Here is a 72089-nt window from a genome sequence, read left to right on the forward strand (position 1 = left end):
ACAGCAGTGACATCACAATCATAAGGCACCTCAAAATGATTTTTAAAATACTGATGCAGTGAAGTTCCTACCTTCTTTTACGTCTTTTCCTTTGTCCTTGTTTGTTTTGGTCTGCCCTTGAACTTGCACAGGCAGGCACTCCACGCCTTGTTACATGGGGAACTTAGCATACTTTCTAGCTCTTAATAACACTAATCAACAGCACAACTAAAACAAGCCCTTGGCAAACCAAATTCCCTTTCACCCATGTGTTCCGCTGCTGCAAAGAGGATTACTGATGCTCAGACCCAGGTACGCTAGGAAGAGAGGCTGCGGCAGCAGAATGGCACCACTTGAGATACCACCAGTCTCCATTTGGTGGGTAGGGGCTGGGTCTGGAGAAGGGTCAAGCTTATGTCACTTGGCCACTACAGAAGCTCCCTTCTAGCCAAAAGCACCAACAAAGGAAGGAGGCAGTCAGTATTTATTACCTGCTATATTAAGAGCTTTAATTACCAGTTTGTGCTCACACCAACCCTGCCAAGGGGGAAAACAAGCAAACAAACAATAAAACAATAACCTGTCCCCATTTTACAGAGGAGAATCTGAGACTCAGTAAAGTTCTGGGCTACTCAGCTAGTAGGTAACAGAGCCAGAGCTTGTAGTAGGCCTCAACTGCAAGCTGGAGCTACAGTCCCATCAGGGCACCAGGGACCAAGAGTCCCGGTCATCCAGCTCCTCTCTCCAGTCCTACTGTGCATCTGTTGGCTTTCTCTAAGTATAATTAAATGTTGTCTGGCAAAGACAGTCTTTAATTTTTTTTTCTTTTAAAGAACAGAGGGTTCAGCTATAAAGGATATATACAGGGCAAATTAATGTTGTAAACAAAATTGCCCCCTGGAATATCCAAATGACTTAATATGCTCTATTGCTTTCAGAGCACGGATAGCAGGGAACTGTTATGCTGATTACCAATAATTATAATCTACTCATTAAGGAATGTCCCTGGGGGCTTCTACAAAGAACACTTCATTGCTGAGTTTAAGTTACTCTGTGTACTCGAGAATAATGAAGCTACCATCCTTTTAAGAATTATCTAATTTAGGATTTTCACTCACTTATGCATCTCTGCAAGGGCTCCAAATGAAACAGGCTGTGCTATATTTAAATGGAATCTTCCTCTCAGAGGCCCAGAGTAGCTACACTTTCATGCTGACATGCCAGCTATGCCCAGTAGGGCGGGCGGTGGGGGGGGGGGGGAGAAGTTCGAGGAAGAATTCAGATCTGAAAGACATATTCCCTGAAGTCTGTGTCTGCCTTTCTTAAACATTTTGGTTCCAAAGAACTTGTTTCTGCAAACATTCTTGAGATGCACTGGACATACATGGAGAAAAGATATTAGAATTTACCTTAATTCCTTTAGGATCAAAATGAATGTAAACAAGCACATAGGAAATAAGAACTTGGTACCAGGAATCTTACAGAAGTTCAATAGGAATCCTAGCATCTCACTTCATGGAAACTGTACCTTAATCTCAGGAGGTACCCAGCCACCAAGAATTCTATGCATCTAAGCTGTGGCTGTATCACCAGCTTCTCTGGCAGCTGAGGCAAAAAGATCCCTTAAGTCCAGGAGATCAAGGCTAGCCCAAGTAACATAGAGGGAGGTGACGAATGAAGAAGCTTGTGTCCCAGCAATGGCTACCTGACCATCAAAACTCAGTCTCCCTTCTGAATTCAAGAATACCCAACACATTGGCCAGCCAAGCTCTAACTGGGCTCTCTTGCTTCTTATGTAACCATATGGTGAGGACCACACTCATGGGATGTGTATGGAAATGATATCACTGATAGACAGAGGTCTATGACCAAACATCCTTTTTTTAAAAAAAAAAATTTGTCTATTTTTGTTTCTTTGAAAGTGACAAGAGAGAAGAAGAGGGAGAGAGAAAGAGACAGACAGACAGAGAGAGAATGGGCACGCCAGGGCCTCCAGCCACTGTAAATGAACTCCAGATGCATGCACCATCTTGTGCATCTGGCTTACGTGTGTCCTGGGGAATACAGCCTTGAACCGGGGTCCTTAGGCTTCACAGGCAAGCACTTAACCACTAAGCCATCTCTCTAGCCCCTATGACCAAGCATTCTTTCACCTTCACCCCAGCTGTATGTAGGATGACATACAGGGGATAACAAAAACAACATGCAAAACACTTGGGTCCTTGACAGCTATGTGTGGTGACCAGAGGATGGGAGTGTTATGGCTTGAATGTGAAATGTCCCCATTTGCCTTTGAAGTTGAAAGTACATTTAGCTACTCAATACTGAAGATGATGACATTAACCAAACTCTTTTTAGTGGGCATTGGCAGCTCATATCACATTTATGTTCCAGAGGAAGTCTAGACAGTAGAAGGAATATAGGACCCAGCTGCTTGTGTCCATGGCTCCATTCACAGCTTGCTCTGGAGCCCAACATTTCAAAGGTGCCTTCAAAGGCAGATATTGCTAAACAAGCTGACTACATTACTGGGGGACACACTATGCAGATGAAACATAAATACTCTGACAAGCCCATTTGAGGAGACTAGTCAAGAATGTGACAAGAAGGATGCAGCCTAAGGGCCAGCAGGTATTTGTAGGTTAGCAATGACAACTTGGCCACCCAGGGACAATCAGTCTGATGTTTTTAAGAACACCTGGAGCTTGCCAGCTCCTGCTACCCAAAGGACAGTACGTGCTACATAGTGTTTGTTTCTGCCAAGCTCACAAGGGTTGCCTGTTCTCCCACCAGCATGACACGGATGGCAGATGTGAGCATGCTTCCACATGAGGATGTGCGATTATGGTCAGCTTCTCCGGGCTAGCGATCCCAGGAGAACACCTCGGGAAGGAACAATGCTGGCAAATGACTGCCTTCCTTCCAGGCTGGTGCTTGCCACTTAATGCTCCCAGGAGACGCTGCAGCATCCAGGGCCTCTCTTCTCTCACAGCCTTCCCCCAAACCCAAGTAGCCCAAAAAACAAGGTGTGAAGGAACATCAGACAGAAGATATTTATGTAAGAAAATACCAAGGCTTTATTTTTTCCTTATAAAGATAGCCCTGCTTGTTGGATAAGTAGGAAGGACACACAGTTCTCATGCACAAACATGATTTACCTGCTTTGGGCACAGATCATAATGCCATAGAAATGACATCAAAGGGGAAAAGGTGTAATGCTTTTATGACCACAGCCATAAAATGCTAATTGATAAAAATTAAATGGACTTAATGCTAAGTGTTCCCACAGGGAAAAGGCAAGAGGACTTCAAACCTATCAGTAACAGTACTGCATACACTGGACAAACCCCACTGGGTTATATCCGTGACTCCTCTTTGGCTGTGGCCCATATGAGGTACACCAATCTGGAACCCTTAATGCTGGCAGCTAGCAGCTTTGGTAGTAGAGTCCACTGAGACAAGCATGGGGTGAAGTCCTGGAAGGCCAGACCACCTAGCTGAGGTGAAGCACCTAAGTACAGCAGTGTCGCATGTGGAAGTTGACAACATACTCCGCATTAGTCCTCTGCACAGAAATGGCAAAAGGTTCAAAAGGGTGAAAAGTGAAAGCAACCAGGCGTCGCACTGTGTGGTTGATGGGGCGGCCGAGCAAGCCAGCCTGGATCTCAAACTTGAGCAGGCCAGAGTCCCGAGCATAGAACCTAGACAAAAAACAAAAGAGGGACAAAAGAGAATCCAGTGTTGACATCACCACCAACTTGAATCTGGAGAGCGGGAGATATAGCCAGTCACTATTTACCCAATAAATGAAATCTCTTCCATCAACCCCAGATTAACAGTGTTAGGAAATAACCTTATGGGTTCATTTTAGCAGCAGAGTGACTATGCAGTTAACTGTGCTGTCCTGAGTCAGTGGTTACTTCTTTTTCTCAAGATGAGTTAGTTATACACTCATACTATCTCCAGTTCCAACAGCTCATGCCAAAAGACTGTCTAGGGCAGAGTTAGAAATGCAAGCTGGAAGTCTCAGCTACATGTATAATTTTAAAATTTCTGTTTGTTTTTCTGAGGCAGTCTTACACTAGCTCAGACAGACATGGAACTCACACTGAGCCTCTTATGGCAGCCCCCTGAGAGCAGTGGTTAAAAGCATAAGCCACCACACACAGTTTAATTTTTAAAAAATTTTTTTTTTGGTTTTTTTGAGGTAGGGTCTCACTGTAGCCCAGGCTGACCTGGAATTCACTATGTAGTCTCAGGGTGGCTTCGGACTCATGGAGATCCTCCTACCTCTGCCTCCCAAGTGCTGGGATTAAAGGGGTGCACCACTACTCATGGCAATTTTAAATTTTTATAGAGCCACATTAAAATAAAAGTGGGGGCTAGCGAGGTGGCTCAGTGGTTAAAGGCACTTGCTGGCAAAGCCTCCAACTCATGTTTGATGCCCTAGTACCCATTTAAAGCCATATGCACAAATGGCACATGCATCTGGTGTTCGTTTGTGGTGGCAGGAGTCCATGGCATGCCTATTCTCTCTCTCTCTCTCTTAAGTAACAAATACTTAAAAAAATAAAAAGTGAAATTAACTTTGTTAATATATTTGAGTCAGTCCAATAAATTAAACTATTATGACCACACATAATCATTATAAAAACATTAATAGAGGCTGGAGAGATAGCTTACTGGTTAAGGTACTTAGCTACAAAGCCAAAGGACCAAGGTGTGATTCCCCAGGAATCATGTAAGCCAGATGTACAAGATGGCGCATGTGTCTGGAGTTCATTTGCAGTGTCTAGAGGCCTTGTTGTGCCCATTCTCTTTTTGCCACTTTCTCTCCCCCTGCCCATGTCAAGTAAATATATATTTTTTAATTTTTTTAAAGAGTCAGAGAGAAAGAGAGAGAGAGAACTGGCACTCCCAGGTCTCAGCCACTGCAATCAAACTCCAGACACTTGTACCACCTAGTGGGCATGTGCAACTTTGTGCTTACCTCACCTTTTTGTGTCCAGCTAAAGTGGGATCTGGAGAGTCGAACATGGGTCCTTAGGCTTCTAAGGCAAGTGCCTCAACTGCTAAGCCATCTTTTCAGCCCAAATAAATATATTTTAAATTAATATTTTAACTAAATTTGGAAAATCTGTTAGTACTTGTCACTGCACACATTTCAACTTGGTCTCATCTAACTGAAAGTGCTTAATAACTACATGTGGCTAGTGGCTACTCTATAAGACAGTACAGCTCTAGCTCACCTTTAAGCTTTTTAGTTTTAAAAATAAATTCTCCAGGCCAGGCATGATTGCACACACCTTTAACCCCAGCACTTGGGAGGCAGAAGTAGGAGAATCACTGAGTTCAAGGCCACCCTGAGATTACACAGTGGTCCAGGTCAGCCTGGACTAGAGTGAGACCCTACCTCAAAAAAACAAAATGAAATAAAAATAAATTCTCCAGTGGAGTGTAATAGCACTCGTAAAGCCAACACTCAGGAGGCACAGGCAAAAGGATTAGAAGTTCAAGTCAGCCTTAGCTACCTAGCAAGTTTGAAGCCAGCCTAGGGTACATGAGACCATTGTCTCAAAAAAAAAAAAAAAAAAAAAAAAAGCCAGGAATGGTAGTGTACACCTTTAGTCTCAGCACTCAAGAGGCAGAAGTAGGAGGATTGTTGTGAGTATAAGGCCAGCCTAGGACTACAGAGTGAGATCCAGGTCAGCCTGAGCTGCAGTAAGACACTACCTCAGAAAAACAAAACAAAAAAAAATTTTTTTTAAGGAATAAGTTCTCTTTGAAGGTTCTTTATTTTTGTACACAGAAACTAAATAATGGGGTAGGAGGGTGTAGTTTAGCACTAGAGTGTTTACCTGATGACAAAATAAGTAGTTTTGAATTTTTCATCTAATATTGTGAGACAAAAACTGCTTCTGTCTATTCTAGTCCTTAAATATGTTTCCCAACATTAAAAAAAAATAAATAACTTGTGGTTTGGGAAACTAGAGACGATGAACAGGCTTAGGGCTGAATTAGGGCAAGTTCCAGAAAATGAAGAGCCCTGGATAAAAAACCTCTGTAATTCCATACCCCCTCTTTTTTTGTTTGTTTTTGTTTTTTTCAAGGTGGGGTCTTAGTCTAGCCCAGGCTGACCTGGAATTTACTATATAGTCTCAGGCTGGCCGCAAACTCATAGTGATCCTCCTACCTCTGCCTCCCAGGTTCTAGGATCAAAGGCATGCGCCGCCATGTCAGCTGTAGTTCCACTGTTTGGAAAGCAAATATATAAGCAAACCTAAAGATATTCAAATGTTTTGGTGAAATAATCCAATTCCTAAGAATTTAAATAAAGTACTAACATGATTAAAAATGACTACGATATGGTTCACTCTAATGAGAAAATGCATAAAAGAATAAATGCTCAGTAGTAGGGGAATAGTTTAATGAATTATGACACATCTACTTGATGGAATAATATGTCATCATTAGGACTGTAATTGTGAGGACTATGTTACAAAATGGGAAAATATTTATACAACTAGAGCAGACTACAAAATATGATGTCTGCTGCAGTTACAGCCTACAACATAAACATGCGTAAACAAACACCCCAATGGTATACACCACGAAGGTGGTAGAACAACAGCATTACCTCTTCAAATGCCTTTAGGGCCTCACTTTCTCATTTTAAATTAAAAATCAAAAGGAATTACAAGGGAAGCTTCTGTAGTCACAGGCAGCAGCATGCTGCTGTGCTACTTAGGTTCCTCTTTCAAATGAGAAAGGCAGGGAAGTCAGCAAGAATAGAAATGTATCTACTTGACTATATCAAATGAGGTCCATTATGTGCTTTTATGTGTAAAAGTACATTAACCTACCCACACAGTCCAACAAACACTGGCTTGTAATTTAAAGTGAGCTGTTTGTGCTTCTAAATGTAACTACCAGTAACAGGAAATAGGGGAAATGAGAAATATGATAACTACTACTCTACAGATGCAATGAGCAAGTCTAGAATGTGGGGAACACTACAGGATGAACAACCCAGTTTCTTCAACAATTTCAGTGCAAGGAAAGTAAAAGAGGGAGCTTACTATATAGCAGAGAATGACGTTGAACTTCAGTTATCTTCCCAATCACTGGGATTACAGTAAGTGCTACCACCCTAGTTTTATGCAGGGCTAGGGATCAAACCCAAAGCTTTATGCATGTTAAACAAGCACCTCCACCAACTAAGCTACACTGAACTATATCTACTATAGCTGAGTGCAGTGGTGTGCAGCTATAATCCTAGCACTCAGAAAGCAAAAGCAGCAGGTTGAGTTCAAAGTCATCCTTACCCACATGGCAAATTTGAGGCAGGCCTGGAGTACTTGAGATCCTGTCTCAAAAAAAAAAAAAAAAAGCCAGGCATGGTGTCACATGCCTTTAATCCCAGCACTTGGAAGACAGAGGTAGGATGATGGCTGAGCTTGAGGCCACCCTGAGAGAACACAGCGAATTCCAGGTCAGCCTGGGATAGACTGAAACCCTATCTCGGGGGGGAGGGGGGAAAGGAGGAGGAAGACATGGAAGGAAGGAGACAAGGAATTTTCTATAAAGGTCTAAGTGCCACACTTTCTTTGTGAAAAGACCTTTGAAACTCCAGCTTAGGGCTCAGAAATAGAAGGCCTCACTGCCAAGGCAACCCCAATAGTGATGCAGAACAGTACAGGCTCCAGGAGGAGAGAGACAGACAAATTTGGACTTTTGGGAGAGAGGAATGTCTGCAAGGTACTAGCTTCAAATTTTCAAATAACACATAGTATCTGTTACCTCTTCTATTAACATGGATTTTAAAAACTGAGTCAGATAATACTTAAAACTGTTATGGCCTAGTATTGGATTACTTGAAGCGGACAATGTAATTCATTTCCCTAGATTCTTTTAAGTTAAATATTTTCATGGGAAAGCAAAAAGAGCAGTAGTTAATTTAGGAGAATAATACTTAAATGGTCCAAATACTCATCAAATGACAGAAATAGCTTGCCCTTTCAGTCTAACCCTTGAGTACAAGTAGAGACAGTCACAGTGACCTGATGTCAGGGACAAGAAGAAAAAGAAAGCAAGACACCTTTCACCTTTAATAGTTTTTGCAATTGTGGTAGTGACAATGTACCTGATAGGGTGATCTCCACAAGTCTTGGGTCGTTCCATGACTGACACCCACTTGTCATCGTAGCTGAAGAGGGACAAATCCAGGTAGGGGCTCCCACTGTAAGACTGGGCACTGATAGGGAGCTGGCCCAGCAGGCGGCGTACTGCCTCGGTGTGCCCTCCATATTTGGCATTTATGATTGTGTCTTTGAACCTAAAACAAAGCACCCAGGAAGATTTTTCTTAGTGGTTGCCTTGGTTTTAAACTCACATATATATATATATCCAAAAGCTACTCATTCTGTAAATAAAAACTAAACTCTAGATAGGACTAAAGACAGAACTCTCATACATGGGAACTCTGACAAGCTACAGTTAATCTTACGAAGGAGACAACAGAAACAGGAAACATTACAAACAAGTTTAAAATGAATAGAACTAGTCTATGACAACTATTTCCACACCTTTTTGGTAATAGCTCAAATAGGAGGAAAAATTCAAGAGCTTCATTCCCCAAATACCAGCCTTAGACAGAATTAAGAAGGAGCAAAGGGAATCTGGGCAGATTCCCAAACTCTTCTTGCGATTAACTGTAAGTTGCCTCCCACCAAACTTTATGCTTAAATAAAGTCTAAGAACCTGCAAAATTAGCAGCAGCCCAAAGAGAAAGACACACAGACATACACCTTACTTATTGCTGAGAATACTACGGAGTAGGTATTTCTCATTACTGGAAATAACACTAAATTAATATTTAACCATCTAACTCTCTCTATTCCCTCCCTAGCCCTCCAACTGGGGAGTAAATGCTTCACACATGCTAAGCAAACACTCTACCACTGATATAACCCCTCCCTTAACCTTTTTCTTCTATTTTGGGAGTTTCACTATGCAGTCCAGGCTAGCCTCAAATTCAGTATGTAGCCCAAGCTGGCCTTGAACTCACAGCAATCCTCCTGCCTCAGTCTTCCAAATGCTGGAACTATACGCATGAGCCACCAAGCCTGGCTTATAACTCTATTCTTTGCCCAAAGGAACTCTCCACACACAGACAAAGCTCTGTGCACATTCAACTCTGCACTATTTTTAAGACAATGAAAAGAAAAAAAATAAAACGATGAAAATTTGTGGCTTTTCACTGATTATAGGGTAAAATGTGTATCATAATGGCAAACAAAAGTAGGCTACAATACTGGCTATACAATAAGCTTCAACACACAAATTGAAAATCTTTAAAGACTGGAGAGATGGCTTAATGGTTACGGCAACTTAACCTTGCTTAGTGGTTAAGGTTAAGGCCTGCGAAGCCTAAGGACCCAGGTTCGGTTCCCCAGTATCCACAAAAGACAGATGGACAAGGTGACACATGCATCTGCAGTTTGTTTGCAGTGGCTGGAGGCCCTGATATGCCCATTCTTTCTCTATCTGCCTCTTTCTCTCACTCAAACAAACAAAATATTTTTAAGGAAATAAGTTAGAAAAAAAATCTTTGAAAAAAGACAGATACATTAGACATTAACAACTTTGTTTGCATACATGATAGGATTTTCTCTTTTTTACTTTACTAGCTTCTTAGAGTATGAACTATTGATATTACACATTTGTGTGCACACGTGCACGTGCATATGTGTGCAGAAGCCACAGGACAACTTTGTAGTTCCTCAAAATACTGTCTACATTTTTTTTGAGATAGGATCTCCCAAAGGCCTGGAACTCATCACATAGGCTAGACTGGCTGGCCACGAAGCCCTGGAATCTACCTGTATCCACATCCCCAGTGCTGGGATTATAAAATGCCTGGCTGTTTGAACATAGATTCTGGGGATGGAAATCTTCATGCTTGCACTGGAAGCTTTTTACCAAATGGGATATCTCCTCAAGCCAGGAAGACCTAAATATGACTTAACATCCCATTCTTTTTTTTTTTTTTTCCCGAGGTAGGGTCTCACTGTAACCCAGACTGACCTGGAATTTACTCTGTAGTCTCAGGGTGGCCTCGAACTCACAACAATCCTCCTACCTCTGCCTCCTGAGTGCTGGGATTAAAGGTGTGCACCACCACGCCCGGCTTAACATCCCATTCTTGAGACAAGTAAAATTTTTTAAAGGCAGTGATTGGTAACAAGGACTTTGGTTCAATTACTGTTTGTTCCCTGCTCATCTGTGGTACCAGGTAAACAGTATGACTTCTCAGTTCCCATAGAAGCTGCCCTGCTAGCAACTCTGCTTTTCTACCATTCTCCTTCATGGTCACTTTCACAACCTTGGTGTCAATCATGAATTAAACCTTGAAGCCTGGCATGGAGATACCTGCTTGCAATCCCAGAACTTTGAAGGTAGAAGCAGAAGGACCAGAAATTCAAGTTCATCCTTGGATACATAAGGAGTATGAGCCCCCCCCCCCCGCAAAAAAACAACAACAACATGGCAAACGGAACATATTTTGTTCCCCTTACAAAAGAATCATTTATTTGCAAGCAGAGAGAGACAAAAGAGATACACACAGAGAGAATGGGCATGCCAGGGCCTCTAGATGCTGCAAACAAACTCCAGATGCATGCATCGCTTTGTGCAACTGGCTTTACATGGGTACTGGGGAGTCAAACCCAGGTTATTAGGCTTTGAAAGCAAGTGCCTTAACCACTAAGCCATCTTTCCAACCCTTCTGTCCCTTTGATTGGAGCTGCAGTCAAAAATCCTGAGCTCAAGGGGCTAGAGGGATTATTTAGCAGCTAAGGCACTTGCCAAGAAAGCCAAAGGACCCAGGTTCAATTCCCCAGGACCCATATAAGCCAGATACACAAAATGGTGCATGCTTCTGGACTTTGTTTGCAGTGACTGAAGGCCCTGGCATGCCCATTCTCTCTCTCTCTCTTTCTCTCTCTCTGCCTCTTTTTCTCTGTCAAATAAATTGAAGAAAAAATTTTTAAAAAAACAAACATCCTGGATCTAGAAAGGATTATACTAAGTGAGGTAACCCAGGCCCAGTAAGCCCAATGTTGCACATTCTCTCTCACATGTGGATCCTAGCTATAGATGATTGGACCTCTGTGTGAGTAGGAAGACAACTCAGTAGCAAAGGCCAGAAAGCTAGAAAGGAGATATAAAGGGAACAGAAAGGAAGGGAGGGGGTACTTAAATAGAATGCTATTGTATATATGTAAGTAGAAGAATACATTAACAGGGATGAAAAGGCCCAAAGTGAGGTCAGTGGAAGAGACTGAGTAAGGGAAAGGTGGAGAGAGGGCTAATCAAAATCTAAGAGGATGCAAATAAATCATATGGAATCCACCGGTTTTGGGCAATGGAACATTCAGGAGCCATAGATCATTGTTAGAAAATTTTCAGTGCCAGGGATGGGATGCCTTCCAGTGAGTTATTAGCCAGGGAAGTCCCTGATGCCCCAAAACATTACAGGCCATTGCCAAGGCCCTTGGTTTCCCACCAGGAATAGATAGTAAGACCCTATTGCTGAAGACTCCACATACTTGGACTTCCAAGGCCACTGAGAAATCCTGCTAGAACTGAGCTGATAACCTCCTCCATGTAGACCAGCTGAGAGAAAGCTGGAAAAAGCTATGCTGCATGCAGTTCAATGGGAAAGAGAGAAATCACCAGTAAAGATACTCAACAGCAGACACTACAAGCCTTACAAGGGTGCAATAGTGGCACATCTGTCATGGTGGAAACCAACTGCCCTCTAATTGGACTGGAGGACTACTTCATGGAAGGGAATACATCCCTGATACCTAAAACAGGGTAGCCATGAGCCCTAGGGGTGTAACGTCTGCTGTTGTCTGGCTAATTGTATATACTATGCTCACCAAACTGCTCAGTAAGCACTTCTCTTAACATTCATACCCATATATTAATGCTATTGTCACTTTTGGTAGAGAACCTTCTCTTTTCAGATGGCAGTGACCTTGGGATGACTCAGAAGGCATCATGGTGCTGGGAAGAAGTGACAGAGGAGTGCTCAGCACTGCAAAATCTCTATCACACCTTCCAAGGCTCAGGGTCCATTGAGGAAGAGGTAAAGGAAAGAATGTAAGAACCAAAGGAAGGGTAGGACTTCTTATAAAATACTCCTCCAGACACAAAATAGCCTGGATATCCACGACCTCACAGTATACTCTTTTGCTTTGTGGTACTTGCTCAGCAAAATGGCCCCTAGTGAAGCCCAGCTGTGCCTGGTCTACACACCTGGGCCTACTTAGTTTTCTCTGTGGTTGGGGAAAAACCGAGAGCAATGCTCATTCTACCTTATGACCATGAACCTCTTGAGGGCACTAAATGTAGTGTGGCACTCATGTTATACTTCCAGATGGTAAGCAGCTAAGAGATTTTGTTACTGCTAGTCCTCTGTCCAATGTGACAATCTTAAACATGGTGTTCAAAAGATGAGTCATAACATGGCATTATGTAGTGCTTCCACCACACAGATGAAAACAGCCTCAATGGCAAAAGGAGGAAATATTTAACTGGGAAGTAACTGAATTTTAATAACTGTTATGCTTAGTGATCAGCTTGTGAAAATTCCTGAAAGTCTAATAGTAGGATCTCATAAGCCAGGCCACACCACCAGTAACCACTGCATGGTCCTACCAATCTAGAGTCATGTCCTTCAGGACTGAAAGTGCTTGTGATAGTGGATATGGATGGGCAACTTAGCAGGCGTAGGAAATGAGCCTCTGGGCATGCATGTGAGGGAATTTTAACTGAGGTGGGAAGACCCACCCCCCCCCCCCGCAAATATGGGTAGTGCCATCCACAGGCTAGGGCCCTGGACTGTATAAAAAGGAGAGAGCTGGCTGAGCATGAGCATTCATACTTCCTTGATTCCTGTAACCTGGAACAGCAAACTGAAATAAACCCTTCCACCTTTAAGCTGCTCTTTGCCAGGTACTTTGTTCCAGCAATGATAGTGCTCAAATCTCTTTCTTTTCATTCTTCTATCTCTCCTTTTGGAATTCGCCACATATTGAAATACATGTGTAGGGGAAGCACATGCACATATGTGTACATGTGCTGTGGAATGCTGACCTCTGGGCATGACATGACTGTTGCTCTCTTGAACTGTCAGCAGCTGTGATAACCAGGAGGCTGGCACAAGATTGGGCCCATTCATTTTTAGTCATGGAGTGGGGAGAGCTCACAAGGCCAAAGCCCTCCCCAGAATTTATAGACAGGTAATGGTTGCTATGGGGAGGAGGTCACAAGCCCCACCCCTTACCAAAGATATATAGACAAAGATTGTTTAAGCAAAAGAGACATTTTCTTCAGTGATATAGTTACAAGTTGTCTGTGTTTTGCAAGTTCCCACATTCCTTTAAGTAACTCCAATCAAACTCATTGGCTCATCAAACTGTGTCTGCATGTCATTGTTCCCTATCTGAGATGACAGACATTTGCTCACACAACAGCATGGCACAGAAAATCCAGAGGTCAATATCACCTTGATTTTACAGACAGGGTCTCTCACTGAACTGGAACTTTACCTAGCAAGAGAGCCTCAGAGGTTCTCCTGTCTCCCGCACCCAAGCCCCAGAACTAGAATGGCAGTTACAGGCCACCATACCAGGCTTTAATCTGAGAGCTGGGAAGACAACTCAGGTCCTCGTGCTTGCACAGCAAGCATTTCACTGACTAAGCCATCTCCCTTAGCCCTTTTTTAAGGTTTTGACTAATACCTACCTTCTATTAATTGTTAATAATATACATAAAAGTTAACTTTGAAAGAACAAAATTCTTAAGTTCGATCCCTAGCATTATCAAAGGAAAAAAAAAAAAAACCACCAGGTGTGGTGGCACACGCCTTTAGTCCCAGCACTGGGGAGGCAGAGATAAGAAGATTGCTGTGAGTTCAAGGCCACCCTGAGATTACATGGTAAATCCTAAATCAGTCTGGACTAGAGTAAAACCGTACCTCAAAAAACCAAAAGGAAAAAGAAAAAAAAGCCAATGCAGTGTCTCATTTTTGTAATCCCAACTCTAGGAAGACTGAGGCAGGACAACCACCTCCTGGACTACTAGCAATACCCTGCCTCAAATAATAAAACAAAGAAAACTCATTTCAGAAGCTGGGAAGATGGCTCAGTGGTTAAAAGTACTTGCAAAGCCTACTGGCTTCAGGTTCAATTCCTTAGTACCCAAATAAAGACAGATACACAAAGTGGCACCTGTATCTGACACTCTCTCATATGCAAATAAATAAGACAAAAAGGAAGCTCATTCCAGAATGAAAAAAAAGCACATGAGCCATGTTCTCCTTCCAAAAATCCTCTGTACTGAACTGAGATGTTATTAAGGCAGAAGATATGTGTCCCAAAGAAAAGAAAAAGCAAGCTAGTTGTCAGACCTAAGCATCTGTTTCCAATCCAGAACTGTCCTTTTATATAAACATGGTGCCACTGCATTGAGTTAATGTGTTTGTTCCTGTTTCCCAGGAGCTCTAATGCTTATTCTGATTCATCCATTCAATGTGGTCTGACCCATCTTGGGAGTTAAAGCAAGTATTTTCCAAGCCTGTTTAAGGTTAAAACAGTTTAGGTGTGAAATCTGATGAGGCCCTGTCTGACTACAGCAAGGTTTAGTTTGGGGCTCTTGGCCCAAAGGAATCATCCATCTGTGTAATTAATGTACTGACAGTTCTCAGATACTTTGGTTCATAAGAGGCCCTTGCTGACTGGTAGGTCTCAATCTAGTGACCTAGATGTTTTATGATGAAACTTCAGTTGTCAGTATTTGAAAGCTTCTTCTTTGGGTTGGTAGGTTTTCCTAAGGAAAAAATTCTTGTCTGCCTAGGGTACCAAAGCCTGGATGACATCTCTGGGAAGGACAACAGCAGTCTTACCTTGAGTATGCCAACTTTCATTTAATTCTTGTTTTTAACATGATGTGTTTCATCCCACTCTTGGCCCTACCTCATGAACTTGAGACGGAAGCCTCTCTGGTTTACTTATTCCACAGAATAAACATTCAGCCCTTCATGAAGGGAAAGGAGAGGATGACTTGATGACTGTAGATCTAGACAAAGGTCTCAAAGGTCTGACTCCTACTTTTTAAAAAATACTTTTGTTTATTTATTGAGAGAAAGAAACAGATATATAGAGAGAATGGACACACTAGGGCCTCTAGACACTGCAAACAAAACTCCAGACTCACGAGCCACCTGGTGCATGTAGCTTACATGGGTAATGGGGAATCAAGCCTGGGCCCTTAGGCTTGGAAGGCAAATGCCTTAACCACTTATAGCCACCTCTCCAGCACATGACTGCAACTTTTTTCTTTTTTCTTTTCTTAAGTTTTTCAAGGAAGGGTCTCATTCTAGCCCAGGTTGACCTGAAATTCACTATGTAGTCTCAGGGTGGCCTCAAACTCAATGCTCTGCCTCCTGAATGCTGGGATTAAACGAGTGTGCCACCACGCCCGGCTCTGACTGCTGCTTTTAAGAACTGCACCAATCTTCATGATTTCAATCTTACCTCATATCATCATAGGTACCTAGGGCCTCCAACTTCCTGATCCTTTCAGAGTTCTCTGATGAAGAAAGTAAGCTTGCTTCCCCCCTCCGTTTTAATTTTTTTTTTTTTTTTTGCTGTGTGTGTGTGGTATAGCTGCCCATGTGCTTTCTTCCTATAGGAGGGTAGGAGGGTGTACTTGCCTGTGGTGGCCAGAGTGGAATGCCAGGTGTCCTGTTCCACTGCTCTTCACCTGTTCTTGTTTGAGCCAGAGTTTCTTACTGATCTCACAGCTTGCCAGCTGCTTTTTTGTTTGTTTTTTGTTTTTCAAGGTACAGTCTCACTCTAGCTCAGGCTGACCTTGAATTCACTATATAGTCTCAGGGTGGCCTTGAACTCATGGAAATCCTCCTACCTCTGCCTCCTGAGTGCAGGGATTAAAGATGTGCACCCACACTTGGCTACCAGTTGCTTACACCCCCCCCCCCCACTAGCTCTGGCAATTCCAAGGCCTTTGCTTCCTACAGAACCAGGGCCATGGGTGCCCATGCCATGCCCATCTGTTTAATGTGGATTCTAGAAATTCAAACTCAAGTAGTCTTAGTCCTCCTCAAGCCCTCATGCTTAAGCAGGAAGTACACTTAACCACTAAGCCATCTCTCCAGTCCAAGGCAAAGTTTCTCCTTGACAACAAAGCTGAGGAACAGTAAATTTAGTTATCACTCATGCACAGGCTTTTTCACTTCAGAAACATTGTCACTGTCTCTGGTCTCCAGAGGTCTCCTCTTATTCTATTATTATGGTTCATACCTCTTTTTCCTTCATTTTCCTTTTAGTGGTGTTTGGCAATAGAATAGAGGTAAATAGTTGAGTTCCACACACCATATTTAATACGAAGTCCTAAAATAATTTCCTTAATCATTCATTCAGAAATATTTAATGGCTTAGCAGTGTACCACTGAGGACACAGCAATAAACAAACATCATCTCTATCTTTCTGCAGATCACATATATCCTAGGAATGATCCAAAACAATGCCCAGGTAAGGCCACAAGTGGTGACAGATATAAGTGTGTCAGAATCACACAGGAGGTGGACGTAACAGGCAGACCAAGGTCAGGTAGACAGAGAGAAAGTGTCCTGGGGGAAGTGGTGACTGGCCTAATACTAACAATTGTTCTACAGAAAAGGTAAGCCTGCTAAGCCTAGTGGTACACAGCTTACCGACGCTGGATCTGCCTTGCAAAATTGTTGCTAGAAGCCGAGCAGGGAAACTGGACTTCACTATGCAGGGTCGCGTTACGGAAGAGGTCACAGAAGTTCTCAAACAGTTCTAGAAGCTCATCCGATGTGTTCTCAAACACAGCAATCACCTCAGTCGTCACCATATTGTATACCACAAAGAACGAGGCCTGTAGAAGAAGACAGCTACGCGTCAGCCATGCCTAGGCAACTTACCACTTGACTTAGAATCCAGGCCACCCAAACAGCAGTAGGGTGGAAACATGGCTCCAGGGGTTCTGGGAATGGAAAGAACAGAGATGGCTTTATCAGAGTCGAGAGCCTCAATGCTGCCAGATGCCTACTGCAGCTGAACTGCTAGAATTAGTGAGCGGACCAGCATCTATGTGTAAAAAGGTTTTCAATCTTTCATTTCAAACTGTGAAAATTCAGTATTTTTCCTTACAAGTGTTTATTCCCTACTTGTTCCACAACCTACACTGAGATTTAAAAAAAAAAGAAAAAAAAACTTTTTTTTAAATGCCAGAAATAATTTTCTTTCCTGCTGAGAAAGTGATTTGTAACCTGGGGCTGCCACTTGGCAAATGATTTTCTCTTGTATGTCTATAGTTGAAAGTTCAATTTAGGGGCATTTATTTTTCCCTCTTAATATTTCTGACATGCAGAGAGACGCCTTAAGCACATTGTGTGCTAAAACTGCCCAGGCAAGTTGTATCCAGGCAGGGTACTGCTCGTGAACAAATGAAAAATCAGAGAAGCATTTTCCATTTCTTTCTTTATAAATGTTCTTTCAGCCAAAAGCATTTGTAAGACACAGTTGAAATTTGTAGAAATTAAGATCAGAGGGGGGAACTGAAAAGCATTCAAATGCCATAGGTGGCAAAGTTGCTGCTTTTTCTGAATGGGCCCCTGGGTGACCAGGCCTCTTCCTTATACCTCCAGGACTCTGCCCTAACAGGAAGCTCCAGGTACCCCAAGTTTTTGTCACAGTGTATACAGTAGTGTGAATTAATCTGCAAGCTTCCAGAAGGATTCTAGAAGTCTTTAGAACATTGGGATTAGTATTTCAACCTCCTCTGATTGAATCTAAATCTCCATTACCCATTACTGCAGCCATGTGGCCCACCTGTTTTACTAGTAATTAGTCCTTCCCAGAGCTCCTTTTACATGGCTTTGCAGTCACCTGGAAATTAAATTTGGCTGGAAATTAAAGAGGCTGGAGGGCAACCTGAGAATAATACCCATAATATTACCAAGGCTTTGTGTATGGCTGCACTTTTTACTCATTAACCTTATTGGAACCTATCAAATTAAACTGGGGGAGGACAGAGGAGGACAACTGGGGAAGAGAGGCTGGTATAGAGTTTCAGGCTCCATGAGCAGAGGACACAACCCAAACAGCAATTCTAGTCACAACTGACTGGAACTATCAGGAAAAAAAAAAAAAAAAAAAGGTCACCTTTTAGCCAAGGAAAAAAGGATAATCTCAAATGCAGTGATCATAGGCAACTTATTCCCTCCAAAATAGAAAGGTAATTATAGCTCCAACCTAAATAAAAGATTGACTCATGTCCTTTCTATAGACATGGGCAACACTTTGATCATATCAGGATTTTAACAGGATCTTTCATAATTATGTGAATATAAAATTACACAAACATTCATCAGCTTCCCCTCCAGGGCAGACTGGGAAATTAAGGACAGGAGGGGAAAGAAGTCAAAGACTCTAATGCCTGTCTCCCATGACACAAAAGATGAACTACATGTTCACCTATGATGGCTGGGTGGGGACTATTCATCATTTACAGGGAAGAAAAAGAACCAGTAAAACATTACCTTACCCATATCACTCCCCTCTTTTAGAATGCTAGGTCTGACTCAGAAGAAAAAACTACTGGAAGGTATTTTACCTGAGGTGGCTCCCGAGGACGTAGAAATGACTCCCTGTACAGTATCTCTTCTATATAAGCAGTCAGTTGCAGGTCAATGAGAGAAACCAGTCAGTTGACTTTATGGTCTACTGTTTACCTGGCTGTTCTGAATTTCCAAACTAGTACCTAAGAAGGCAACCTGCAAACAGCAGAGTTGGCCATGGGGTAGGAAATGGAAGACAACGGCACAGAAAGGTCACTCTCTTACTTGATTAACACTGCAGTGGACAGCTTCTCGGAGACAAATAACCAGAGTGTCCTAATTTCCACGTGGTGTTTTAATGCAAGTCTCAGCAGTATCTGTGTTCACCCTTCTTTGCTGTTATTTATTTATTTATTTTGACATAGGGTGTCATAATCCAGACTGGTCTCAAACTCAAGCTCTCCTGCTTCTGCCTCCTGGGCACGAGAACTGTAGGGAAGCAGAAGCTGCAGTGCCCCAGCACACTTGGCAGTCGGTGCTCTTGCCTCCACATATTCTCTTTTGAGGAATGTCTCTCCCCACCAACATCTTTCATATAAACTCAAAAGTCTTCAGGGCCTGCAGTCCTCAGGATTCTCCCAGCAGAACAGGAAGTACAATTTCCTTTTAATTCTACTAGTCAGAATCCTATGTTCTAGCATGTGGGCAAGGGCAGGGTAAAGTCTCAAATGACTGATTCAAACAAAAATTAAAAAGCATGGGCTGGAGATGGCTCAGCGGTTAAGGCACTTGCCTGCAAAACCTAATGATCTGAGTTCAATTCCCCAATATCCACATAAATCCAAATGCAGAAAGTGACACATGTATCTGGAGTTCCTTTGCAGCAGCCAGAGACTGTTGTGTGCCCATTCTTTCTCTCTTGTTGTCTCTCTCTGCTTTCAAGTAAACAAACATTTTTTAAAAAATCAAAGAGCAATGGAACAGGACACATGATGTTCTGCTCCAGCCACCTAAAGCAAGGGTCCTATACCACAGGTCAATGCATGAAGCACCACTAGGGCACAAACACATGCATACAGCCCGCCCCCCCCCCCCACAAAATAGATTGATAGATACACAGGTAGATAGATGGCTTAGTGATTAAGGCACTTGCCTGCAAAGCCAAAGGAACAAAGTTCAACTCCCCAGGGCCCACATAAGATAGATGCACAAAGGGGAACACACATCTGGAGTTCATTTGCAGTAGCTGGATGCCCTACAGCACCCATTTTTTTTCTCTCTCTCTCCCTCCCTCCCTATTTTTGTATCTCTCACTCTCAAATAAATAAATAACGATAGAGAGTAATGGACTGGTATGTTTGATGGAGGAAAATACAGAAAGATATAGACAATATAAAGTTTGACAAAGAAATAAATATTAGGGGGCTGGAGAGGTGGTTTAGTGGTTAAGGTGCTTGCCTGCAAAGCCTGACAGACTGGGTTCAATTCCCCAGTATCCACATCCAATTGCAAGATCAGACATTTTATTTCCACTGTTGGTGACAGGTCCTTGCTTGCAAAGCCTGAAGGCCTGAGTTTGACTCTGTAGTACCCACATAAAGCCAGACACACAAAGCAATACATGTGTCTGACGTTCATTTGCAGTAGTACTAGGCCATGGCATGTCCATTCTCATTCCCTCCTTTGCGCTTGTGCCCTCTCTCTCTCTCTCCCTCCCTCTCTCTCTGAAAATAAATAAATAATTTAAAAAATTTTTGCTTGGGGAACTAAGGTAGGCAGACAGCTGTGAGTTCAAGGGCAGCCTAAGACTACACAATGAATTCCAAGTCAGCCAGGGATAGAGTGAGACTCTTAACCCCAAACAAACAAATAAAATTTTAGAAAACAATCAAGGTGGGAGGTCTATGTGATCCACACATTAACCTTAAAGCATGTGGGCTTTGGTCTCAAAGCTACTGAAAATTTTCTGTGGAAAAATCAAGATAATAACCAAACAGCTGGCTATGTAGATATCAATGCCTTGAAATTTAGCTTCCATTTGTCCAAATCAATACATGTAGCCAGAAGAAAATGGAGCTGACTTTCAGTCTGGGCTCAAGGACAACAAAAATTCACGCTACATGAGATGTGTATTCCTGAGGAGCTGACTGGAGGTGGAGAACCCTCCCCTTTTTGCCTAAGAGGCCAGTAGATGACAGGGCAGGTGTGTTCACCCCATACCTGGGACGGATCTGTGACCCGCAGAGTCACTACATCCTCACTGGTATACTTGATAAACAGATGGTTTTCATCTAGAAGTTGCATCTTCCACATGCGTAGCTGCCGCAGTTGGTCAAAGTACTGGAAGAATCGTCTCTTGGCCATTGCACTGCCATCCTGTTCTGCCCGGCGCCAAAGGTACACCAGCAATCGATGTTTCAAAGAGTTGATGAAAGGGTCCCTAAAGGGATGGGCCATGCCAGTCTGACTATCCCGCTGCACCTCAGGGAAAACAGCCGACACAGTGAGCAGGTCATCTTCGTAGCAGAAGCGGCCAATGGTCCGCACATCAATGAAAGTACCTTCAGGTGTCACCTGGAAGACATGGATGGTCTGCTGCTGCACAGACAAGATGGCAAGGATATTTTTGTACAAGTATAGCCCTTGGTTGTGCGACAGAACCACTTTGTCACACTTGAATGTGCGTGTGTCACAAAGGCGGCCAGTGTGAAGGTCAATGATGTGAAGAGAATAATCCTCTAGAGGGGATCGTGGGTTAGGGGTCACTGACTCACTGTTCCGATATACCTCATAGAAAGGAGGGTGAGGCTCATCTGGGAGGTAGGCAGCAGAGCCCACAATGACACAACGACAGTCATCGGTGAAAAGACTGCACTCCCGGTTCAAATGCTCACCATTGGCTGCCACATTGGTAATATGTAGCAGGACAAAAAAGCGCTCAAAAAGCCGGCCCCGGATGCTGACTGACCGCTGGTCATTGCCATTGGACAGGATCTCCCCCTCATATCCCTGCAGGAGGTCTTCTGCTGCCTGGCAGCCCTGGTACTCATAGATTTCAAGAGATGTCTGATCAGAAGAAAAAGCAATAAAGTATCGTCCATCAGGTGAGAATTTACGCAAAAAACAAGGAGGCTTTTCAACATTGACAACTGTGAAGTTGGGGAAGACATTCTGGTGGAACACTCGAACCTGGTGCCAGTGAGTACCTGCCTTGCCTGAACTGATCCGTCGGCGTTCCAAGCGGTGAATGACATTCTGGTTTTGGATTCTTCGAGGTTTAATGGTGGAAACATGATGATCCATTATCACATCTCTGCATGGAAAAACAAAGAAGTCAAGAAAACATAATAAAATTGACCAAAATATAAATATATGCAAATGAAACACATTTCCCTTCATACTGAACCCAAGGTTAACAGTGACTAACACTTCTCCCAAGATTAGAGTTAAAAAGTGATGCTAGCATTTCTAAATCTAAAATCAGGTTTGAAGAAAGAAAGTAATTCATAAAGAATACCTTCCAAATATGCTCAGCTAACAGAATACTCAAACAACAAAACCACAAGCGTATCAAATGTGTAAAGTATAAAAATGAGATTTGCATCTGGGCATGGTAGCACATGCCTTCATTCCCAGCATTTGGAAGGCAGAGATAGGATTGATATGAGTTTGAGGTCAGCCTGAGCTAGAGTTAGACCCTACCTCAAAAAAACTAAAAGCCATAAAAAAAAAAAAATACATTTGCTGCGTGTGGTGACACACACCTGTAATCTCTACTAAGAATACCCCTATCCTACACCATTTACAAAAATTAACTCAAAATATGGGCTGAAAGTAAAGGTGTTTGCCTGCAAAGCCAAAGGATCCCGTTTCCATCCTCCAGGACCCACACAAGCCAGGTGCCCAAGGGGGCGCATGCATCTGGAGTTCGTTTGCAGTGGCTGGAGGCCCTGGTGTGCCCATTCTCTCCCTCTTTCTCTTCCGTTTTCTCTCTATCAAATAAATAAATAAAACATATTTTAAAATAAAAAAATATATATATATGGGCTGAAGAGATGGCTTAGCAGTTAGGGCACTTGCCTGCAAAGCCAAAGAACCTCAGTTTAATTCCCCAGGACCCATGTAAGCCAGATGCACAAGGTAGCACATACATGTGGAATTTGTTTGCAATGGCTAGAAGCCCATTTATTCACTCTGTCTCTCTCTCTCACACACACACACATAAATAAAATATTAAATAAAAATAAATAAAAAACTAACTCAAAATAAATTAAACACTAAAGAAAGAACTGTTTACAAAACTTCCAACAGAAAACATGAAGAAAAATTTCATGGCACTGGACTTAATGACTTTTATGACAGATATCAAAAGCATTATGTAACAAAAATAGGAAAATGCAAATACACAAAACTTCTATGCATTAAAGGACACAATTAAAGGGGAAAAGGTAACTTATCGATTAAGAGAAAACATTTGCCAGTCAAATATCTGATAAGGAGTTCATATTTAGAATATATAAAGAACCCCTAGAACTCAACAACAAAATATCACTCAATCCCAAACTGGAAAAAGTACTTGAAACGATATTTCTCCAAAACATAAAACTGGCCAACAAATAAAGGCACACATGACTAATCATTAGAGAAATGCAAATCAAAAACACAATGGTGGGGAGAGGGGATTCTAGGCCCTAGGTTAGATCTCCAGCATCTCCAACAAAAACCCCAAAACCAACAATAACAAAACACATATTTGAAGAGCACTGTTTTGCAAAACATTTCCATTTTATACATATATAAAACTACATTTACTGAATAAGAATATAAAATGGGACTGGAGCTGGGAATGGTGGCGCACACCTTTAATCCCAGCACTTAGGCAGTAGAGGTAGAATTGCCGTGAGTTTGAGGGCACCCTGAAACTACATAATGGATTCCAGGTCAGCCTGGGCTAGAGTGAGACCCTACTTCAAAACAAAACAAAACAAAACAAAACAAAACAAAAAGATTAAAATGGGACTGGAGATATGGCTTAGCAGTTAAGGCACTTGCCTGTAAAGCCTAAGGACCCAGATTCAATTCTCCAGGTCCCATGTAAGCCAGATGCACAAGGTGGCACATGCGTCTGGAGTTTGTCTTCAGTGGCTAGAAGTCCTGGAGCACCCATTCTCTCCCCCCCCCCCCCCCCGGGCCCCCTCTCAAATAAAAAATTTTTTAAGTTTTTTTTTTAAGAATATAAAATGTATATGGAACTACACTTGGGGATGTGTAAACTTCTGTCCTTTAGGCCTCCCTGTTTTTGTTTATACAAATCAAGTTTCACTGGAAGACTGCTGTATTAACTCACTTCCACAATGCATATATATGGCCACCTCTGCCTTAGGGAGAGGTGAGTAGCTGCAACAGACCACATGGCCTACAGTCATCTAAAATACATACAATGTGGCTCTTCACAGAAGTTAAACTCCACTCTTGGCTTTTGTACTATTACCAGCTTCATCACTTCCTTGGGTAAGTCTTCTTTCACTTCTCCATTAGACAAAAATCCAACGTACAAGTCACTCCTGCATTTTTGTTGTTGTTGTTTTTGTTTTCTGAGGTAGGGTCTCATGCTAGCTCAGGCTGACCCGGAATTCACTATGTAGTCTCAGGGTGACCTCCAACTCATAGTGATCCTCCTACCTCTGCCTCCACAGTGCTGGGATTAAAGGCGTACCGCCCGGCTTCTGCACTGCGTTTTTGATACTCACAATTCTGCTTCTATGGCCCTCACTAAATAATTAGTTGTCTTTCTGGATTGACTACACAGATACTATATTCTGTTATGTCCATCCGTGTTTGATACACAGCAAGCCTCCTTAAACACTGGGCCTGCCTTATGCCAAATTGTTGGCCAACTCGGGCATCCACTGTGGCTGTTTCCTTTCTCTGAAATGCATCTCCCTGGCCCTTGCTTTAACTGGTCAGGGTACAGCTAATGTATCACCTCCATTACGAAGTCTTCCCTGAACCACCCTATCTAAATCAGACCTACTCATTCAGCTATCTTTTCCATGGTTAATCTTCCTAATTTTTATTTAATCCGTTCATTTGCACGGCTCTGTTCAATGTCTGATTCCCCGCTAAATTGTATTTTCCAGACAGGAAGTAGCCTTGTCTACTTTGGTCACCTCAACATTCTCTGGGCCTACCCTTGGGCACATAGTAGGCGCTTCGGCACGTTATGGGACGAAAAGAGGCCTGGTTGAATCGAGCCACTAACTCAAGGTGTGATAGCAAGTTTTTCCCCCAAGCTGGAGTTCTCTCATGAGAGTAAGGTGCACACATCCCTCTCGGTGATCGCTTCTAAAATAGGCAAGGGACGCCAAGGGGCGGACACGCACGCCCGAGGGGGCGCCCCCGGAAAGAAAAGCCCGGGGCGGGGCCTCCATGGGAAAGGCGTTCTAAGCGAGGGGTCGCGGAGCCTTGGTGTCATGCGGGGAGGAGCCCGCCGAAGAGGGTCTGACAGGCTTGGAGGCTGGGCCAAAAAGGAGAAGTCCTCACCTGTCGGGTCCTGGCTCAAGGGGCCGGGGCAAGGGACGCCCCAGCCAGCTCGGTGCACACCTCCCCCGGCCCCGCCCCCGCCATGCCGTGAAACCCCGGCTCCGGTGCCCACCGGCCCTTGCTTCCGCCAGCTACCGGAAGTGCTGGTCAGCGAGAAGAGACGCGGAGAGAGCGGCGCCATGGGAACTGAAAGTGGCGCAGCGCCCCCTGGCTCCGGGAGGAGGGATCGAGACCACAGAGAGCAGGTGGCTGCAGAAGGAAAATTAACCTGGTGTCCTACTTTATGCACCCCTGCGATCTCTCATGGGAATTTCCTTTTACCTGCAGGGCACATTCACAAAAATAGGAATTAAGTTTTCACTTGAATCTTATGTTTTCTTTTAGATAGTTTTCTTTTAGAAGGGTAGGATTCTTTTTATCTTATGAAATGCTAAGTGCCCAGTAATGTTTCTGGTATAAGGTGGCCATACCATAAAAGCTTTGGTAGTAAATGAATGCCATAACCTTTACTTTGACATTTATTCTCACTGTCGTTACTTCATATAGCCTCTTACAAGCTGATTCCTACCTCCTAACCTTTAGTTTGTCCTTCACTGGACAGGTTGGTCCTAGAGTTTTCTGGGCAACATCCTCCTTTGGAGTACTCAAGAGTCTACACAGACATTGTCTCATCTTTGTGTTGGTTGTTTGTGCGGGGTGTGTGTTTGTTTGTTTGAAATGTGTTGTGTTTGTTTCTGGTACATTGGTCAGGGAACCAAAGCCAAAATGTCATCTCTTAAGGCTTCCTTTTACAGTCCCAGCATGCTGTTTCTTCACTCACCATTATACTACCTGGTTTTTGTGATGGTGCTGGTTTCCTTGTTCCGTTTCACTTCCCCTCAATGGAATATATGCTATGGGAGCAGGGGTTTTCTCTTGTTGTCTGTTCCATCTTCACATACATCAAGTCTTGGCATCTTAAAGGAGCAATGAAGATCTCATCAATGAGCCAGGCCTTGCCTGTTACCTTGGAACTTGGGAGGTAGAAGATGGAGAGTTACAGATCAGCCTGGGTAACACAGAGAGACTCCTCCTCCCCCTGCAACAAATGATTCAGTGAGTGAATGGTTCTTTGCAGCAACACCATGGGGAAGGGATGTGTATTAACCTTCCAGGGAAGGAAACTAAAGCACAAAGAGGGAAAGTTACTTGGAGATATAGAATTGCTGAGAGACACCACCCCCCCAAAAAAGTATAGATATCTGGCCCAGTCTTCACATTTACAAGCTAAGATTCCTGAGTTACAGGCTTCAGAGCTTCTGGTTCCTTTCTGGGAAGACAACTAAATCTGCTTTATAAGGTTATTAAAAGTACTAGAGCTGTTATCCTTAAAGTGTCAGCATAGGACCTTTGTACATTATGACTTCAGATGGCCAAGAACAAATCCCTTCATTACCAATGATGAAACTGAAGCCTGAAGAAGGGCATTTGCACAAGTTCACACAACAACAAATACAACCAGTGTGCTAGGGCACACCTAAAATCTCAGCACTTAAGAGGTGGAGGTAGTAGGATCAAGAGTTCAAAGTTAAACTGGCCTACATGCTAAGTTTGAGGGCAGCTTGGCCTACATGAGACCTTGTCTCAAAAAGAGGAAAAAGAAAGCTGGGCATGGTAGAACATGCCTTTAACCCCAGCACTCAGGAGGCAGAGGTAGGAGGCCAGCCTGGAACTACAGAGTGAGTTCTAGGTCAGCCTGGGCTAGAGTGAGACCCTACCTTGAAAGAGAGAGAGACAATAGCGAAATATGGATACATATGAATAACATGGCTGGACCTTGAAAATAGTGTACCAAATGAAAGAAAACAGAGGCAAAATGTCTCCTAATGTTTTACACTTTTTTTGATTGTTTGTTTTGGTTTTTGTTTTTCAAGGTAGGGTCTCACTATAGCTCAGGCTGACCTGGAATTCACTATGTAGTCTCAGGGTGGCCTTAAACTCATGTAAATCCTCCTACCCCTAGCTCCCAAATGCTGGGATTCAAGGTGTGCGCCACCAAGCCTGGCCTTTTTACCTCATTTATATGAAACATCCATAATACACAAACCCATAGAGATAAGAAGTAAATGAAATAAGTGTGATGGTATGTGCCTTTAATCCTAGCACTTGGGAGGCAGAGGTAGGAGAACTTCTATGAGTTTGAGGCCATCCGGGGACTAGAGTGTCAGGTCAGCCTGGACTAGAGTGAGATTCTGCCTCAGAAAAATGAAAAGAAAAAAGAAGAAGAAGAAGAAGAAGGGAAGGAAGGAGAAAGAAAGAGAGAGAGAGAAAGAAAAGAAGGGGTTGGAGAGAAGGCTTAGTGGTTAAGGCACCTGCCTACAAAGCCAGAACACTCAGGTTTGATTCCCCAGTACCCACATAAGCCAGATGCACAAGAGGGTGTATGCTTCTAGAGTTCATTTGCAGTGGCTAAAGGCCCTGGCACGCCCATTCTCTCTCTCTGTCTCTCTGGCATGCCGCTGCCTGGGGATAGGATAGCGGCTCTGCCCTTCTTTCTCTTGGTCTGCAGGGTTTATAGACTTTCCCTAACTTTTCTCTTTCCCATCCTTTTGTTTTTTCCTTCCTTTATTTTTCAAAAATTTTATTTTGAGATCGGATGCCTTATATCCCAGGCTGGACACAAATGCCCCTATAGAGCCAAGTATGACCTTGAACTTCTGAACCTCCAGCCAGCCTTCATCTCCCAAGTGCTGGGATTACACACATGTACCATCACACCCAATTTATGCAGTCTGGGTATTGGTCACAGGTCTTCATGCACGGGAGGCAAGCACTCTACCAACTGAGCTACATCTCCAGCCCCATTCCTTTAAAATGCTTTTTTCTTTTTTTTAAGGAAGAGGGTTAGAGTGAGACTGGTTCAGTTCACTTTCCAAAACCTCTCACTTTCAGGTACCCTAAACCATCCATTTCTTAACTAACCCACCTACAAGGTGGGAGTAATAGCTATAGTACATATATCACAGGATTGGGGAGCAATAAAAAAATTATTTACTGCATGTAAAGCTCCCAATGCTCTGCTTGGCCCAAGAAAATGCCCTTCCCATGGCCTTGCTATGTAGTCAGACTGACCTCCAACTCACAACCCTCTAGCCTCAGCCTCCAAGTTTATCGACATGCACCACCAAGTTAGGCTTGTTGACTCTAAATGTACCAGATTAGACCACTTAGCCTTGGAATTTTGGGAGGCTGTCTCATCAACAAAGCTACAAGCTTCTCAAGGATGAAGAGTGTCTCATACCATCACCCTGTCGCCCTAGGCTGGCCACTCTGATTTCTCATAGCTATTGGTTCCTTCCCTGTATTCCTGGCTTGCTGTGGGCCCTTGGTAAGGTGTTTATCTCAGCCTGCTTTCCTATCTGTGAAATTGGTACTCAGGGATGATGGTATATAGGGAAACCACTGTGTTTATTATGAAAGGCTTAATTTTTTTGTTTTTGTGTTTTTGAGGTAGAGTCTCGCTCTAGCCCAGGCTGACCTGGAATTCACTACATAGTCTCAGGGTGGCCTCAAACTCTTGGCAGTCCTATCTCTGCCTCCCAGGTGCTGAAACTAAAGGCATGCACCACCACACCTGGCTTAACTTTTCCTTTTTTTTTTTTTTTTTTTTTTTTTTTGGTTTTTCAAGGTAGAGTGGCAGTCTGGCCCAGGCTGACCTGGAATCTGGAATTCACTCTATAGTCTCAGGGTGGCCTCGAACTCACAGTGATCCTCCTACCTTTGCCTCCTGATTGCTGGGATTAAAGGCATATGCCACCACGCCTGGCTTGAAAAAAGCTTAATATCTCAAATATTTTCATTTATTTGACAGTGGGGACAGAGAGAGAATAGGCATGCCAGGGCCTCCGGCCGCTGCAAATGAACTCCAGACACATATGCCATTTTGTACATCTGGCTCTTTGTACATCTGCATAGGTACTGGGGATTCAAACCCAGGCCACCTGGCTTTGCAAGCAAGTGCCTTTAACCACTGAGCAATCTTTAATTACACAAATAGGCTATGAACACATTACTCTTGGAAAACTACAAGTAGCATCAAATAAACATTGAGATGCCTTGTTCGCCCTGTGGTTATTACCATGAGCTTATCCCCCAAGGCCTTTCTACACATGATTAACGTGTGAGCACACAGAGCTCTATTAATAGTTTTGTTTTAATGTTGCCTTTCAATATGAATGGACAATGTCTTAGATATTGTTTAGCAACCAGCTTATTTTTTAGTTATCAGTGTGTTCCAGAGCTTATCCCATCTGCTAGTTTAGAGATGTAACTCAGGCACACTGCACCACACAAGGAATGCTCCATTACGAACTAGTATTTCCTGTGAGCACTAAAGCTTCCTTCGGGTTTTTCCAGCTCTGAAAACTTCCTCAATGAAATATCTTCTTTGTGCATCTTTCAGCACAAACATGATTATAAACAATAAAATCAGTAGGTCTAATGTTAGGAGCCTGGGAATGTAGAGTGCTAACCTAGCATGCCAAAGGTCCTGGGTTCAATCCTCAGGACTGAATCAACTGGACATGGTGGTGCATGTCTGTAATCCCAGCACTGGGGAGGTGGGAGCAAGAGGGTAAGAAATGCCTTCCCCTCCCCCCACCCCGCCCCAGTGGCTGATTGCTATCTCACAACTCATAACCCATAATTCCATGGTGAATACCAAAACCCCACTGAGGAGGGTGCTCCATGGAATAAGGGCAGAAAAGAGGGGAATGGTACCAACACATGATTTGTCCATACAAAGTTTCTGCTTAATATTAAAGTGAGAAAAGGAAGAAAAAGGAAAAAAAGAGGATAAAAGCCAGGAATAGTGGCACACGCCTTTAATCCCAGCACTCGGGAGGCAAAGGTAGGAGGATTGCTTTGAGTTCCAGACCACCCTGAAATACATAGTGAGTTATAGGTCAGCCTGGGCTAGAGCGAGACCTTACCTGAAATAACAACAACAAAAAAAGAAAGTACGAAATTCAGAGTGATCCTCAGCTACATAGCAAGTTCAAGGGCAACCTGGCCCGGGATATATAAGACTTTGTCCCTCCAACCCCACCCCCGCCCAAAAAAACAGCCAAGCATGGTGGTGCACCCCTCTGATCCCAGTATTTGGGAGGCAGAGGTAAAAGGATCACTGTGAGTTCAAGGCCACCCTGAGACTTCATAGTGAATTCCAGGTCAGCCTGGGCTACAGTGAAACCCTACCTTGAAAAAAAAAAAAAAGTTGGGGGCTGAGGAGATGCCTCAGCAGATAAAGGGTTTTGCTTTTAAAGTCTGCTGGCCTAGTTCAGCTCCCAGTATTCATATGAAGCCAGATCCACAAAGCGGCACATGCATCTGGAGTTCATTTGCAGTGGCAAAGGCCCTGTTATGCCCGTTCTTTCAATCAATCTCTCTCTCTTTCTCTCTCTGTCTCTCTTTCTCCTCATAAATAAATAAATGAAAACATTTGAAGTAAAGTTAGGATAATACAAACTCCTTAACAGAAAATGGTAACTACAGCAAGATTAGACCAATTTGTACTCTTCCCACACAGCCTTGCCCATCCTTTAAATCATAAATCTTATTTTTGCAAGTTGCATAAGCAAAATATATGTTATTTCTCGAATTTATGTTTTTCTGATTTCTGATGAGATGAGCTCCTTTTTTCTCAGATATTTATTTATTCATTTATTCAGAGACAGTCTCGTGCAGCCCCTTCTGGCCTGTAGTTGAGAATGACCTTGAACTTCTCCTGCTCTTGAGTCTGTGTCCTCATACTACAGTGTGCCCTGCCGCATTCAGTTTGTGCAGTGCTGGGGACCAAACTGAGGCCTTTGCGCATGCTACATAGGGATTCTTCCCATTGAGCCACGTCCCCAACCCTCCACCTTTTCTGTTTTTTAAGGTGCAATTATCATTGTTTTATTTATGAATGTACTGTTTTAAATTTTTCTCTTTTAAAAAATTAAAAAAAATTATTACCATGTCTGGAAAGCCTTATGTACAACAGCTTTGTAAGTAGTTATCTATTAAAATCAGACATTCAGGCCAGGCATGGTGGCGCACGCCTTTAATCCCAGCACTTGGGAGGCAGAGGTAGGAGGATTGCCACGAGTTCGAGGCCACCCTGAGAATACAGAGTTAATTCCAGGTCAGCCAGAGCTTGAGTGAGACCCTACCTTGAAAAAGAAAAAAATCAAACATCCACTGTGTGTGCAGTAGTATGGTAGGTCTGTTAATTCCATTTGCTTTTTGCGAGTTTGGCTTGTAGGTATACTCACTGGTTAATAAATGCTGTATCTGCTAATTCTGTGCTAAAATGCTTTATGAAGAGTATGCCACCAATTTTCAATCAGCCAAGCATGTGCATTTAGTGATCTAAAAAAAAAAAAGAAGTAATGGAGCATTTGTGCTTAGTCACATTTTCTTACCCAGTGCAAGACTAGCAATGCTAACTTCTGTGGTCAACGGAACACATTTGATGTGCTGTAGGGAACTAGGGAGATGGTTCAGTCAGTAAAGTGTTTGTCTTACAAAAGGCCTGAGGACCTGAGTTTGATTCCCAAAACCCACATAAAAATGCCAGGTGTGCCAGGCATGGTGGCACACGCCTTTAATCCCAGTACTCGAGAGGCAGAGGGAAGAGGATTGCCATGAGTTTGAGGCCAGACTGAGACTACATAGTGAATTTCGGTTCAGCCTGGGCTAGAGTGAGTCCCTACCATGAAAATCAAAATAATAATAATGACAATATTTTTTTAAAGCAAGACAGGGCCTGCAATGATGGATCAGTGGTTAAAGGCACTTGCTTACAAAGCCTGCCAACCTGGATTCAATTCCCCATCACTCACATAAAGCCAGACATAAAGTAGAGCATGCATCTGGCATTCACTTGCAGTATAAGAGACCCTGAGTGTGCCCATACTTACACACATGCACACACACACACACGTGCACAAACAAATAAATTTTAATGAAAGGAAAGCAAGACAACCCAATTTGAAAGTCATTAAAATCATCTTCAATGTTGCTACCAAGATCACTAGCAGCACACTGGTCTGTGTTGCCAGAGGTATGTATGCTTGTCTCCATTTGTAAACTTTGTTTATAATTATGTCTATAAAATGGTCTGACCTCCCATTACCCTTCTCGTGATTGGTCATTTTAATGTAGGGCCCAAAGAGGGGAGGAGGCAGAGCTGTGCTTCCCGGAAATCCACCCGCAGTGAAGGAGGCCGTCTTCCCTCCCCGCTTCTTCCAGGAACTGGACTTCATTTCATTCTTGCAGCTATCAGAGTCTGACGGGGCCAAAGAGGCTGCTGGGAGCGAGACCACCTTATGGGTCCCTGCAGGAACGTTACCTTCAGTCTGGAGGAAGAGAAGGAAGCATGGAAGACTTGTTTTATTTAGAAGCTTCACTCTGGCTGCCATAGGGCGAGGGGTCTAAGACCCCAGGTTGGAAGCAAGAGACCAATCAGGATCTTAGTGAAATAAACAGTCCAAGCAAGAGATGGTGGTGGCCTGGATTGGGATGTTAGAGGTGAATGAAGGCGGTGAAAAGTGGTCAGATTTGGAATTGACTAAAGATGGAGCCAGCAGGAATTGCAAGTGGATGGAATAGACAGTGTGACAGAAAGAAACAAGACAGGGATGTCCCAGGGTTCTGACTGTGGCTCAGAAAGAAATAGCATATTTGCGCTGGGCTAAATCGGAAGAGACCTGTATAACAAAAGGGCTGGTTTTGCTTTATAACTACAGATCCCCGGGGCCTAACACAAAGGCAGGCACATAGGCACTTTAACAGCCTTCTCTACAGACAGGCAGCAGCGTGGTCTCCAAGCACACCAGGTGATCCCTTCGACCTCACCCCTCCCCTCGGCGCCGCTATGCAGAAGGGCCCGGCGGGGGCCCTGAGCGGCTTGGGAGCTCTCTCCCTAGGCCACTCCACTCCTGAGGCTCTTCTGCCAAGGCTTTTAGCAACTGCGTGCTGCCTGCATTAGCTTCGCAAGAAGCAGATGGCAACGGCAAGATGAGAGGCTCTTGTCCTTCCTCCCTTTCTTGAAGAAGCTGTTCACCTCTCCATTCGCTGGCCAGCGCTTCTCCCCCCAAGTATTGTACCACCCCCACGGGTCACCACAGGGTCATAAATCAAAATAATCGCACGCCCCATTTGATAAACCTTTGCTGTGTGCCAGACCCTCAGACAGTCACTTCGCCTACACGATCCGTATTTACCCCAACCCCTTGATGACTCAGCGAGGCGGGTGTCATTATCCGCATTCTACAGGGGCCAGTTCTCTAGCTTCCCTCTCCAGATGTCCCACCGCCTCCTTCCTGCCATTCCCTCCCTCCTGCACGGGGAGAAGCTCCAGGCCTGACCCCTGCACAGCTCACTATAAGCATTAGCCACTCAGCAAATAGACGGGAACAGCTGATGAGAACCTCTTGCACTTTTCTTCCTTGCTGAAAGAGTCTGGCACTTAATTCTGGTTTTGGCTTACCCATCCTGTCCTTACTTGCAAGGCCTCTTCACATACCAAGCGCTTTGTTGCTATTTGTAGGAAATGTCAGGCTTCTGCCAGCCATTCATCGGGGTTTGGATTTTAAATCCAAATTCTTGTCAGTGGGTTGAAGATGGCCCTTCCCACCACACTCCCGGTGCTTGCTGCCCTTGAGAGGTTTTGCTTACTCCCTGGTGACTTTTAAGCCTTTGGTCTTTCTCAGTCACCCTCGTCCCATTGTCTCTGGCTAGTACTGGCAAGGGCGGGGGAGGGGCGGGCAGGGCTCATTCTGCTTGGTTTGTGGGCAGAATAACAGCCAAGGTAGGGATCCAAAGGAGCATGGTAATAGCTGTTGGTCAGGGCATTTACTGTTTACTTAATGTCTGCCCCGATTCAGAGAGAGAGAGAGTTCAACAAGAAGTTTCTTGACTTGAAAATGGAGTTCATTTGCAGTGCAGGAGGCCCTGGCATGACCATTTTTTTTTTCTCTCTCTCTCCGTCTCTCAAATACATTAATTAATGAATTTTTTTTAAAGGTTTAGAGAGATGGTTTAGTGGTTAGGTCACTTGCCTGCAAAGCCAAAGGGTCCAGGTTCAATTCCCCAGGACCCAAGTAAAGCCAGATGCACAAGGTGGTGCATGTGTCTGGAGTTCATTTGCAGTAGCGGCAGGCCCTTGCACGCCCATTTTCTCTTTCAATCTACCTCTCTCTCTCTCTCTCTCTTTCTCTTTCTCACTCACTCAAAAAAATTAATTAACAAAATATTTTTTAAAAGAAAAAACATTTGGGGACATTGCCCTTGCTCACATGACAAAGAAAAGAAAGTGTAGGTTTCTGTATAGGGCTGACAGGTTTGTCGTACCTGAGCTGGGACTCTTGGCCCAAGGAGCTGAGCTGGCTCAGCCAAGGCTGGGGCCTGGCCGGGCAGGCATCAGCTAATCTTTTCCCACGAATCACCCCCTCTCTCACAAAGTCTTGCTTTTTAGCAGTTGGTCGGCTCAGAAGGGGGCCTTTTCCTTATGAGAGCCACGGCCCATGCCAGCAGGGCTATTACAGGCTCCCGATTCCCCTCCTCTGGCTGCTCATCCACAAGTTTGGAAGCCCAGCTCAGAGCCAGGTACGGGGCTTCTGTGCAGGAGGGAGATGAGGAGGTCACGACTGCTGCCTTGGGGTGGCCCGCAGACCGCGGGAAAGGCCGCTTGCAGACAGCCCGCTTCCACAGGTGTGGATGACTGCCCCGCCCCCATGTCTCTGCAAGCAAGGCAGGAGAACAGGCACTTAATCAAACGTACCAACCAGCCAAGGAACTGAAGGGGTGGGGTTCCAGGCAGGAGTGGTCACCCCGCCAAAGGTTCTGGACATGATGGCTCACACCTATAATACTTCCAGAGACAGAAGGATCACTACACATTTGAAGACAGCCTAATCTGTTCTATACAGTGAGTGCCAGGCCAGCCAGGGCTACACAGTGACACCCTGTCTCAAAAAGAAGAAAGCCGGAGAAGGAGAAGAAAGCCTTGGTGTGGTAGTGCACACATGTAATCCCAAAACTTGAGAGGTAGAAGCGGGAGGACCAAGAGCTCAAGGCCAATCTCAGCCTCTTCTAAAATTCTGAGTTAGGGTGCTGGAGAAATGGCTTAGTGGTTAAGGCATTTGCCTGCAAAGCCAAAGGATCCCATTACGATTTCCCCAGGACTCACATAAACCGGATGCACAAGGGGGTGCATGCATCTGGAGATTTTTGCAGTGGCTGGAGGCCCTGGTGTGCCCCTTCTCTCTCTCTTCTCTCTCTGCCTCTTTCTTTCTCAAATAAATAAATAAAATATATTTTTTTAAAAAAAAAATTCTAAGCCTAGATTTACATGATACCCTGCCTCAAAAGGCCAAAATAATAAAACAGCAATACTACCATTATTAATGTATTAGGGACCTAGTGAGCATTTGTTTAATCGATGATGAGTTAGATCAACCTGAAGGGGGTTTTCACCTGCTTCCAGAGCTGCCTGGCATGTGGCTCTGTAAGAAGCTCTCCGGAGCGGAGTGCAAAGTTACAAACACATGGAAACCTTCTTTCCAGGATGGATAGCTGTTTTCACACACACAAGAGCCCAGTGGAGCATTTTCCTTAAACTGGGGGTCCTGGGGTGCTTCATGGCCTTCCCTCCCCGCTTCATCTCTCAGCAGCAGGACAAGGAGCAATGGCTAAAGTGTGAGTGGCCTAGGTGGAGTCCAGGCCAAGCTCCAGTGCCGGGAAAGGGTGGCTCGTGTCCCTTGCTGGAGTGGAAAGGAGGCTAGGGCTCCAGAGCAAAGCCCGGGAACATAAAACATCTTTGTTGCAGGGGAAAAGCTCCATTCCACACAATGAAATTAGAGGTAATTGTGAGACACAGAAATTTGATAACACCTAGACAGGCTATCAGGTGAACGCGGCCAGGACTGGCTAGAAAGTGGGCAGCTATTCGTCTCATCTGTCACGAGGCTTGCACAGCCCTCCCTGGACCCTCATCAGTGCTGCCCGTGGTGGGGGAAATCTAGGAGAGCCATCGGCTGTCCACAAGGAATGAGCCTCCTCACAACCACCATGGGAACCCGTGGAGATCCAACCTGCTCCGGGGGTAGGAGGCTAATGGGGGTGGCTAGGACCGGGATACTCTCCACCTGCACAGGCTGCATAGAGGCCCTGGGAAGAGCCAGTAGGTGATGTGCATTGAGAGGATAAAACATTCCCTCCTTTCCTGCCCCCCTTTTTATTTTTTATTTATTTGTTTATTTTTATTTATTTATTTATTTTTATATATTTTGGCTTTTCAAGGCAGGGTCTCACTCTGGCCCAGGCTGACCTGGAATTCACTATGTAGTCTCAGGGGTGGCCTCGAACTCATGGCGATCCTTCTACCTCTGCCTCCCAAGTGCTGGGATTAAAGGCATGCACCACCATGCCTGGTCTGCCCCCCTTTAACCTTCCCTTTCGCCTGTTGAGGACACAGTCTTGAGTCTCTCACACCATAAGACAAGAGAACAAAATGCGGAAAGTGTCCATTAGGAAGCACAGGTCCATGAGGACACACAGAGTGACATCTCCCCTTCGTGAGGAACTCACCTGTTCAAGAAGAGAGGCCTCTTATTGGGTCTATGCACAATTGTGCAGGGAGATGGTAATGGATAAAGCACAAGATTAGAGGCACCTTCAAGAAAATACCACAGACATTGAGAGTCTTATTTTATTTTATTTGCAAGCAGAGAGAGAGAGGAGACAGAGACAGAGAATGGGCGCACCCAGGCCCCTAGCCACTGCAAACAAACTCCAGATGCATGCACCCCCTTGTGCATCTGGCTTACGTGGGTCCTGGAGAATCGAACATGGGTCCTCTGGCTTTGCAGGCAAGTTTCTTAACCATTAAGCCATCTCTCCAGCCCGAGAGGCATGTTTTGGAAGACACTGTTGATATGACAGACGAACAACTTGAGGAAAAGCACCACCACCCTAGCAATGACAGTTCCAGTCCTTAGGGGCTGAGACTAGAGACTGCAGGAGCGGCTCAGTGCAAGCAAAGCATCTGTGGCAGGAAGAGACCATGGAGGAGCTGCCAACGCGATGATGGTGAAAACTCACTTGTGAAAGTCTTCGCATGTTTATGGTGAACTAAGGGCCAAAGTGGAATTCAAACTCTATACACCCCAAGCCTAAAATTGCTTTAGCAGAAATGGGTAGGAAGGCCTGGCTGGATGGTGAACACCTGTAATCCCAGCACTAGGGAAGCAAAAAGTGGGAAGATCAGGAATGCAAGGCCAGGGAGCTGAAGAGATTGCTTAGTGGTTAAGGCACTTGCCTGAAAAGCCTAAGGACCTGGGTTCGATTTCCCTGTACCTACATAAAGCCAGATGTACAAGTGGCACATGCATCTGGAGTTCATTTGCAGTGCCTAGAGGTCCCTGGCACACCCATTCTGTCTGTCTGTCTCTCTCTCTCTCTCTGTTTGCAAATAAATAAATAAAATAGTTAAAGCCAGGCGTGGTGGCGCATGCCCATAAATACATAGAAAGAACCCTGCCTAAAAGGGAATTGCACAAAGTGTCTATTCCTGGGTAAAGGAGTAGGGCAAACAATTCCTTTATCTGCTTGTCTTTTCATGAATGTTCTTATGATTTACATTTTTCACAAATTAAAAGTGCTATAGCTGATGATGGCGACAAACTAGTCATCTACCAGAAAGGAGCTGACTGTATACGAGGTGGAATAGCAGGAACAGCTCAAAGGTGTGAGTTGGGGAAGGGAGGAGGGTACTCAATCGGTTGGTATTGTATATATGTAAGTAGAATGATTGAGATGGGGAGGTGATATGATGGAGAATGGAATTTCAAAGGGGAAAGTGTGGGGGGTATTACCATGGGATATTTTTCATAACCATGGAAAATGTTAATAAAAATTGTGAAAAGATAAAAATTAAATTAAATTAAAAAAGAAAGAAAAGGTATGAGTTGAGTCTTTGTGTTAGTTACTTCTATTGTTTTGTTTTGTTTTGGTTTTTCGAGGTAGGGTCTCACTCTATTCTAGGCTGACCTGGAATTCACTATGTAGTTTCAGGCTGGCCTCGAACTCAGGGCGATCCTCCTACCTCTGCCTCCCAAGTGCTGGGATTAAAGGCATGAGCCACCATGCTTGGCGTTTCACCTTCTTTAAAATTTACTTTATTTATTTTTACTTCTATTGTTGCTGCAACTAAACACCAGCAAGAACAGCTGGTGGGAGGGAAGATTTGACTTGCCTCACAGTTTCCGAGCCTTCAGTCCATCGTGGCTTGGGGAGTGTGGCAGGGCAGAGCCGCTCACGTCGCGGTGTCAGGAAGCGGAGAAAAGGGAGCGTTCGTGCTCGGGCAGCCTTCGTATCTCCTTTTATTACATTTGGGTCCCTGGCCCCTGAATTTTTGCTGCCCACTTTCAAGGCGGGACTTTCATCCTCAATAATCTTTGGTAAAAGCATTCTCATAACACATTAAAAACCATGTGCCACCAGTCTTTTCGGTGATTCTAGATTCAATCAAGGGGTTGGAAACATAGTTCAGTGGTTAAGGCACTTGCTTGCAATGGCTGCCAAACCTGGGTTCAAATTCCCAGTACCTACATAAAGCCAGATGCACAAAGGGGTGCATGCAACTGGAGTTAATTTGCAGTAGCTAGAGGCCCCAGTGCATCTATTCTCTCCATTCTCTCTCTCTTTTCTTAAACATAGATAAATAAAATATTTTTTAAAATCCAATAAAGGGGCTGGAGAGATGTCTCAGTGGTTAAGGCACTTGCCTACAAAGCCTTATGCCCTGAGTTTGATTCCCCAGTACTCACATAAAGCCAGATGCAGAAGGTGATGCATACATGTGGAGTTCCTTTGCAGTGGCTAGAGACTTGGTGTGCCCATTCTTTCCCCTCCCCTCTCTCTCTTCTGGGTATGGTGGTGCACACCTTTAGTCCCAGCACTCTGGAGGCAGAGGTAGGAGGATTGCTGTAAGTTCCAAGCCAGCCTGAGTCTACAAAATGAATTCCAGTTCAGCCTGGGCTAGAGTGAGACCCTACCTCAAAAAAAAAAAAAAACAAAAAAAAAAAACTGCTGGTCATGGTGGCCCACAACTTTATACTCCCTGCACTTGGGAGGCAAAAAGGTAGGAGGATTGCCATGAGTTCAAGACCACCCTGAGACTACATAGTGAATTCTAGGTCAGCCTGGGCTAGAGAGAGACCCTACCCTGAAAAAAAAAAGACCCCCCCCAAATCCAATCAGGTTGACAATAAAGTTTAACCATCACAATGTGTTAAGTGAGAAAGGTTGAACATGGAGTGTGAGGAGGAAAAGCTTATAGTTGATCTTAGTTTACAAGATACCATAGATGTAGTAGCTTATATAATCCAAACCTATTTCTCACAGCCTGGAGCTTGGAAGTCCAAGATTCTGTTTCTGGAGAGAATCCTGTCCTGGTGATAACCTTACATGACAGAGGCTGGCATGGGACGAAGCACGTTCTCCTGTCTCTTCTTACAAGGCCACCAACTCTATCCTGTGACCACTGCCCTCATGAGCTAATCAACCCCCCTCAAAGATCCTTCCCCCCAAACCATCACATTGGAGATTAATGTCTAAACAAATGACTTTGGGAATAGGTGCAAACACTGCTCCATGGCACACAGGTAATAAGTCAGTATATTTAGATGTGGATCTATTGACTGGTTATTTATTACTCGGGGGATAAAAAAAAATTAGAGATTTACTTTTAACTCCATAGGCATCTCTATTTTGAAAAAAAAATGTAATGAGCATGTTTTATTGAAATAATCAGAAAAAAAATTAATACAGATGGACTTAAAATATTTAAAACAGCAATTAAAGACTAGATCTGGAGAAGCACTGAGCTGTGCGGGATTCACATTCCATCTCCTTGTTCAGAACTGTGCTGCTCAGGACCGCAGCGTCTCAGCAAGGACAGATTGTTGCCTTCATTCTGCAGCCCAGGGACACTGTGTTCTGCTAAGATCCGAGTAGTTTAACAAGCCATTTTTTCTTTTCTTTCTAGACAAGAGTGACTGGGCTGGAGAGATGGCTTAGTGGCCAAGGCACTTACCTGCAAAGCCAAAGGACCCATGCTTGATTCTCTAGGACCCACGTAAGCCAGATGCCCCAGGTGGTGCATGTATCCGCAGTTCAGCCCTGGTTTGCCTATTCTCTCTCTATCTACCCTCTCTGTCGCTCTCTCTGTCCCTCTCTCTCTCACACACACACAAATAAAATAAGTATTTATTTCTGAGAGAGAGAGGATGGGCATACCAGGACCTCCTACCACTGCAAACAAACTCCAGACTTCATGTAGCACTGGAGAACTAAACCCAGCCTGGCAGGCTACGCAACCAAGTGCCTTTAAGTGCCAAGTCATCGCTGGTAACCCAACAGGTCCTTTTTTTCTACATACAGTGTGGGGAGGAGACACAAGAAAGCCCAAGGGGCCCCCACCTTCAACTTGATTGATTTATAAGGTGGAGGAGTAATGTAGGTTAGGAAGAAAAACCTAACAACGTTTGGGAGTGGATTCTTTTCTTTCTCCTTGCTGTGAAGAAACATCTGATGGAAAAGACTTTATTTTGCCTTATGTTTCAAGGGCTGTAGCTCACTTTGGTGGGGAAGGCACGGCAGACTGGCTCATCACATGTGAGGCCAGAATTGTTCTCATCTTCCTCCCACGCTATTTAGTATTTCCAAGTGACAAACACTAAAAGACAGAGGCCAGACCCAGCACTCGAAAGCAGCGCATTGAGAAGTTGGACATCTGGGCATGCTAAGGCCATTCAGCGTGACCACAGTGAGGTCGGTCACCCCTGCCGCTCAAGCAGGATGCCATCCTTATGTCCGGCCAGGAATGGCTACTCTGGCTCCATTCCACTGCCCGTCTGAGCAGCACACTGAGGAGACAGACAGGGTTATTCTTGGGAACCAGGTGGCGAGAGATGATGGGGACAGAGCGACAGTAAACATCTGAGAACCACCTGGATAGCCCTGTGACCAGCATGAGCAGGTTGACAAGCTGGGAGGTGAAAGGAGGGTACACCTTCCCCTGCTGCCTTCACGAATCATGGCCGTCTCCTGGGGGCTGGGCTCTGCGTGCATCTGATAAGGTTGTGAAATCAGCTAGAACACCTGCCTGGCCATCTGGCACTTTCATTCTGCAGATGGGCCACTGGGTCTCCTCACCCACCTCCTCAAAGGCTGGGGGGGCTACAGGGGGTCCCAGAACACCTGCTGGGGGGAAGTGAGGCCCCTTCCCCCAAGCCCCAAGTGCTGGCTCCCCAGGTAAACTTCAGAAATACTTCTTGGTCTAGTCTGGAGATGAGGTGAGAGGCGGAGCCTCTGGTCCCGGTAGTTTAAACAGGGATTGATTCTGACATCGCTGAGATAACAGACCCAACGGTCGTGGTGGGGCTGAAACAGAGAGTTTAAACAAGGCTCTCCTCTCTCCATATCAGACTGGATCGGAGCAGCAGTCCAGGGACCATTAATCATCTCAAAAGCTGGGCTTCAGAAGCTTATCTGAGGTACAATCAGCACATCCTCTCCCCTTCTTGGCTCTGGAAACCATAGTGCTTGGGGAGAGAGTGCAGTACCTGTGTTAGCAAATCGTGTTAGGCTCTATCTAACATGAGCCATTAATGTATACATTTGGCTGTTCCAATAGAGTTCTGAGTTGCATTAAGAAAAACACAACTGAGGTTGCTGCACATGCTCTGTATCCTGACCCGGATGGTGGTTCTGTTGGTGGATGAATTTGTTAAACATCGCCGCGCTGCACGCTTGTATGTAATTTATTTTACTGTGGTACTGAGGATTGAACCCAGAGCCTCATTCACATCAGGCGCGCACTCCATCGCTGAGCTACATCCCCAGCCTTCTGAACTGTATGTTTAAGTTTCCACTCCTCCTTTATTTTATTTTATTTATTTATTTATTTTTGGTAGAGTCTCACTCTAGGCCAGGCTGACCTGGAATTCACTATGTAGTCTCAGGGTGGCCTCGAACTCACAGTGTTCCTCCTACCTCTGCCTCTCCCTCCTGAGTGCTGAGATTAAAGGTGTGTGCCACCACAGCCGACTACAATTTTATTTTATTTTTTTGAGACAATGTCTCATATCTGTTAGGCTGGCCTCAAATTTACTATGTAGCCTCTGATCCTCCTGCCTCCGCCTCCAGAATGCTGGGATTATAGGCATGTGCTGGCATGTTTGGCTTCTTATGGTGCTAGAGCTTCGTGCATAATAGGCAAGCATTCTACCAACTGAGCTCTATTTCAGCTACTGTCTAATACACAAAGCTCTATAGCTTTGTTACCGTCCCTTTAAGCAGAGCGTGCCAGGTGAGGACAGTGTGGGAAGGAAGAACCAGGAAGGAGGCCCTTCCTTCACCAGACACCAGCACCTTGATCACCGACCTCCCAGCCTCCAGACCCAGGAGAAGAAGAAAAAAAAAGTGTCTGTTGTGTATCAACCACCTAGTTCTTGGTGTTTTGTTACAGCTGTCTGAATAGACCAAAACAGCAGGAAGATCCTGTGCCCTCACACCGAATGATTTATACGCCCTGAGGAATGGAGGTGTGAGGTCAAGCATCAACCCCAAGGCGCTGCTCTTTCCCCAGCATGCCTGCTTGTGCTGTGATCGCCCCGCCATCGCCCCACTACCGACCTTTTCCTCTAGGAGCTACGCTTATTTTCAAACTCCATCCGGGCTGGGGATGTAGCTCAGTTGGTAGAGCTCTTGGCGAGCATATATGAGCCCCTGGCTCAATCGCTAGCACCACGTAAACCAAGTGTGGTGATGCTGGCCTGTAATCCCAGCGCTCAGGAGATGGAGGCAGAGGATCAGGAATTCAATGCAGGATTGGTGGCGCACAACTTTCATCCCAGCGCTCAGGAAGCAGGCGCAGGAGGATTGCGGGAGATTTCAAGGTCACCCTGAGACTACATAGTAAATTCCAGGTCAGCCTGGGCTAGAGCAAGACCCTACCTCGGGAAAACAAAAAAGAAATCCAAAGTCATCCTCAGCTATAAAGCAAGTTTGAAGCCAGCCTAAGGCTCTGTCTCAAAACAAACAAAACCCAGTAACAACAAAAATTCTGTTTCTAGCCGGGTGTGGTGGCACACGCCCAGCGACTCGGGAGGCAGAAGTAGGAGGATCAGTTCAGGGTCACCCTAAGCCTCTATCGTGAATTCCAGGTCAGCCTGGGCTAGAGTGAAACCCTACCTTGAAAAGCCAATAAATAAATAAATAAATAGATAGAATAATAAATAAATAAAATAATTCTGTTTCCCATGAGCCCATGTTTTGTTTCCCTTACACCAGCAGGAACTGTCCAGATCCCTGTGCTGCATGTTTAGTCTCCAAAGATTCGGAAGACAGTTGTGTTTCCCAGCCTCAGTAGCAGTCCTCTCCAGGGTAAAGATGCCCTGCTCCTTCCAGTGAAGTTCGGGCCAGAGCCTAAGAAGCCCCTGTCGCCTTGAACTCCATCAAGAAGGCAGTAGGAGGTGGAATTCCGATTTCTTCTGTGAGTGATTTTCAGACGCAGACTTTATGAACTGTGGCTGCTACCTTGCTGGCTCCCATGCGAGCATTTCAGGCCCTTCCTCTATACTCTCCACACTCTTTCCACCATCCCACATCTCTCCTCCCCCAGCATCGATTCCTGGTTCACACTAATTAGGCACTGCTTGGACTATAACAGGAAGGAGGGCTTTGCCCATTTCTTTAAGGAAACCATGTGAGAGCCCGACCTGCTGGTGGTTGCCTGGCAACCTTGATGGTCCTACAGCAAAGATAAACTCTTGAGTGAGTGTGACAGGGCAAGAGAGGCTAGTTAGCAGCTATTGAATATGAGTCTTCACTGAGAGCTTCCAGAAAGTTTTGGCTAGTGTTGGCTCTTATTCATTGCTCCACTGTCCTTTTGTGTATTTATTCTTTTTAGACATGGCCTCATGTAGTCCAGGATGGCCTTGAAGATGACCTTGAACTCCTGATCCTCCTGCCTCCCGAGTACTGAAATTACAGGTGTGTAGCCACCACACCGAATGTTCTATGGTCTTTTTATATGGTGGTGTGTGGGTCACGGATGCATAATCAAAGGGAGCTAGGAAAGAAAAAGGAAGCAGTAAGTCTTTCAGGTAGAGTGACAGGAATACATTGAAATATTACACTTGATCTTGTGTTCCTTTCGTTTTCCTTCCTGCTCCCTCAATTCTGGTCACTTTCTGTCCCTTGGAGCTGGACAGGAAGCAGAAACAGCATGTGGGCAAAGTTAAGAGGGAGGAATCTAGGAAGAAGGATGCAGGTGATGCTGGGGAAAGTGTCTGGAGAAGCAAGAAGTCTCTGTATCTCCACGCTCAAGAACCTCCACACTGGGCTGGGGAGACGGCTTAGTCATTAAGGCATTTGCCAGCAAAGCCTTAGGACCCAGGTTCAATTCCCCAGTACCCACATTAGCCAAATGCACGAGGTACATGCATCTGGAGTTCATTTGCAGTGGCTGGAGGCCCTGGCTCATCCATTCTCTCTCTCTCTCTCTCTCTCTTTCCCTGTCTCTCAATAAATAAATAAAATATTTAAAAAAGAAATAAAGTTGGGCCGGGCGTGGTGGTTCATGCCTTTAATCCCGGCACTCGGGAGGCAGAGGTAGGAGGATCGTTGTGAGTTCAAGGCCACCCTGAGACTACAAACTGAATTCCAGGTCAGCCTGGGATAGAGCGAGACCCTACCTTGAAAAACCAAAAAATAAATAAATAAATAAATTTGGGGCTGGAGAGAGATGGCTTAGCCCTTAAGGTGCTTGCCTACAAAGCCAAAGGATCCCAGTTTGACTCTCCAGGACCCACGTAAGCCAGATGCACAAGAGGGCACATGCATCTGGAGTTCCTTTGCAGTGGCTGGAGGCCCTGGCCTGACGTGCCCATTCTCTCTCTCTCTGTCTCTTGCTTTCTCTCTCAAATAAATAAAAGAAAAGAAAAGAAAAGAAATAAAGCACTTCATATATTTTTACTTAAATTTTAAGCTCTGCTCTATCTTTAAACCTTATTGTAAAGTATAACTTTTGAACAACATAACTTAAAAAGCCAAAGAATTATGTACATAGTCATTGGAAAGATTACTATCTCTGAGAATTTACAATAAAAATAACACTTGCAAAAAAATAATAATTGAAAGCTAGACATGGCAGTGAATGCCTGTAATCCTAGCACTCGGGAAGATGAAGAGATGAAGCTGCCTGAGCAACATGCATTTAATAATAATAATAGTAATACTTGCTCTTATATGAAGATGCAGAATGTCTTTCTACCATGGTGGTTCTACTTGTGACCCATTTTACCATATGATGATGCAAGAGTTATATACATTCAACAGAAACCATACTTTGAACTTCTGAGTGTGGTGGTACATGACTTTAATACCAGCACTCTGACCTCTGCATGTGGATCATGGTATTTGTGTCCATACACACATGTGTGCATGTGTGCACATCTGTGAGTGTTCATGCATATACACACAAACAAATAAAAATTAAAAAAATAATGCATCTACAATAAAACCTGCCATAGACCATATATTGCTAAAATCAGGAGACAAATGTGTGATGGGATACAGGATATTAGTGTTACCTCCAAGTATCTCTCCAATATATTTATCAAACACAAAGGTAAAAATGACCTTCTACTGAAAAAAACGGGTAGGACCACGTTAAGCAAGTAAACAAGGTTAATGACATCCCTAGCAATGTCAATGTCACATACTCTCTGAAATGGTGGACTGAGAAGGACACAGTATCTCTGTTGTATAAAACATAGATGTCATGTATAGAAGGACATGCTGAGCAAGCCTTAGACCTTAGGTTGGCTCTCCAGCACCCACATAAATGGGGTTTGGTGGCATGTACCTATAATCCCAGCATTCAGGAAGTGGAGACAGACATTCCCAGAAGCAAGCTGACTAACTAGGCTAGCTGAATCATTGAGCACTGGTTCAGCTAGAGACCCTACATCAATAAATAAGGTGGGCTGGAAAGAAATGACTGGAGTACTGAGAAACATCTCGATCACACCTTCCAAGGCTCAGGGTCTAATGTGGAAGAGGTGGTGGAAAGAATGTAAGAGCCAAAGGAAGGGTAGGACTCCTTACAACATGCTCCCTCCAGACACAAAATGGCCTGGATATCCATGACCTCACAGTGCCTGACACTCCCTACACAAGACCATCATAAGAGGAGGAAAAGATCATGACATCAAAAGTAAAAGAGACTGATTGAGATGGGGAGGGGTATGATGGAGAGTGGAGTTTCAAAGGGGTAAGTGGAGGGAGGGAGGGTATCACCATGGGGTATTTTTTATAATCATAGAACTTGTTAATAAAAAAAATTAATTTCTAAAAAATTTAAAAAGTAAAAAAAAAAAAAAGAATTGGCAAACCAGAATAAATAAATAAATAAGGTGGGGAGAGATTGAGGATGACACCCAACATCAAACTCTGGACTCCACATACAGGCACACACATGTGCATGAGCACACACATATACACATGCACTCACACACATTTAATAAATATTATTAGTAATAACAACAACAATAATAGGCAAATAATGTTTACCATCAGCCTAATCAATAAGAAAACATGGTGAACTCAAAAAAAGAAGCATTCTAAAAATTAACTGACCCTCATTTTGAATACAAAAGTGTTTTGGCAGGGCGTGGTGGCACACTCCTTTAATCCCAGCACTCAGGAGGCAGAGGTAGGAGGATCCCCATGAGTTCAAGGCCACCCTGAGAGACTACGTCGTGAATCGTGAATTCCAGGTTAGCCTGGGTTAGAGTGAGACCCCTACCTCACAAAAAAAAAAAAAGTATTTTGAATTCAAAAGTGTTCAGGCCCCTCTTTCTCTCAAATAAATAAATAAATACTTTTTAAAAAGTGTTCAGACTAGAGAGATGGCTTAGTGGTTAAGGAGCTTGCCTGAAAAGCCAGAGGACCAAGGTTTGATTCCCCAGTACCCACATAAAGCCAGATGCACAAAGTGGCGCATACATCTGGAGTTTGCTTGCAATGGCTCAAAGCCCTGGCGTACTCATTCACCCCCCCCACCGTGTGTGTGTGTGTGTGTGTGTGTGTGTGTGTGTGTGTGTGTGTGACAAATAAATAAGTAAATAAGTGTTCACTGACAGATAAAGGAAGAAAGCTGCCATGGATTCATGAATTAGAGGCTAAGATTTGACAACCAAATGTAATAAGAGATTCGGGAACAACAGGAAGAGGACTGGGATCTTAGGGCAGCGTGAAGAAGGTATGGCAGAGAATATGGTAAAGGTGCTACTTCTCTGGCCTTGAAGACTGACATCCTGTTATGATGACACTCTGGAAAGCTGCATATAGAGAAAGCCTTTCAATCATGCTCAAAACTCTTCCACAAATCTCAAATGAGTTAAAAAAAAAAAAAAACAGAAAATGAAACAAGATGGAGTCATCAGAAGGGATGTCATTTAAAGAACTTTTAAAGTAAGAAGAGAAGAATTAGAAAAGCAAAATCTGACAGTACCTTAGATACCTCTGTGTGAGCAGTATCCTCACTCCAGGAAATGACTCAGCCTCCACGCAGCGTTCTCCTATTGAAGAAAGAGATGCTAAGCCTACTTAATGTTGACTTCCTCAAGAAAAGCTCCAGGTCTTACTTAAAACTTGGACCTGTACAGAGGGAGGAAATGTGCTCACCGTCCATGCCCAGTCTCCCTGGAAAGGTTCTCATAAATACACATTTTCTTTATTGTTTTCTTTTTGTTATTATTTTTTGACACAGGGTTTCTTGTTGCCCAAGCTGTTTTCAGAGTTCTTATGTAGTTCAAGTCAAGGATGACCTTGAACTCCTGGTCTTCTTCCCTCCACCTCTCAAGCTCCACCACACCTGGCTCCATTTACAACAGCCTTTAAGAGCTCAGTCACTGGTGTCAAAATAAAAGGGAGACTGATTGAGAGGGGGTGGGGATATGATGGAGAGTGGAGTTTCAAAGGGGAAAGTGGAGAGAGGGAGGGAATTACCATGGGATATTGTTTATAGATATGGAAGTTGTCAATAAAAAAAATAAATTAAAAAAAAAAGAGCTCAGTCACTGGTTGACCACATCTGACATCTGAAATTAAAACCGTGATGCTGGGATGTACTTTGCAGAGGCCCCTGTACCTATTCACACAGTACACTTATCAGCATGAATGATGAATCTGGGATGGGAATACAGCATGGGACAAAACCAAAGCTCTGAGTTCATGTTGGCTTCAGGCTAGCTGGAGGAACAGTCTAGGAAGCAACAGATTAAACACCACCTGAACCATGTGGAGGAAAGGCCCACAGTGTCATGGACCTAAATGACAAGAAGACTCTGACTTTAACTTGGTGGTGGAGGACAGAAGGCAAAGCCAACCTTATATTGCTTATTCTCAGAGTGGGAATAGGAAATAGAGTTTGGGACAGAAACAGAGAAGCCGGGCAGAAGAGATGGCTAAATGGGTAAGTCACATGCCTAAGAAGCCTAAAGACCCAGGTTTGATTCTCCAGGTCCCTCGTAAACCAGATGCACATGGTGGTGCGTACGTCTGGGGTTCTTTTTCAGTGGCTAGAGGCCCTGGCACACCCATTCTCACTTTCTCTCTCTCTCCCTCTCTATCTGTCTTTAATAAATAGATAAAACTAAATCTTTTAAAAAAAATAAAGAAAAAGAAATAGAGAAGCCAATCCTTTGTGTGATATTATAAGGCCCAAAGTGCTTCCCTTTAGTGGATGAAATCAAAGAACATTCCTGGGTCAGGGTAGACTATTGTCTTGAGACTAATCTGACATAGACCACCAGGGTGGAAGGCTTGCTGAGTGCAGAACATACTATTCCCCTCTACCCAGAAGGAATTGAGATGAAAGGCAGGTCACAGATGATTACCATTCTTTTCCTCCAGCATAGCACCGAGTCCTGGACTCCACCACGTCTTGGGAGCTTCTGTGTCTCTGGATATCTGGTTTGGTTGAGCGTTCTCTGTGTCTATCTCCTTCACCCTTGTCCTGGTACCACGTTCACCAAGAAAGCATCACTCTTGCTCATTTCCCCAATGACTGTTGGTTTCAATTGGGGCCCTGGTGAGGTGTGATGGGCTGATTCTCTCCTCAGGATCTGTGTCCATCTGAAAAAGAGAAGCAAATTCTCCAACGGAGAGTGAAGTCAGCACCAGATAAATGAGATAACAATTATTGTTTTAGAGAGAATTTAATAGGTGTATGCTTTCTTGTAGCCCATGACTGGTGGGAGCTTGATAATGGAGAGCGGGCTCATTTTTAGATATGGTTCTGACTTGTTTCCCAGCTCTTGTTATGGGTTCCATTCCACTGAGCAGATCACTTAGCCAAATCAAGAGCAGTTGGTTACCTACCATGGCTGTGTGCCACTACTACACTTGTGTGAGCATTACGTCAGGTTGTTTGCTGCTGGGTAGCTTAGACCATGAGTTGCTTGGACAGATGTTGTTCATTTTCCTCCAGTTGCCCATGTAGCACCTTCTGGCACTAGACAAGCTAACTGTCTGGAGACCGACTCTCTTTTCAATTCCAGCCAGCTCACTCCATGTTCCATACCAACAGCATACAGTGTCTTTGGCAGTTGGGTCTTACCACTAACCTTTGGTGGGTCATCAAGTACTCTGACGGAAGTCTGTCTTCTTTTGAAAAATTTTGCAGGTGTCTCTGATTAACAGCTCATTGTGGATGTTAACCACATGCTGGTACTGGGAGTTACAGACCAGCACCAAGGAAAAGAAGGAAGAAAAAGATAGGTAATATAAAAGAGATAAATATAAAGAAGAGACAGAAGAAGGAGAGAGAGAAAGAGAGAGAGAAAGAGAGAGAGAGAAAGAAATAAGAGAAGATTAAGGTTAGTCTTCATTATACCCTCTCCAGGGCCCTGTGTTTCAGATGTTCTCTCTAAGGACCTGATGAAGGTTCAACCATTTAGTTTATCTTTTAGGATATAGAATTTTATGGTACCATTGCCATTTGGGTCTAGTTTAGTGTCTTCCACCCCCACCTTTGCCTTCCCCTCCCGCCCCACCCTCCCAATTGTCTGGTCCTCGAGATGCTTATTAGGAATGTCAGCATTTTGGGGAGATTCAGGTTAGGAGCCACAGATGAGTGAGACCATGAGATGATTATCTGTCTGTGATTGGGTGAATTCGCTGAGAACGATCTGTTCCAGGTTTGACCATTTTTCTTCAAATTTCATTGTGTCATTTTTCCTTACTACTATGTAGAATTCCATCATGTAGATGTACCGCATCTTGGTTAATTGGGGTACATTTTCTGGGTACATTTATTATCTCGATGAGCCTACATTAACATATCATTATCACCCAAAGTTTATAGTTTATATTAGGATTTGCTCTTTTGAATTTGTTTTTTGTTTTTTGTTTGGTTTTGATTTTAGTGACAACCAAATATGCTCATACACAAGAATTCCCTATTCTGCCAAGGTGACCTCAAACCCAGGATTAGACAAGCACTCTACCACCTGAGATAGACCTCCAGCCCCCTGCTCTGTCCTAAACTCCTGGCAGCCACAGTGTGCTGTGTAGTAGCCAGCTGGAGAAGTCACACTTCCTCCTCAGGACCCTCTACTCAGGCAAAACCAGAACAGATAGTGCCAAAGCAAACATATATGGGACCTTAGTACTTTTTGAACCAATTTTGTTTCTTCCTTCCTTTCTTTGTTTTTTTTTTTGGGGGGGGTAGGGTATTGCTCTAGCCCAGGCTGACCTGGAATTCACTATGTAGCCTTAGGCTGGTCTTGAACTCACAATCCTCCTGCCTCTGCCTCCCAAGTGCTGGCATTAAAGGCGAGCGCCACCAAGACCAGCTTTACATAAATTTTCTATGAACCTAAAACTACCCAGAAAGATAGACTTCATTAAAACAGGGGACAGGGCTGGAGGGATGGCTTAGTGGTTAAGGCACTTGCCTGCAAAGCCAAAGGACCCAGGTTCGATTCCCTGGGACCCACGATAGCCAGATGCGTGAGGGGGTGGTGCATGCACCTGGAGTTTTTTGCAGTGGCTGGAGGCCTTGGCGCGCCCATTTTCTCTCTCTCTCACTCTCTCTTTCTCTCTGTCAAATAAATTAATTAAATTAAATAAAAAAACCAGGGGACATATTTACATCTACTAGCAAGTCTGAATTGTTGAATGAGAATATTGTCATGATTATCATAGCAGGAGGCCCCATCTCATCTTCTAAAAGATTATGTGCAATGAGGGAGAAAAGAAACAAAGGAAACTGATCAAGTTGTGTGTGTGTGTGTGTATGTATGTGTGCGTGCATGTGTGTGTGTGTGTGTGTGTGTGTGTGTGTGTATGTCCACATCAGTTTCAAACCTCCAGTTCACCCCTGTATCTCCTGCAGTTAAAACTCACAAAGCTCATTGAGCCCCAGAGCCTGGAGCAACAAGACATTTTTTACAGAGAAGAAATGTTATTTTAGAATGAAATCTTAGCTAGGGCTGCTGGGGGCAGTGGAACACAAATCCATAAAACTAAACGTTCTTGGAGCACTTAACTAGATTTCCCCATGATGGTAGGAAAACAGTGGTTTTATTGAGATTTCGCCCAGAAAACTAGTTTTCTCCCAATCAAGTTGCCAAGCTGAGGTCATCTGAAGCATAGCGAGGCTCAGAAGCAGTGCCAGGGAGCACTGAGGATGGGACGCAGTGAGGCATCCCCAGCCCCTGACAATGAACTCATCAACTACCTTTCCCAGGGCAGGGGAAGCTGAGCCGCTCAAGGGAGAGTCTGGTGCCAGGAATGTCAAGAGCTCACCTTCATCCTTTCACAAATGATTTTCCTTAGCAACACTCCTAGAAGCTGCTTTTGGTTGCTGCTCCGGGCATTTTTCAGGAACAAGCTAATCTGGTGGATGTACCATGGACTCCTGGGACACATTTCTTCTCACACCCCTCCCCAGGCAAGTGCCTTTATCTGCACTATTGGAAAACCTCAGGGGTTTCAAATTCCTTTTCTGTATCTGTAACCTAATTCCAAATTAGTATGGGCTGTGGTTATACATCTCAGATGGAGTTGTTTTTTGGTCCTTATGATTTTAAAAGCCATTTTGTTTTATGTGACAATATCATGCACTAAACAGAGTTTATAGTTTTCCAAGTGCTTGCTTGTGTATGAGCATACTTGATTTACACCAAAGCGCTATTAGGTTAAAAAAAAAAAGAATTGTTCAAGTGAAAAGAACCTGTGTGACAGAGGTGAAAAGGCTCCCCTGTGATCAAACAGCAGTTTCTACCATCAGACAACCCTGTGCAGAGATCGTGTCTGGTTTTTCAGATGAATTATTAAGCATTTTGAAGACATTTTAAATGCTTAATAATAGGGCTAGATGATTAGACATGTAGTTCAGTTGGCAGAGTGTTTGCCTAGCATCTAGTAGGTCCTGGATTTGATTCTCAGCACTACCGAAAACCATGTCAATAATCCCAGCACTCAGGAGGTGGAAGGCCAGATGTTCAAGAACAATCTTAAACATAGAGAGTTCAAGGCCAGCCTGGGATAACTAAGATCCTGCCTCAAAAAGAAAAAGAACGAGAAAAGAAAGAGAAGGACAGAAAAGAGAAAGATGATGATGGTAATAATAATAAATATAGGAAAATATAAACTCCACCTATATACCATCCTGATTTTCTTGTTGTTTGTTTATTTGTTTCCAAGGTAGGGTCTCTCTCTACTCTAGCCCAGGCTGACCTGGAATTCACTATGTAATCTCAGGCTGGCCTTGAACTCACAGCGATCCTCCTATCTCTGCCTCCTGAGTGCTGGGATTAAAGATGTACGTCACCATACCTGGCTTAAAAAGATATATTTTTTAAGGTCTACTTTTATTTATTTATTCATTTATTTATTTGAGTGAGAGAGAAAGTGGTAGAGAGAGGGAGAGAGAGAATGGGTATGCCAGGGCCTCCAGCCACTGCAAACAAACTCCAGATGCATGTGCCCCCTTGTGCATCTGGCTTACTTGGGTCCTGGAAAATCGAGTGGAGGTCCTTTGGCTTTGCAGGCAAACGCCTTAACTGCTAAGCCATCTCTCCAGCCCTAAAAAGATATTTTAAAGTAAGGAACAAAATAGTACAAATATGGTTATGACCACTCCATGTCCTCCATTTCTTGCCAGATGTGGTTATTATCCTGAAGTTAAGACTAGTACTACGGTTCATGTTACTGAACGTTTACCATACCTTCATGTTAGTAGCCTACATTAGTATTCTATGTGATTTATTTATTCATTCCTTCATTTACAGATAGCATCTGGCTATGTTGCCCAAGCTGGCTTAAAACTCATTATCCTTCTGCCTCTACTTCCTCAGGACCAGGAAAACAGGTGTGAGCTATCATGTGTGGCTTGTGCCTTATTTTTAAAGTCACATTACACCTTTTGAATATTACTACCACTTGTTTTTCTCACCAAACATAATGTTTCCTACCTGTCCAGGTTGATACCTAAAAATCCGCAAGTTCATTGATCTATGGTTTGTTTGTTTTTTTTTTTTTTTTTTTTACTAAACTACAATATTTTGTTGTACAAGTGGGCCTCTTTCCTACCAATGGAAATTTAAACTATTTCTGTGTCTTGCTATTTACAAGCAGATCTACAATGAACATTCCTGCATCTAGAATATTCCATGAAGTAAAACATTACTCATGGTGGTGATGTAAGAGACCTTCTTTAGTATATGTATGTGGAAGGAGATTTGCTAGGTTAAATGGTATACCCACTTTCACATTAATATGATATTGTCCAAATGATGCCCTCAAGTAACAGCAACAACTGATATTTCTAAGAGCAATTTCTAAGAATTCCTGTTTTACCCACATGACTTCACTAACACTTGGAATCATCAGTTCTGTTTAGTTTTCAAACGTGATGGGTAGAGTTATTATTATAACCATTTTAATTTACATTGACTTAGAGACTTGTCAGATTGGGCACATTATGTATGTATGTTTTGGGGTTTTTTTGTTTTGTTTTGTTTTTAGTTTTCGTTTTATGAGGTAGGGCCTCACTGTAGCCCAGGCTGACCTGGAGTTCACTATGTAGTCTCAGGGTAGCCTTGAACTCACGATGCTCCTCCTACCTCTGCCTCCTGAGTACTGGGATTAAGGTGTGCACCACCATACCAGGTCATGTATGTATATATGTATGTATGTATGTATTGAAACAAGGTCTTATGTAGCCCAGTCTGTACTCAAAATTCACAAAGTATCTAAAAACAACTTTAAATTAATCCTCCTGCCTTCACCTCCCAAATGCTGGGATTGCAGGTAAGAGTCACCATGTCTGGTTTTATGAGTGCTGGAGATCAAACCTAGAGCTTTATTCATGCCAGACAAGCATTCTACCACCTGAGCTCTATCCCCAAGCCCAAAACTCATTTTTCACTTGAGTGCCATTTTCTATGAATTGCTGTGTTGTATCCTTTACTTAATTTTCAATATTTTTATCTTTTTTTAATAAATTTGTGTAAATACTTTAATTATACTAGATATTCATTTCTGTTTTCTAAAAAAAAATTAGGACTGGAGAGATGGCTAGGCGGTTAAGCACTTGCCTGTGAAGCCTAAGGACCTCAGTTCAAGGCTCAATTCCCCAGGACCCACGTAAGCCAGATGCACAAGGTGATGCATGCATCTGTAGTTCGTTTGCAGTGGCTGGAGACCCTGGCATGCCCATTCTCTCTCTCTTTCTCTTTCTCTCTCTCTCTCTCTCTGCCTCTTTCTCTCTCGGTCTGTCTCTGTCAAATAAATAAATAAAAATACACAAAAAAAGTGTAAAAAATATATTTTTTATGGCCAGGTATGGAGCCACATGCCTTTAATCCAAGCACTCAGGAGGCAGAGGTAGGATGATCACCATGAGTTCAAGGCCACCCTGAGACAATATAGTGAATTCCAGGTCAGCCTGAGTTAGAGAAAGAAGTAAATAGAGAGAGAATGGGTATTCCAGGGCCTCTAGCTACTGAAAACAAATTCCAGACACATGCACCACATCATGCATTTGGTTTACATGGGTACTGGGGAATTGAACCTGGGTCCTTAGGCTTCACAGCCAAGTGCCTTAAGCACTGAGCCGTTTCTACAGCCCTAAATATTCAGTTTTACATTTATTTATTTATTGTTAATGTATTTTATTTATTTGAAAGAGAGAGAAAGAGGCAGAGAGAGAGAGGGAGAGAGAATGGGAGTGTCGGGGCCTTCAGCCACTGCAAATGAATTCCAGACACATACACCACCTTGGGCACCTAGCTGACGTGAGCCCTGGGGAATCAAACCTGGGTCCTTTGGCTTTGCAGGCAAATACCTTAACCACTAAGCCATCACTCCAGCACTTTAGTTTTGTTTTTGTTTGTTTGTTTGTTTGTTTTGAGGTAGGGTTTTACTCTAGCTCAGGCTAATCTGGAATCCACTATGAAGTCTCAGGGTGACCTAGAACTCACAGTATTCTTCCTATCTCTGCCTTCCTAATGCTGGGATTCAAGGTGTGTGCCACAATGCCTGGCTAAATAGTCATTTCATATCTTTTCTTTCTCTCTTTCTTTCTTCTTTCTTCTTTTTTTTTTTTTTTTTTTTTGAGGTAGGGTCTCACTATAGTCCGGCTGACCTGAAATTCACTATGTAATCTCAGGGTGGCCTGGAACTCATGGTGATCCACCTACCTCTGCCTCCCGAGTGCTGGGATTAAAGGTGTGTCCCACCACACCCAGCTCATTTCTTTTTTGAAAAAATATTTTATTTTTATTTATTTATTTGAGATAGTAGGAAAGGGGCAGGGAGAGAGAGAAAGAGAGGGTGCACCAGGTTATCTAGCCACGACAAACAAACTCCAAACATGTGCACCACCTTGTGCGTCTGGCTTACATGAGTCCTGGGGAATCGAACCTGGGTCCTTTGGCTTGGCAGGCAACCAACTTAATCGCTAAGCCATCTGTCCAGCCCTAGATGTTTATTTCTTTTCTTTGCTATTTTTTTTGGTTTTTAGAGGTAGAGGTAGTTCTGGGATTAAAGGCGTGCACCACCATGCTTGGCTCTAATGGATATGTGCTTTAAATGGATATGTTATGCACAATTACCTTCTAAATACTCATGTTTATGTTCATATAATAGTGCTGCTCCCATTTTATAAAAAGATTTTATTTATTATTTATTTGAGAGGGGATATGATGGAGAATGAAATTTCAAAAGGGAAAGTGGGGGGAGGGTATTACCATGGGATATTTTTTTTAATCATGGAAAATGCTAATAAAAATTGAGAAAAAAAATGTGTTCACTTATTAAATTATCGTCAAAAATTAGGTGTTGCTCAGGAATGCTATTGATTCTTTCTAAATTAATAAAAATCCCCGTGTGATACAATTCCCTCCTAAATACATTTATAATTCAGCAGCTTTTAGGATATTCACATGATTGTGCGACTATCCCTGCTATCTAATTCTAGTATGCTAGCACCGCCTTAGAAAGAAGCAGCACCCTTAATATTTTCTATTTATTTATTTGACAGAGAAAGAGGCAGAGAGAGAGAGAGAGGGGGAGAGAGAATGGGCGCGCCAGGGCTTCCAGCCTCTGCAAACGAACTCCAGACGCGTGCGCCCCCTTGTGCATCTGGCTAACGTGGGTCCTGGGGAATCAAACCTGGGTCCTTTGGCTTTGCAGGCAAACGCCTTAACTGCTAAGCCATCCCTCCAGCACTTTCCTTCTTTTTAGTTCTAAAACACGATCAGGCTTCTCCCTGTGTCCAACATTTTGCTCATCCTGAACTCACTTTCTGTAAGTGGTATTACACAGCATATGGACTTCCATAGATGCTGCACGTCCCATAATGTTCTCAAGGTCCATCCATGATGGAGATTATTCGAGTGGGCTTGTCCCCTGTAATGTCTAAGAAATATTCCTTTATGTGGACAAATATTTGTTTACCCAATTATGAGTTGATCTACATTTGGGTTGTTTCTTATTTTAGGCTACCATAAATAATGCCACATGATGTGTACAAATTTTTGTGTTTTCAGTGATCTCGGGTATGTGCCTAAGATTTGAATTGTTGGGTTACATAACTTTAGTTAACATTTGTGGGAATTGCCATACTTTTTTGACACAAAGGCTATACCAGTTTACATTCCCATCAGCAATATTTGAGGGCTCAAATTTCTCCACATCCTCACACACAGTGGCTCATTTTCTTTTTTTCTTTCTTCAAGGTAGGGTCTCACTCTAGCATAGGCTGACCTGAAATTCACTATGTAGTTTCAGAGTGGTCTCCAATCACGGTCAGCCTCCTACCTGGGCCTCTCTAGTGATGGGATTAAAGATGTGTGCCACCATGCCTGGTAAGTTCATTTTTAAAAAATATTTATTTAGTATTTATTTGCAAGCAGAGAGAAGAGAGACAGACAGAATGGGCATGCTAGGCCTCCAGCTGCGGCAAACAAACTCTAGATGCATATGCCACCTTGTGCATTTGGCTTTACACGAGCACTGAGGAATCAAACATGGGTCGTCAGGCTTCACAGGCAAGCACCTTAACCACTAAGCCATTCTCCAGCCCCTGGTTCAATTTTTAAACTTCATTCATCTAAGAAAAATTATAAATATGATATAGAAATTGGGCTGGAGAGATGGCTTAGCAGTTAAGCGCTTGCCTGTGAAGCCTAAGGACCCTGGTTTGAGGCTCAGTTCCCCAGGTCCCACGTTAGCCAGATGCACAAGGGGGCGCATGCGTCTGGAGTTCATTTGCAGAGGCTGGAAGCCCTGGCGTGCCCATTCTCTCTCTCTCCTTCTATCTGTCTTTCTCTCTGTGTCTGTCGCTCTCAAAGAAAGAAAGAAAGAAAGAAAGAAAGAAAGAAAGAAAGAAAGAAAGAAAGAAAGAAAGAAAGAAAGAAAGAAAGAAAGAAAGAAAAGGAATACCTTACTGTGGGTTTGCTTTGTATTTCCCTAATACATAATGACATGGGACATCATTTCATGTTCCTTTTTGCTAGTCACATATCTTCCCTGTAAGACAATACATGCAAATGTGTTTCGACGGGCTGACCAACAGCAGCTTTGAGTTGCGGGAGTGACCCTGTCTCAGGCCACACACTGACGAACAATAACAAATCACCAGACCTTCTCTTCTCTTCTGTGCACACACATGCATCAGGCACATGCATTTGCACACACATGTGCATCAGACACACGTCACACACACTTGCAAAAGGTATTATTTGTTTGTACATGTGGGGGGGGGTGTTTACACATGCCATGATGCATATGTGGAAGTTTGAGGACCCCCACCTCAGGATGTCTGTCTGTCATTCTGCTTTGTGCCCAGCTTTATATAGATGTCAAGGATTGAAAGGCAGGCTCGCACAGCAAACAGCGCTGGGTTTTTTGTTGTTGTTATTGTTTGTTTCTTTGTTTCTTTGTTTTTGTTTTATAAAATAGGGTCTCTCTCCAGTCCAGGCTGACCTGGAATTCATTATGTAGTATGGTGGTTTGAATAGATGGCCCCCAATACATTCAGTTCTTTATTATTGGTAGTTTGCATCTGCAGCCACCTGGCTGGAGGCAGTGTCACTGGGTGGATGTTAAGGTGTGGTGGTGGGTTTCAGATTTCAGTCTAAAGATATGCAAACTGTGCCTGGCTGGAGTTCCTCAAGTGTGCTGTGCTGTGTGGCTTTTGGCTTGTACTTTTCTCTCTCTGCTTGGTCCTGTGAAGCAGGCCAGCTTCTTCTGCCATTTATGGAACTTCCTCTGGATCTGTAAGCTTCAATAAATATCCCTTCCTCCATAACTGTGCCTGGTCTGGACGATCATCTCAGTGAACCTGAAGCTGTCTGCTACACATAGTCTCAGGGTGGCCTCAAACTCACAGCGATCCACCTTTCTCTGCCTCCTAAGTGTTGGGATTAAAGGTGTGCACCACCATGCCTAGCTCAAGCACCTTTAACTGCTGAGCCATCTCCCCAGCCCTGGATTTTTGCTTTTAAATCAATTTACATGCCTGGGATAAATCCTCTGGGCCATGGTGTTTAATTCTTTTAATGTGCTTTGGAAATTGGTTTTCTAGTATTTTGTTGAGAATTTATATCCATAAGGGCTATAGACAGGTAACGTTTTCTCTTGTGATATCTTTGGTTTTGAATAGTGCTGGGCTCAGAGAATAAGCTTGGAAATCTTTCCTCTTGTTCTATGTTTTAAAAACAGAATTTATGGGGCTAGAAAGATGGCTCAGTGGTTGAGGCACTTGCCTGCAAAGCCTAATGACCTAGGTTCAATTCTCTAGTACCTACATAGAGCCAAATGCACAGAGTGGCACATACATCTGGAGTATGTTTGTAGCTGTTGGAGGCCCTGGTGCACCCATACACTCTTCTCTCTCTCTCTCTTTGTATCTCTCTGCTTCCAAATAAATAAAACTTTTAAAATTTATTTGTTTGAAAGAGAAGAGAGAGAGAGAAAGAGGCAGAGAGAGAATGGATGTGCCAGGGCCACTGCAAATGAATTCCGGGTGTATGTGCCACCTTGTACATCTGGCGTTACATGGGTACTGGAGAACCAAACTCGGGATCTTAGGTTTTGCAGGCAAGTGCCTTAACTGCTAAGCCATCTTTCCAGCCCATTTAAAAATTTTTAATTTTATTTACTTATTTGAGAGAGAAAGAGGGAGTGAGAGAGAATGGGCACACCAGGGCCTCCAGCCACTGCAAACTATCTCCGCCACTTTGGCTTACGTGGGTACAGGGGAATCAAACCAGGGTCCTCTCTCTTTCTCTCTATCTGCCTCTTTCTTTCTTTTTCTTTTCTTTTCTTTCTTTATTTTTATCTGTTTCTCTAGTTTAGGCTGACCTTGAATTCACTATATAGTCTCAGGGTGGCCTCAAACTTGTGGCAATTCTCCTACCTCTCCTCCCAAGTGCTGGGATTAAAAGCATGCACCACCACACCTGGCTCTGTTTTTTCATTTTTCGAGACAGGGTCTCACCCTAGCCTAGGCTGACATGGAATTTACTCTGTAGTCTTAGAGTGGCCTGGAACTCATAGCAATCCTCCTACCTCTGCCTCCCAAATGCTACAAATAAAGGTGTGTGCCATCACACTCAGCACTATCTGCCTCTTTCTTTCTTTCTCAAATAAATAATCTAAAAAAAAAGAATTAAAAATATATTGTAAATTTTTTTGTTTATTTATTTGAGAGTGACAGAGAGAGAAAGAGGCCGATAGATAGAGAATGGATGCGCCAGGGCCTCCAGCCACTGCAAAGGAACTCCAGATGCATGTGCCACCTTGTACATCTGGCTTACATGGGTCCTGGGGAATCGAGCCTCAAGCCAGGGTCCCTAGGCTTCACAGGCAAGTGCTTAACTGCTAAGCCATTTTTCCAGCCCAAAAAATATTTTTTTAAATATGTGATTTGTTCACAACATTTCCTGTTATCTGAATATGAAGAATTTGATGCGTTTAGTGCCCAATCCAGTACCATGATGACCATAAACAGCCCCGTTCCTGACCTTGAAGAGAATCTTCTTATATCTCATGTTGGGTGTGGTGCTCATAGTGAGTAGACACCTTTTATTAAAGAGAAGCAATTTCCTTTCATTCCAACTTGGCTGAAGGTTTTATCTTAAATCAGTATTGGATCTTATTAAATGCTTTCCAGATCTGTCCAATGCTCATAAGATTCTTTCCCTTTTAATCTATTAAAGTTGAATTAGGGCTGAGAGATGGCTTGGCAGTTAAGGCACTTGTCTGTGAAGCCTAAGGACCTAGTTGTGATTCCCTGGTACCCATGTAAGCCAGATGCACAAGGGGGTGCATGCATTTGGAGTTTGTTTGCAATGGCTAGAGGCCCTAGTGCACCTGGTCTGTCTCTATTTGCCTGTCTCTCTCAAATAAATAAGTAGAATATTTTAAAAAAATATTTAGGGCTGGTGGTATGGCTTAGCAGTTAAGGCACTTGTCTGAAAAGCCTAAGGATCCAGGTTTGATTTCCTGCTACCCATGTAAGCCAGATGCACAAGGTGGATCATGCATCTGGAGTTCGTTTGCAGTTGCTATGATGAGCCCATTCACTGTTTACTTCTTTCCTTCCCTCTTAAATATATTTTTTTTAATATTTAAGGCTGAATTAATACATGTCTAAATGTTAAAGTTACTTGCATATTTTGTGAAAGTGGCATATTAGTGAATCTGGAAAGGATTATACTGAGTGAAGTAACCTAGGCCCAGAAAGCCAAATGTCGCATGTTCTCTTTCATATGTGGATCCTAGCTACAAATGATTGGACTTATGTGTGAATAGGAAGAAAACTCGGTATCAGAGACCAGTAAGCTAGAATGGATATATAAAGGGAATAGAGGGCTAGAGAGATGGCTTAGCGGTTAAGCGCTTGCCTGTGAAGCCTAAGGACCCCGGTTCGAGGCTCGGTTCCCCAGGTCCCACGTTAGCCAGATGCACAAGGGGGCGCACGCGTCTGGAGTTCGTTTGCAGTGGCTGGAAGCCCTGGCGCGCCCATTCTCTCTCTCTCCCTCTATCTGTCTTTCTCTCTGTGTCTGTCGCTCTCAAATAAATAAAAATAAATTAAAAAATTAAAAAAATAAAAATAAAAAATAAAGGGAATAGAAAGGGGGGTACTTAAAAGGATGGTATTGTATACATGTAAGTAGAAGAACAGATTAGTGGGGGTGAAAAGGCCTAAGTGAGGTCAGGGGAAGAGACTGAGTAAAGGAAAGGTGGAGGGAGGGCTAATCAAAATCTGAAAGGATATAAATAAGTCATATGGAAACCTACGTTTTTGGACAAGGGAACGAACAATAGCCATATATTGTTACTAGAAAATTTCCAGTGCCAGGGATGGAAAAACTCCCAGTGAGTTGTTGGCCATGGAGGTCCTTGATGCCCCTAAAACATACAGGCCATTGCCAAGGCCCTTGGTTTCCTACCAGGAATAGATGGTAAGATCCTATTGCAGAAGAGTCCACATACTTGGGCTGCAAGGTCACTGAGAAATCCTGTTAGAGCTGAGCTGATAACCTCCTCCATGTAGACCAGCTGACAGAAAGCTGGAAAAAGCTATGCTGCATGCAGTTCAATGGGAGAGAGAGAAATCACCAGTGAAGATACTCAACAGTGGACACTGCAAGCCTTATGTTTGGCCAGCCAGGCCAAATGAGCCTACCTCTGCAATAGTGGCACATCTGTTATGGGGGAAACCAACTGTCCTCTAATTTGACTGGAGGCCCACTCCATGAGAGGGAATACATCCCCGGTACTGAAAACCTACAACAGGGGTAGTCATGAGCCCTAGGGGTATAATGTCTGCTGGTGTCTGGCTAAACGTATATACTGTCCTCACCAAACTGCCCAGTAAGCACTTCTCTTAGTGTTCATACCCATATATTAATGTTATTTTCACTTTTGGTTAGAAACCCTTTTCTTTTAAAATAGCAATGACCTTGGGATGACTCAGAAGGCACCATGGTACTAATAAGAAATCACAGAGGAGTGATCAGCACTGAAATATCTTTATCACGCCTTTCAAGGCTCAGGGTCCATTGAGGAAGAGGTGGTGGAAAGAATGTAAGAGCCCAAGGAAGGGTAGGACTCCTTACAATGTGCTCCTCACCAGACATAAAATGGCCTGAATATCCATGACTTACCTACACAAGACCATCATAATAGGAGGAAAAGATCATGACCTCAAAATAAAAGAGAGACTGATTGAGGGAGGAGGGGATATGATGGAGAGTAAAGTTTCAAAGGGGAAAGTCGGGGGAAGAGAGGGAATTACCATGGGATGTTGTTTACAATCATGGAAGTTGTCAATAAAAAAATTTTTTTTAGTGTTCTTTGTATCTGTTTCTAAATAGATTGATATATTTATTCCCCATATTTTTCTGTTCAGTTATTCCTTCTCTCCTGCTTCTCCTTCCCTATTTTCTTTCTCTACTACATCACTGCATGATTACTTCTTACTTTTTATTTTGTTTTATTTTTTGAGGTAGGGTTTCACTCTAGCCCAGGCTAACCTGGAATTCACTATGTAGTCTCAGAGTGGCTTCGAACTTACAGTGATACTCCTACCTCTGCCTCCCAAGTGTTGGGATTAAAGGCGTGCGCCATCATACCTGGCTTGCTTTGTGTGTGTGTGTGTGTGTGTGTGTGTGTGTGTGTGTGTGTGTGATAAGACCTTTCTTTCTTTGTTTTTGTTTATTTTTATTTATTTATTTGAGAGTGACAGACAGACAGAGAGAGAGAGAGAGAGAATAGGTATGCCAGGGCCTTCAGCCACTGCAAAGGAACTCCAGATGCATGTGCCCCTTTGTGCATTTGGCTAATGTGGGTCCTGGGAATTCAAGCCTCGAACTGGGGTCCTTAGGCTTCATAGGCAAGCACTTAACCGATAAGCCATATCTCCAACCCTCTTTCTTTTTTTGGTTTTTCAAGGTAGGGTCTCACTCTAGCTCAGGCTGACCTGGAATTCACTATGTATTCTCTGGGTGGCCTCAAACTCATGGTGATCCTCCTACCTCTGCCTCTAGAGTGCTGGAATTAAAGGCATGCGCAACCACACCTGGCTCCAGACCTCTTTTTTCATTCTTTTTGTTTTGTTTTTGTTTTTTTTGAAGTAAGGTTTCACTCTAGTCCAAGCTGACCTGGAATTCACTATGTATTCTCAGGGTGGCCTTGAACCCACAGCGATCCTCCTACCTCTGCCTCCAGAGTTCTGGGATTAAAGTCATGCACCACCACACCTGGCTCCAGACCTCTTTTTTCATTCTTAATATTTATCTCCTCTTCCCTTTCCTTAACTTCTTAGTTACAGAGGCATATCTGTTTTAGTAGCCTTATCAAAGCATCAGCATTTACCTTGGTTGTTATGTTTATTGGCTCTTTTTTTCTATTTTGTTAATCAGCTTTTTAAAAATATTTTATTTTCAAGCAGAGAGGCATGGAGGGAAAGAATGGGCACACCAGGGCCCTTTGCCACTGCAGTGAATTATAGACACGTGCACCACTTGCCGTATCTGGTTATAAAGGGATGCTGGGGAACAGAACAGGGGCTGTCAGGCTTTTCAAGCAAGTGTCTTGAACTGCTGAGCCATCTCTCCAACCAGAAGATTGAAGTTTTAAAATAAAATTTATTTATATGCACACATCAGTGGTGTGTTGAAAAGCTTCTTGCTGCTGCAAACCAGCAGCAGACGCTATTGCTATTTTTTGCTTCTGGCTTATGTGGGTAGCTTGAGAGTTGAACCCTATTTGAATGGCTTTACCATCTTCCCACTCTAAGTGGATTTTTACTTGTTAATTTTGATAAGGGACATTATTATTATTTTTTTTGGTATCGTTATTTTTTTTTTTTTTTACTTTTATTTTTTGGTTTTTCAAGGTAGGGTCTCACTCTAGTCCAGGCTGACCTGGAATTCACTATGTAGTCTCAGGGTGGCCTCGAACTCATGGCGATCCTCCTACCTCTGCCTCCCAAGTGCTGGGATTAAAGGCATGTGCCACCACACCCGGCTTGAACTTTTTTTTGAAGTAGAGTTTCACATCAGCTCAGGTTGACCGCCCACTCATAGTGATCTTCCTACCTGAGCCTCCTGGTACTGGGATTATAGGCATGAACTATCATACCACAGAAAGCAGTAGAGTCAACTGATTATACACTAACACCTCTGAAAAAATGAGCCAAGACAAACGTTTCCTTTTCATATATCGGTTATCTCGGGTACTTGTTACAGTAACAGAAAGGTGCTTAAGACAGCTTCTAGTAAGGAGATTTGATGTCCATAAGTAAGCTGCCTGGCAAGGGAAAGTGAAATTTGGATGAATCCACCACCTGTCAGCTGTGTGGCTTCTGGCAAGCTGCTGAAACTAGAGAAAATAATATCAGATCTTACAGAGTGGTTGTAGTAATTAAATAATATAACATTTAATGTTTTTCAATATTTGCTAGAAACTTAATTCCCATTGTATGGGAATGTCAAAAATGTTAACCGGGCATGGTGGCACACACTTTTAATCCTGGTACTTGGGAGGCAGTGTTATTAGGATTGTTGTGAGTTCAAGGCTACCCCAAGACTACAAGGTGAATTCCAGGTCAGCCTGGGCTAGAGTGAAACCCTACTTCGAAAACAAAACAAAACAAAAATCAAAACCAAAAGGAAAGTACTGCTTCTAAAAATGTAAGCAGTGGGCTGGAGAGATGACTCAACAGATGACTCAAGAAGCTTAAGGCCCTTAGGGAGCCTGAGAGTTCAAATCTCCAGACCTCACATAACCCCAGTCCCACAAGGGAGCATAGACCAGAGAATGGAGAGAGAGAGAATGAATGCCTCAGACGCAAAACAAGACTGGGCAAAACAGTAAAGAGTAGAATACCAAAAGTTCCGCTCCAGCCACTGCAGGTGAGCAACCCTGCTTCGAGTAGATAGGGTGCCATAAGGACACATACATGTGCACATGCCACACACACACATGCACACACATACACAGAAGCAAAAACAAAAAAATGTAAGGAAAGGGCTGAGGATGTGGCTCAGTCAAGAGTGCTTGCTTTGCATGAACAAGGACCTAGGTTAATGCTCAGCACCACATAAGCCTGTAGTGGCACATGCCTACTTCCCAGCACTTGGGATGTAGAGGTAGGAAGATGAAGAGTTCAAAGTCATCATCAGCTATCTAGAAAGCATGAGGCCAGCATGGGTTACATAGGACCCTGTCTAAAAACAAAACAAAACAAAATATAAGAGAAGCTGGACATAGTGGTTCATATCTCAGGACAGGGGAGGCTGAGAGAGGAGGTTATAGGTTCAACACCAACCTGAGCTATATAGTGAGACCCTATTTGATTGCGAACCTTCATTGTAAAACTCAACTGAATTTAGGCTCACTATAAAACATGCTTCTTGCCTGCCGTGGTGGCACACGTCTTTAATCCCAGCATTTGGGAGGTAGAGGTAGAAGGATCACCATGAGTTCGAGGCCACCCTGAGACTACATAGTGAATTCCAGGTCAGCCTGAGCTAGAGTGAGACCTTGCCTCAAAAAATAAGTAAATAAATAAATAAAACATGCTTCTGGCTGTGTCTTTAAGCAAAGAAGGAAAACCCATCTGCAAGTGGATGGGCTGGGGCCCCAAACAAGCTAAGCATCACATTCATCTCTCTGCTTCCTGACTGCAGATGCAATGTGACCAGCTTCTTCCTGTTCCTGCCACCATGACTTCCCACCATGATGGACTGCCCCCTTAAACTGTGAACCAAAATAAACCCTTTCTTCCTGAAATTATTTTTACCAGGTATTTTTCACCTAAGGGGATTATTATCATGATTATATTATTATTACCACCATGCTTATTATCTCTTCAGGTTTGGAGGGAATTGTAGTCAGAAAGTAGATGCCAGCAACAGAAGCTTATTGGAGACTAGACTGAGGCCAGCTGCACTAATGGTGTATCTGAGTTGACTAACAAACAAATGCCCCTTATCAGCCTTCATGCTGATAAAGTCAAACCATGTCCTAGTCATTGAATACCCCAGGCAAGATCTGAAACAAGCTCCAGGGTTTCCACACCTGTCCCAATTATATCCATCTGGAATAGGGCTAGATAAGGGATAGCCGTATAACAAATACCCTTCCCTTATTCCTATCATAGTATATTTTAATTATAGAAACTACATAATCATTTTTTCCAGAAAATTTGGCCAAATGATAACGAGAAAAAAAATGTAGATGCCACCTGTGTTTCCTTCAGTACTTGATCACACTTCAGTGTGGCTCTGTTCTATTTCTTTATGCATCATGTATGCTCTTTTCAGTGCTTGAGAGAGAGCCCAGAGCCTTGTCACGTGAGGCATATGCTCTACTACCACGCTACATTGCTAGTCCTATGCATGCTTTTGTTGTTGTTGTTTGTTTTATTGAGATAGGGTTTCCTGTAGCTCAGGCTGACCTAGAATTCACTATGTAGTTTCAGGGTAGCCTTGAACTTGTGGTGATCCTCCTAACTTTGCCTCCCAAGTGCTGGGATTAAAAGCATGTGCCACCACGCCTGGCCTCTATGCACGCTATTAAATATATTTTTATTATTTATTTGTTAGAGAAAGAGAGAGAGAGAGAATCAGTGTACCAGGGCCTCCAGCCACTAAAAATGAACTCCAGACTCATGCACCACCTTGTGTATCTGGCTTATGTAGATACTGAGGAATCAAACCTGCATCCTTAGGCTTTGCAGGCAAATACTTTCACCACTAAGCCATCTCTCCAGGCCCCTATACATACTTTAAAAAATAATTTTTACTTGTTTATTTGAAAGTACAGGGAAAAAGAGAGGGCGGATGGGAAATGAGTGTGGCAGGGCCTCTTGCCAGTGCAAATGAACTTCAGATACAATTGCCACTTTCAGCATTTAGCCTTATGTGGGCACTGGGGTACCAAAACCCAGGCCATCATGTTTGCAAACAAACGCTTTTAGCAGCTGAGCCATCGCTCTAGCACCCATATGCATGTTTGTAAAAACCACTACTGGCCTACAGAGATAGCTTAGCAGTTAAGGCAGTTGCCTGCAAAACCTAACAATCAGAGTTCAATTCCCCAGTGCCACATAAACCAAGGTGCACAAAGTGGTGCATGCATCTAGCAGCTAGAGGCCCTAGTGCGCTTATTCTCATTTTCTCTCTCCTCTCTCTCTCCCTCTCTCTCGCCCTACAAATAAATATACAAATAATGAAAACCCATTGCTTTAGTTATAGCTAGGACTGGAGGTGTAGCTCAATAGCAGAGCCTTTACTTAGCATATGTAAGGCTCTGGTCTTCATATTTCTAGCAGCACACAAAAAAAAAAACAGTAAAGGCAATTCTACATACTTTTCATTTCCTTCTTTAATATCATGAATACTTCATTTGCTTATATTTCATATTTCAATATAAACATCAACTTTTAGAGCTTACAAAGTATCCTATTCGTTCAATAACTGATGTACCAGGCACTTATGTTGAATATTTGCTGCCCCCACCTTTTTTTGTGTGTGTCTGTGTATGTTTGTATGTAGAGTGTGTGGTACATACACATGTGTGTGCAGATTCACATGCCCCATGTCTGTGGGTGTGGAGGCCAGAGAAGAACATCGAGTGTGCTTTTCTTGTAGCTCACCTGTGTATTTCTTTCCTGACTTGGAGTCTCTCCCTCAACCGGGAGCTGCTGTCCGTCAGCAAGCCCCAGCGATTCTCCAGTGCCTCCCTTGCACACACTGGGGTTACGGACATAGATTGCCCAGCCTTTTACACGGGCTCTGTCTGGAGAGTTGAACTTAGCAGTTTCTGGCCAAGAGGCCCTTAGGCTTAAGCAGCCAGTGCTCTTAATTGCTGAGCCATCTCCCTATGGTGGTGCTTCACTTTTCCCCCTCTTTATTGACAGCTTCCATACTTACAGAAAATAAACCGTGATAATTCCCTCCCCTCCCCCACTTTCCCCTTCACAGATCTATACTGCATCATATCCCTTCCCTCTCTCAAATCTATTATTTATTTATATTTACATTTATTTAGTTGAGAGAGAGAGAGAGAGAGCATGGGTATGCCAGGGCCTTCAGCCACTGCAAATAAACTCCAGACACAAGTGCCCCCTTGTGCATCTGGCTTACATGGGAATCCTTTGACTTTGCAGACAAGCACCTTAACCACTAAGCCATCTCTCCCAGCCTTCTCTCTTATTTTGATGTCATCATCTTTTCCTCCTATTATGAGGGTCTTGTGAAGATAGTACTAGGCACTGTGAGGTCATGGATATCAAAGCCAATTTCTGTCTGGTCAATTGCATGGTAAGCAGTCCTACCCTTCCTTCAACCCTTACATTCTTTTTTTTTTTTTTTTATTTATTTATTTGAGAGCGACAGACACAGAGAGAAAGACAGATAGAGGGAGAGAGAGAGAATGGGTGCGCCAGGGCTTCCAGCCTCTGCAAATGAACTACAGACGCATGCGCCCCCTTGTGCATCTGGCTAACGTGGGACCTGGGGATCCGAGCCTCGAACCGGGGTCCTTAGGCTTCACAGGCAAGCGCTTAACCACTAAGCCATCTCTCCAGCCCAAGCCTTACATTCTTTCCACCACCTCTTCCTTAATGGACCCTGAGCCTTGGAAGGTGTGATAAAGACGTTTCAGTGGTGAGCACTCCTCTGTCACATCTTTTCAGCATTATAGTGCCTTTTGGGTCATCCCAGTGGTCACCTGAAAAGAGAAGTTTTTCTAACCAAAAGTGAGGATAGCATTAATATATGGGTATGAGGGCTTGGGAAATGGCTTACTGGTTAAGGCATTTGCCTGCGAAGCTTAAGGACCCTGGCTCAATTCCCCAGAACCCACATAAGCCAAATGCACAAGGGGTCGTATGCACCTGGAGTTCATTTGCAGTGGCTAGAGACCCTGGCACGCCATTCTCTCTTTCTCTCTGCCTCTTCCTCTCTCTCTCTCAAATATCATCTGCCCATCTACTTACATATATACAGTTCTGTTCCCTTAAGTCCACTCCTCTCCTCCCTCCTTTAGAGCCCGTTTCTAGCTTCTTGCTCTGCTACTTCAACTCACACACAAGCCAGAACATTTGTAACTAGGATCCACATATGAGAGAAAACATGTGATGTTTGGCTTTCTGGGCCTGGGTTACCTCACTTAGTATAATCCTTTCCAGATCCATCCCTTTCCCTGCAAATTTCATAATTTCATTTTTCTTTACCGCTGAATAAAACTCCATTATGTAAATGTACCACATCTTTATTACCCATTCATCTGTTGAAGGACATCTAGGCTGGTTCCATTTCTTAGCTATTGTGAATAGAGCAGCAACAAAAATGGTTGAGCAAGTATCTCTAAGGTAGTGAGAAGAGTCCTTAGGATATATGCCTAGGAGTGCTATAGCTGGGTCATATGGTAGATCTATTTTTAGCTGTCTCAGGAACCTCCACACTGGTTTCCACAATGGCTTGACCGGACTACATTCCCACAAACAGTACAGAAGGGTTCCCCTTTTTCTGCTTCCTCGCCAACATTTCTTGTCATTTGTTTTCTTGATGATAGCCATTTTGACAGGAATGAGAGAATCTTAAAGCAGTTTTAATTTGCATTTTCTTGATGGCTAAGTACGTAGAACACTTTTTCAGATGTTTATATACCATCTGTATTTCTTCTTTTGAGAATTCTTTTAGTTCCATAGCTTCTCCCCCCTCCCCCACCGAGGTGGGATCTAACTCTAGCTCAGGCTAACCCAGAATTCACTATGTAGTCTCAGGGTGGCCTCAAATTCTCAGTGATCTTCCTACCTCTGCCTCCAGAGTACTGGGATTAAAGGTGTGTGCCACCATGCCCAGCTCCATAGCCCATTTTTTAAATGAGTTGTTTCTTATTGCTTACTTTTTTGAGTTCTTTGTATATTCTGGATATTAACCCTCTGTCAGATGTATAGCTGGCAAAGATTTTCTCCCATTCTGTAGGTTTTCTCTTTGCTCTTTTCACAGTGTCCTTTGCTGTACAAAAGCTTTGTAATTTCATGAGATCCCCGGCTTTGATTAGTGATTTTATTTCCTGAGCAATTGGGGTTATATTCAGAAAGTTATTGCCTTTGCCTATACGTTGAAGGGTTTCCCCTACTTTTTCCTCTAGCAGTTTCAGAGTTTCAGGTCTGATACTAAGATCTCTGATCCATTTGGACTTAATTCTTGTGCATGGAGAGTTACAAGGATCTATTTTCATCCTTCTACATGCAGATATCCAGTTTTCCCCATGGGGCTTCACTTGTAAAAGCATTAAGCAACACTATAATGTCTACTTCCATGTGAGCAGCATTCCTGTATTTAAGATTTTGTCATGGACCTGCAGGGGCAGCTTTGTTGGGAAAGTGCTTGCCTGAGTTACATCCCTAGCACTGCACAAAAACTGGACATGGTGTTAAACACCTACAAATCACAGCACTCAGGAGGATCAGAAGTTCAATGTTATCTTTGGCTACAAAGTGAACTTGAGACCAGCCTGGGAGTTTCTATCTCAAAATAAGTAAGTAAATGGATTATTTTATTAGACTATTAATAACTTGTCCAAAAAATGTGAACATGCTTATGATTTTTGATATAAATAGTAAAGTGTTTTTATTTAAAAAAAATTTTTTTAAGGTAGAGTCTCACTCTAGTCTAGGCTGACCTGGAACTCGGTTTTGTCCCAGGCTGGCCTTGTACTCACAGTGATCCTACTGCCTCTGCTTCCCAAGTGCTGGGATTTACAGAGTGTTTTCTAATGAATTTAGCTAACCAATTTATAATCACCAAAGTACAAGCCTTTATTTTACCACACCCTCTACAGCATTGGAGGGGAGATATTTAAGTTTTTTTAAATTCAGTATGTGAAAAATAGTACCCTATGCTGTGTAAGTACCATTTCTGTTTTATTTTATTTATTTATTTTTAGTTTTTAGTTTTTCAAGGTGGCGTTTCACTCTGGTCCAAGCTGACCTGTAATTCATTATGTAGTCTCCGGGTGGCCTCAAACTCACAGTGACCCTCCTACCTCTGCCTCCCAAGTGCTGGAATATTTTGTTTTTTTAAGGTGGAGTTTCATTCTGTCCCAGGATTAAAGATGTGTGCCACCACCCAGCCCATTTCTATTTTAAATAAGTAGGAAAAACTTAAAACATTAAAACATTTGCATGTCAGATATTGTTTTCCTTTTTAAAAATGAATTGACTGGGCCTGGTGGTACACACCTTTAATC

General features: G+C 43.5%; 1 protein-coding gene across 3 annotated transcripts; it reads right to left on the bottom strand.

The window, feature by feature from the left end:
* Positions 1-3032: 3032 nt before the first annotated feature.
* On the bottom strand, positions 3033-25298 carry Det1 (DET1 partner of COP1 E3 ubiquitin ligase). Of its 3 annotated transcripts, XM_045146591.1 has the most exons (6): positions 25200-25217; positions 21863-21969; positions 20877-21722; positions 16785-16972; positions 8123-8314; positions 3033-3680 (listed from the first exon to the last, which is right to left on the bottom strand). In XM_045146591.1, the coding sequence occupies exons 2-6, from the start codon at positions 21947-21949 to the stop codon at positions 3491-3493; spliced, it is 1503 nt and encodes a 500-aa protein (XP_045002526.1). In that variant the 5' UTR covers positions 21950-21969; positions 25200-25217; the 3' UTR covers positions 3033-3490. The 3 variants fall into 3 exon arrangements, with proteins under 3 accessions (XP_045002526.1, XP_004658235.2, XP_045002525.1); XM_004658178.2 differs by having other exon boundaries at positions 20877-21969; positions 25200-25298; XM_045146590.1 differs by lacking the exon at positions 25200-25217 and adding an exon at positions 24096-24973 and having other exon boundaries at positions 20877-21969.
* Between the last annotated feature and the right edge of the window lie 46791 nt (positions 25299-72089).

The sequence above is a fragment of the Jaculus jaculus genome, chromosome 3, assembly GCF_020740685.1.
Source record: "Jaculus jaculus isolate mJacJac1 chromosome 3, mJacJac1.mat.Y.cur, whole genome shotgun sequence".
NCBI lineage: Eukaryota > Metazoa > Chordata > Mammalia > Rodentia > Dipodidae > Jaculus > Jaculus jaculus.

What these genes read in the sequence shown, in the direction of transcription:
- Det1 (XM_004658178.2), bottom strand. Translation starts at nt 21,959, where the DNA reads ATGGATCATCATGTTTCCACCATTAAACCTCGAAGAATCCAAAACCAG. An exon ending in GGGTCACAGATCCGTCCCAG is followed by an intron (nt 16,973 to 20,876) that starts GTATGGGGTGAA and finishes CTTCTTCTACAG; the next exon opens with GCCTCGTTCTTTGTGGTATA. An exon ending in TGTGGAGATCACCCTATCAG is followed by an intron (nt 3,681 to 8,122) that starts GTACATTGTCAC and finishes TTTTTTGTCTAG; the next exon opens with GTTCTATGCTCGGGACTCTG.